General features: G+C 43.7%; 1 protein-coding gene across 1 annotated transcript; it reads left to right on the top strand.

The window, feature by feature from the left end:
• The first annotated feature begins 30,180 nt into the window (after window positions 1-30,180).
• On the top strand, window positions 30,181-66,909 carry LOC147610802 (transducin family protein / WD-40 repeat family protein). The gene is made up of 12 exons (XM_086785377.1): window positions 30,181-30,638; window positions 30,793-31,877; window positions 31,979-32,155; window positions 32,274-32,390; window positions 32,480-32,584; window positions 32,663-32,797; window positions 64,747-64,802; window positions 64,893-64,998; window positions 65,099-65,215; window positions 65,325-65,448; window positions 65,684-65,814; window positions 65,958-66,909. The coding sequence occupies exons 1-12, from the start codon at window positions 30,305-30,307 to the stop codon at window positions 66,498-66,500; spliced, it is 3,030 nt and encodes a 1,009-aa protein (XP_086641503.1). The 5' UTR covers window positions 30,181-30,304; the 3' UTR covers window positions 66,501-66,909.
• Window positions 66,910-72,089: the final 5,180 nt, after the last annotated feature.

The following is a 72,089-nucleotide window of genomic DNA, read 5'->3' as shown; positions in this document are numbered from 1 at the left end:
GCAAGGTCCAAATCAGAATCAAGATGCAGGAAGATTCAGAAGTGAAGGAAGACCCTTTCTCCAGAACACTTTCTCAGGAGCCCCACCCACCTATTTCAAGGATTCAGAGGGATGAGCTCAGAAGTGAGAACCGGTGTTTTGGATGCCAGGGTTTTGGTCACCAGCTGAAAGACTACCCGACTCCTGCCATATCATGGGGACAGGGAAGTTAAGGACCAAGAGTGCAAAGACCAACCCCTTCCTATCAGTCAAATCAGGTCCATCTGGCCCAAATCAGAGCAATCTCAGGAGAACTCCAGCTCAGCCATCTACCTCTATTGTCCAGAGTAGCCTCAGAACTCCTTCCCAGAACTGGGAAAACCAAAGAGAAAGAGTTCAGCCTCAGACTGCAGCAGCCAAAACAGTCACAATTGTAGAAGTAGTGGAAGAGAAAAGAGGACAGATTTATGCTGCAATTGAAAACCAAGGGCCAAACCGTCAATTCTCCGTCATTCATACTTTAGCTGAGTATTAGGGTAAGCCTTTTAAGCTTTTGATTGATTCAGGTAGTACTCATTCTTTCATTTCCCCTGGATGCTTGCGTAAACTAGTCTTAGATCAGAAATCAGGGAAACCTATGCAAGTTGAATTGGCAAGTGGGAAGATTCTTTTCACTCACCTTGAGACAGATCGTATTCAGTTCAATCTAGATGGGAATTTAACTGACTGTCAGTTCAGAGTTATACCTTTGGGAGTTTTCGACGAGATCCTTGGAATGGATTGGCTCCACAAAAATCAGGCTGACATTCACTGTCACAATGGAACCATTTCCTTCCGTGACCTTCACGAAACAAGGTTCAAGGAACCGAAAATTCAGGATCCCCAAGTTTGAAGTTAGTAAAGGCTTCTAAGTTACTAAAAGGACTTAGAAAGAAGCAACACATTTATCTTGTTAAAATGAATCCAATAGACTCAAAGTTAAAAGCTAAAGAACCTGAATGGTTAAGTGATTATGATGATTTATTCCCAGTAGAGCTAACAGAGATGCCTCCAATTCAGGAAGTAGATCATGTCATAGAATTGACCCCCGGAGCTCAGCCCAGTAGCCTTGTGCACGTACAAAATGCCAGTTCTTGAAGCCATCAAACTCAAGGAATAGCTTAGACAACTGTTGGAACAAGGGTTTATAAGACCCAGTGTTTCACCTTGGGGTGCGCCAGTTCTCTTTCAGAAAAAGAAAGATGGAACGCTAAGACTCTGTGTGGACTACAGAGTTCTCAATCAGCTGACAGTTAAGAATAAATATCCTATCCCCAGAATTGATGAGCTTCTGGACAGGCTAAGTGGAGCCTAGATCTTCACAAAGATAGATCTCAAATCAGGGTATTATTAGATCAGGATTAATGAGAGCAAGACATCCTGAAAACAGCCATCAATACTCGGTATGGGCATTATGAATTCACTGTCATGCCGTTTGGATTGACAAATGCCCCAGCTACATTCAATCGCTTAATGCAAGACATTCTCACAGAATACTTGGATGATTTCGTTCTTGTTTTCTTTGATGATATTCTGATTTACTCAAAGAATGTAGCTGACCATGAAGCTCATGTCAGAAAAGTTCTTGAGATTCTAAGGAAGCACCAACTCTTTGCAAAAAAGAGCAAATGCACTTTCTTTGCTGACCATGTTGAATACTTGGGCTTTCTGGTATCCAAAGATGGAATTTCTCCAGACTCTACGAAAGTCCAAGCAGTCATAGATTGGCCTGAACCAAAGACAATGAAAGAAGTAAGAGGATTCTTGGGATTGACTAGTTGGTATAGTATGCTCTCATAGCTTCCCCCCTGACTAATCTTCTCAAGAAGAATATTCCATTTCAATGGTCTGCCAGGTGCCAGAGTGCTTTTGATAAGCTGAAGACGGCCTTGGTAACTAATCTCGTTCTGAAGCTGCCAGACTTCTCTCTACCCTTTGAGGTAGTAACTGATGCCAGTGGTTTTGCCCTGGGAGGTGCACTCATGCAGGAAGGTCATGCAGTGGCCTATGAATCCTGAAAACTCAAAATGCATGAGAGGAATTATGCTGTCCACGACCTGGAACTACTTTCAGTAGTTTATGTCCTGAAGCTATGGAGACATTACCTACTGGGTCAAAGATTCACTTTGATGTGACAGATCATCAAAGCTTAAAGTGGATCTTCACTCAGAAGGATCTCAACATGCGCCAGAGAAGGTGGATGCAGGAATTTGATTTTGAAATCAAGTACCGCCCTGGCAAAGAAAATGTGAGCAGAAAAGCCTCCTTGCTTGCAATTACTGTAGTGTCAAATCCTTTGATTATTGAAGCAAGAGAGAAGATCATGTAGGATAGATTCTTTGGCCCTATTGCTACCCTACTTATGCAGGAAAGCAAAACTCCACAGAAGTTGAACCGAGTTCAAGGGTACAGCTTGGATGATGGAATTATGTATTATAATCGCGCAGGCTATGGATTCCCAATGATGAGGGAACTAAGGGTCAAATTTTGAAGAATGAAGCCCATGACAGCCTTATTGCAGGACATCCAGGTTTCATCAAAACCTACATGTCTGTGAAGAAAAGCTTCTTTTGGCCTGGTCTAAAAAAGGATGTGCTTAATCATGTACATCAATATCTGACCTGTCAGAAAGTCAAGGCCAAGAGAGTAAAAATGCATGGGAAATTACACCATTAGACATCCCCCATATGAAGTGGGAATGCATCAGTATGGATTTTATTACTAGATTACCTTTAGTGCAATCAGGTTACAACTCCATCTTCGTGGTAGTTGATAGACTAACCAAAGTTGCCCATCTGATTCTAGTAAAAGAAACCTACATTGCAGCACAGCGGATGTGGCCAGAGTGTTCCTCAAGGAAATCTTCAGATTGCATGGCCTACCTAGAAGAATAGTAAGTGATCGAGATCCCAAATTCACGTCAAGATTCTGGACTGCATTTTTTGAAGCAGTAGGAACTTTCTTGGATCTCAGCACAGCTTATCACCCTGAGACCGATGGACAAACAGAAAGAGTAAACCAAGTAATCGAAGATATACTTCGGTCATGCTATGGCAGGGAACCCAAGAAGTGGCTAAGCTATCTACACCTAGTCGAGTTCGCCTACAACGCTTCTTATCACAGAAGTATTGGGATGAGCCCTTTCAAAGCTTTGTATGGACAAGATTTCTTAACTCCATTAACTTGGTCCGACCCATTAATTAGGGTCGAGATGTCCAGACAGATACTTAATGACACGGAGCAGCAGATGCAGTCAATTCGCAAACAAAGATATAAAAGCTGCCCACGATAGACAGAAGCAGTATGCATATAAGAAGAGGACAGACAGAAAATTCGAAGAAGCAAATATGGTCTTCATTCGAGTACGCCCCAAAAGAAGTTCTCTATCTCTTGGGAAGTACAAGAAGTTATCCCCCAGATATTGTGGGCCATATCTGATTACAAAGAAAGTAGGTGACTTAGCCTACGAGCTTCTTCTGCCTCCTCATCTCAAAGTACATAATGTATTTCATGTCAGCCTTCTTAAAAAGTATGTACCAAGCCCGAATCATGTGCTTGATGAAATCTTAACTTCTTCAGCCCAAGGGCAGATGGAACTCCAACCTGAAGAAATCCTTGATGTTCGAGAAAAGGTTCTCAGGAACAGAATTCTGAGAGAATTATTAGTCAACTGGAAGTTCTATCCTTTTGAAGATGCCACCTGGGAGAAAGAAGCCGAACTGTTTACGGGATTACCCCCAATTTGCAAGATGAGGACATCTCGCGTTTTTCAAGTGGAAGAGAATGTAAGATTCCTCCCCAGCCTCTCAAGATGTCCAGCATCTTTCCCTGTAATCAAATCCCTCTTCTGAAATATAAAAGATCTTGTTTCTACCTGTTTTGGCCTAGAGATAGAAAATGTTCTAGAGAGAGATTATTCAGATTTTGAATATTTTTGGATGGAAAAATATCTCTTCGACGGGCATAGTTATTTGATCATCCTCTAGGATATGTCCATAGTTACTTGTCCACATCTAAGCTATACTTCTTCAACAAGCTGATGTGTGAAAGACATTACGGATTTGAACATGTGGAGGAAGAAAACATTCATAGGATTAATTTTGATCTTCCATATAACCACATATGGCCCACAATATCTACGTTTTATAACTTCTTATACTTTCCCAATGAGAGAGAACTCCTCTTGGGTCATACATGAAGAAAGACCATACCACCTTCTTCAAACTCATGATTGGATCTCTCTGGGTCTTAGCTTACTACTTTTTCCTATCCTGAATAGTCTTTATATCCTTCCTTATTGACTACATTTGATGACCATTCTCATTGATCATTTGATCAGAAACGTCTAATTTTATTAGTGGTGGTGGATCATACCTTAAACAGATACTAATACTATGATGATAAGAGGCATTGTTGCAAATTCCACTAGATGCAGATAGTTTAACCATCTTTTTAGCTCACGGCATAAAAACACAAAGAAGATATTCTATAACCTTATTCACTCTTTCAATTTATCCATCAGTCTCAGGATAATAAGCTATGCTAAAATCAAGATAAGTCCCCACACTACTTCAAAGAATGCCTTCCAAAATTGAGAGGTAAACTTGGCATATCGCTTATTATTTAGTGATGTAACCCATGAAGTTGGAATATCTCTCGCAAAAAAAGCTTTGGCGATATCCAACTGTTGTCAAATGTGCGACTTTGGTTAGCCTAACATTCCATCTACCTCGAGGAAAGAACTAGGCGTGCATGTTTTGGACCATCATCTTCTTACAAAAGACTGGTAGTATGATGTGGGCAACAAATTCTCTTGTGGATTTAGGCACAACTCAAATCTACGGTGGTAGTTGGGAAGAGATTTTTCAATTAGTCTCTAGGGACACAAATCTATGGAGGTTGGGAAGAGATTGTTCAATCAGTCTCTGGGAAAAGATTGTTCAATCAGCTCAAATCTACGGAAGAGGAATGCTTTATAAGGCATCTGCAGCACTGCATACATAGGATCATCAAACATAAAAGGATCCAAAGACCTATGATGTAAGTAAGGAAATCCAATGCAAGAGGGCCCCCATTGAGCAAAATGGTAACACCCCTTGTGAGCCCTGCGGATCCTACTTTTGTAGTATCACTTGGCTATACCATGGACCCATCGACATCTTATGTCCCACAAGACTCAAGAGCACACTAGCACGAGCTTCACATTCTTAGATGCTATAGCTATCACTACCCAAGATACTGCTAGCACATTGCTTAATCGAGTCTTAATCGACACATCATTATTACCTCTGAGCCATAGGCCCACCACAATGGTAAAAGAATTTCCACACAATCCTCCTTGCACTTGGCACATCTACTACAACCATTCTGAGAGGATTATCAACCTCACATCCCATTCTCTAGCACACTGATAACACATCCATTTCCTTGAGTGTGTGTGCAACTAATTCCTGTTTGTGAGACTGACTGCACTTAATACCCACATGACTGCAACACCTATAGTAGGACACATGACTTATGTTGCACATCTAGCTCCACTTGCATTTAGAACAATGTATCAATGCAGTGCTGCATGTTGCACCTATCGTGCTAGCATTAGCTCTACCCACACAAACTTAGTTACTTTTACACAAGCCCTGGGAAGAGCGGTAGCTAAGGGCATAGCACCTGATATGAGAGATGGGGGTTGATATAGGTATGGAAAGGCTCCCTAAATAGCCAAGATAACTCAAAGATTCACCGGAGATGGTGATCCCCTCGTTCGGAGACATCTGGAGGTATTTGATCAAGTGTGTAAGGCCCTAGGAGAACGAAATGAGGTTGCCAAGACCAATGCCTTTAGTCTAACATTATGTAAGGTTGGGGATTGGTACAAAACTCTGAGGGTTGAGAAACAATAGAACTTCACCGCTCTTAGGATATTGTTCTTGAAGAAATTTGTGTATGAGGAAGTCTTATGGGGTGTAGCTTCACATCTACACAAAGCAGAGAGAGAAGAAGAGGAATCGTTATGAGATTTCATTAGCTGGCTTAAGCATTTGAACTCTCTTGCCTTTCGCATGAACGCTATTCGAATAATAGATTCATCTAGAACTTAAACATGAAGTGATCTATAATGGCTTAGTCATTAGAGGAATCACTATATGGGATGAATTCACAACAAATTCCATCCAATTAGTAGATAATCTTATGGGGTCAAGAGAGTTAAAGCATTAGATTCTAAATCTATTGCTTTCGGAGGAGTCAATGGACATAGCACTCCTACTGTCAAACCCATTACTAAAGGTAATATTTTAGCGAAGATGATTTTCACAGACTTTATGAAAGCACTCCATAAGGGAATGAAGGCAAATAAATCTCCCAAAAATGTACATATATACCCGATGAGAGAGTTTAATGGTGCTAAATCTACCGATAAAGGCATTCAACCAGTGAGTGGCTAGTCCTAAGAGGGCACACTATAATGGGAATTATACTTTTTGTGGACGTTATGGTCATGAGGCTTCACAATGCCACACGCATTTACAAACCCTTACCAATGCTTCTAGACCTCAATAGTTGGCTTTACTAGCTCCATCATAGCCACAAGCCATAATGGCTATTGCAACACCTCAACCCAATGTTGAGCAAACAATACAACAACCTATTTCAAAGGGGATTTACAATACACAAAATGTGTCATTACCTCCACCATTTTTGGTACCTCAACCTCCACCTCTAAGGATTACAACATTAAGCCAAATAGGTTTCAAGGAATCTTTTGAATATGCAAAATACAAGGTTGACTTGGATAGTGCATCACATCACTGAGGACTCCACAGAGCTTTATCCAGACTACTATGTACTCAGTGCAAGAGGCAGAATCAAACTAGTATATACTAGCTAACTGTGGTAGGAAGAGGTCAGGACATTAACAAGTCTATTGTCAAGAGAATTCTATTTTAATGCTATCATTGGACCACACCAAGTTTTTGAGTGTCCCATCAGAAACCAACCAGTCTCCCAAGATGCATCTTCTAACATGCCACCTACAACCTATAACCGTTGTGGCATAGATCATTGGATCAAAGATTGCAAATCACACCTCTCAACATGATTGGAGTGGGTGTTTAAGCTCAAAGATCAATTTTGAGAAAACCTAACCCACCTTTGAATTCAGTATCGAGACTCACGGCTCAAAACACACCTATTGGGGTGGAAAATAAAATAGAAAACTAGGCTACTTCAGTAGTAGGATCCAAAAAAAGAAGAGGATTCATAGAAGAAAGAAATCCATAAAAGGGGGGAAATTTTGAGAAAATAGAATGGGTGGACTTAGGAACACTTGATGAACTAGTCTACATGAATGATATTGATGAAGATTCTGATTCAATGGACACACATGCTAGTTCTGAGCAAACCAGAGACACTCAAACAAAAACCAAGGAGAACAAAAAGGAAAGTATATAAGCCATCAAGAAACCAAACAAAGAGAAACTTGGTTCATACCCTAACCCTCTAAGAGAATTGGAAGAACTTCATGAGCTCTCGGGAATATGGTCACACATACTTAAGAGTAGTTAGAACCAAGGCTAAAACAAGTAAACATCTCTAACACTATTCATCCAACAACTTAAAGCCTGTCTCGTGTGGCAACACACAAACCATTAGATATACCTAGTGTCATCCTTGAGGTCAATGAGAACTCACATGTCTCGAGCATGGATTATGAACTCTTTAGGAGAATGTTTAAGTATGAGAACCCTGGACTCATTCAAGAGGTGGATATTCCAATCTCACTGCACCCTCATATAGTAGAGAGGTGATGGTTACTCCATTGAAAATCCTAATTTGATGGATGTCATGGCTTCAAAAATTGGGACCACAATCAATGCATGCTTGTGTGGAGACCTTGAACTCTTTGCTACTCCATTGAAAGCTCTTCTGAATGGGGAACTTAATGTTGGGCTACCACCCTCTGTAGACATACATAAACAACATTCTTCCTAGGAGACTACACTAGAGCCTCAAATGGATGAGGACAACACAAATTCCATGGTCAAAATACCATTGAACAAATTGGGACAATACTTTGAGACTAATGCAACCCTCTCTCACTGCTGCCAAGGGAATCATAGTAATGGGAGTCCTAGATAGTGGTGTGAGAGTGAGTTTAATCTCCAAGAAGTGTTAGGAAAATATGGGTAAACCTCAACTTGAAGTGTGTGAAATTGTTGTCAAGATGGCAGATGGAACAATTGTCAAACCTATTGGGATTTTATGAGATCTTAGGATCAAGGTGTTGAAACATCGGGTAAAGCTTACCTTCATCTCATGATGTATTTCTCCAAACAGCCTGACTCTTATGAGATGATCCTAGGAAGACCATTTATGTGTGAAGCTAAAATGGTCCATGTTTAGGCAAGGAACCATGTCTACTTGTAGTTCAATGATTCAATCCTTAGAGTAGAACTTATGACTTGGTCATATATATCCTATGGGTAGTGTTGGACTTTTCGGATACCACCGTCAATTCCATTCCATTACAATATTGCTTCACATGCAAGAAGGACACTAATACATGCTAGGGATCATCCCAATCGAAGGTCATTTATGAAGGTGATGATGTAAATTGGATACAAATGATGGCTGCCATCCATAATTGGGGAAGTTGAGGACTAACATGGGTAACCAGATGGTGAGGAACTTCCCAAAGTTGTACCATTGTGAATGATGAGTGCCATGTACTCAGGCAACGAGGGAATCAGGGAGTATAGTGAGCTTGAATCCACATGGGAAGAATACTTTGATTCATACACTTCTAACTCTTACACCTCTAGTAAGGAGTTTGGAAATGAGACAGAAAGAAACAAAGAAAACACAGGTGAGTGTGCAACCGAACCAAGTAAAATCGAGACAAGTGAAATAGAGACATGATCAAATGAAGGAGATTCTCATCAAAGCAAAAGAAAAATGAAGAAACAAAACAAACAAAAGCATTATAAGTTAAATAAGCACAAGAGATTGTAAGAAAGAACAACCATAGCCCAATGGCTATAGTGCATTGGTGCTATAGACATTCATCAAAATTTTATAGATAATTAGAGAGAAGAGTTACAAAAAGTCATGTATTATGGACCACCCCCAATTGATATAGCCCAGGTGGAAGTCTCTAGCCAACCCAAACTGAGTCATTTGGCTTACCAAAAGGAACAAGAGGTTGAGGCTAAGGCTATCAAAGTAGCTAAGGAAGACAAAGAACAAGAACTTGACTTACACCCAATACCAGAGAATTATAAATCATACACCATAGGGGATCATAAGTTAGTGTTTGACAATGTGAGAACCTACGACGAGTGAGGAGAGCAAAGTCTGATGGACTTACTAAAGTGAAGGAGGTAGACTTGGCAAAATATGGCAAAGATTCTAAGCCAGTCCACATTACTAAAGACCTCACCAAGGAAGAGGAGGTTGAGTTTTTTGCTCTCCTCAAGGAGTTTACATGGACATACCATGACAAGAAAGGAGTTCCTATAGAGGTGGTACAACACACCATCCCCATGGTACTACCCGCCGATGCTAAACTAGTTCAACAGGTGACCCTATCCAATGAATCCCAAATATGTAAACATTGTTAAAGAGAAGATAGACAATCTCATTTTTCCCGACTTTAGATGTGAGGAGTGGTTACTTCCAAGCCCTTGCACTAGTGAGAGATTTAGATGCAAGCTTTTCCAAGAATTACAAAAGTCAATGAAACCACATATATCTACCAAGAAAATAAAGATAAAGATACATATTCTTGTGAATTTCTTTGTCGACTTATTCTCAGATTCACATATTCAAATTACAAAGGCAATGTTTATATACAAGTCTCTAGATTTAGAATTCTTAAATCAAGGATGGAATAAGAGAATAGAAAACGATATGGAATGTCAAGTCCTATTAGATTCATTATCATGTAAATACATGATAGGGAGTCTTGCATTTGATCCACCATAGCTCATCACTTTGCTTGCATTTTATCAATGACAATACCTCCTTTACCAACATTTCCAAATGTAAGTTCCATGATCTCCAAGTAGTATGAAGCTCTCTAATAGTGATTTCCAAAAAATTATAGCAAGCAAAACCACTATTATGCCTCTTCGCGTTTGATCCACTAAATACACCCATAATGTCTTCATAACCTTTTAAGCTTGAGGTCAGTTGTCATGAAGCTTCATCGTTGGGTAAACCTCTCCATTTGACAAGGTACTCCACAAAGAGCGGTTGTGTAACACCTTCTCTCTAGTGCCTCTTAAACTCCTCGTTTTCTTTTTGTATTCTCTCACGTCGTTCCCTCTCATCTTGTTTACGGATTCTCTTATGGCTCTTACAGCATTTACGTTTGGGTCGGCTTCGAGGGATCTCTATTTGAACCTCCCTTCCTCTCAAGAGTAGGCGTGCCTTTCCTAACTCTTCCTCGGGGATTATCACATCATCATCAAAATCAGAGTCCCATCCATCTTCCTTATTAGCATCATTAGCAGATTCGAGTGTTAAAGACTTCCTCTACATGCAGTGCTGTTGTGGATGCATCCCCATAGTACAAATCATCTAGAAGGTCACGTGGTTGTACCATTCGTATAGGAATAATGTCATATCCATCTGAGTCACAAAATTGAATTGGCTTAGGTAAAGCACATGTCGATAATGTTGCAAGGACATGATTCCATTCTAGGGGATCAATTAAGTGCTCAGAGAAGGGTTGTGGAATGTATGCCTCATCTGATACACTTCGATTACCCTTAAGTCTCTCAGTGTTGAAATCCTTACATGAGGCTCCACACATCCACAGATCTTCTCACCCATCTGACAATGTAACTCTTGAGCCCTCAGATGAAGCAGAATCAAACTCATCTATTGGAGACCTTGTTACATCACGATATGAGTGATTCTTTAGGTTGATCCTTGTGATGACAGAATCATGTCGGAGGTACAAATAATTGTATCCCCAATCTTGAATCATTTGAAATTGTTGCATGAATGGTCTACCCAATATCACTTCATAGTTTGGATGCTTTCCAAAATCCACTATTGCAAATGTGTGCTCATATTCAATCCCACATGTGGTGACCAATATGTTCTCTACTAGCAACCCAATGGGATGTTCTAAGCTTCCATCTGCTAGCTGCAAGCACATCCTTGTACTCCTAATAGCTGGTTTGCTCCACTTTTCCCAAATGGACCTTGTCACAATGCCCACTCCTGCACCACTATCAAGTATTGCAGTTGAAGCTACTTTTCGCACTTCTAATGGGAGGGTAGCATTTCCCTGATTGTCCTCACAAAATTTTCCTACTTTGTTGATAGGAACTGGCATAACATGCTTTGTCTCAGGGTGTATAGTACATTGATGGTGACCCTTTTGTAGCAATACCTGCTCTGACAAACATGTGGTAATATCATTCCACAACTCTAGTCGAAGCTTTATCAAATCAAGCAAAGGTAAGGTACAAGCCACTGGTGCTGACAAAATAGCTTGCACGATACCCATATCCATCTCCTTTGTCAGCATGGAGGGTATCCTCAAGGTTTGAGAACAGTTCTCATATTCTCCCAAATAAGATGGTAAGGTTTTCATTGTATGCTTACTTCTAGGAGAAACAATTGTTTGAACTTCCTCCTAGATGCTTGGGCGTCTAAAGTTGTTTTCTGTGCCCCTGGTAAAATCCACTTTAGAGAATGGAGGTGAAATAATAGAAGACATATTCTCATTAACTTTCTCATGAACTACTCCCCACATCTCATTTGCCATGTCCTCGTTAGCATCAATAACTTCATCATTGCATGGGAAGGCAAGAGTAGGTGGTGGCAGAATGCCTTCTTTCAATGGGGTGTCAATTAGTGCAGACTTCTCGCTATGAGCTTGTGAGATCAGCTCACTTTTCATTTCCCAACTTGATGACACTTCTGGTATGGTTTCTAATATCGGCTTAAGAGAGGTGGGGTCCCGAGGGATAGGTGGAGGTGGGCCCTCAAGTATTGATTGAGCTTCCCTAATGAGTTGCTGATGTACAGCTAGATTGATCTTCTCCTCTCACGAGGGTTTGGGTATTCTTGAAGCTTCTTGGGTAGCTCAGATAAAGCTGCAATGCGACTTCTATGAGCATCAATGATGGCATCTAGAGTCTCGTTCACCTTATCCACAAAAACAGAACCCCCTAAACTATCCTCGATTGTAATAGCCTCATCTTGTTTAGCAGCACTAGGCCTAGGTTGAGGTTGATGCTCCTCATGCACTTCTTGGGATGTAAAAGCTTGATCCTTCATGTTTTGTTTAGAGACTTCTTGGATGCACTCTTAGTTTGCTTGTTGCAGTTCTTTTTCCTCCTAGTGGTCCTTTTTCTATTGGAATGTAGGGTCTTGTCCACTAGATTTGCCTTTGCATCCCTAGTTCAAGGTGTCTCATCAGTCTGCATTTTGGCATTTCGTGTCTGTGATCTAGTCATGACTCTAAGTGGCACGACATCCTCATTCTCTGATGAAGGTGGCGATGGAACTGCCTCTACAAAGTTGAGTGAGACCTTTGGTTGAGAGGTGCCTTCCTCATGTGGTTTCAGCAAACAATCCTTTGGAAAGTGTTCTACACAACACCCTAGACAATATCTTTCAATTGGTGGAAACTGTGGTACTGTTGTATTGGATCGAGCTGCTTGCCTTTGGCGATGGGGACAATCACGAGCCCAATGGGCTTCTCCACACTCATAATAGGGGCCCATTAGTTTGGCTTCTCCGCACTCATAACAGGGGCCCATTAGTTTGGCTTCTACTTTCCTTTGTTGCTGCCATTGACCTGAGGGGCTTGAAGTCCTAGGTTGGTAGCCGCCTAGCAACATCAAAAGAATTTTGTTCCCCCAGTTGAGGCTCCAGTGCTTGGCTTGGATATGCGGGACTTTCAAAGAGATTTTCCTTGGATGAATATGATGCATATTCCTCCTCCACATAGCTTGAGTTTACCAAGTCACCTCTCACAAGAGCAGTCCCATGAGCAGGAGGTTGAGCTCCAAGTACAGGTCATGCTTGCTCTTGTGCCATCGGTGGCTTACGTTCAAAATTAGTATACTGTTGATGCATTTGTGGAGCCACTGCACCCCTTTGCTGCTCACGCTCTTGTCTCATTCTTGCAATGTGAGTACATTCCTGTGTGGTGTGGGTAAAATTCCAAGCACAAGCCTGGCACCACTTCTTTGTGGGTTGGTTTGTGACTAGAGGAGAAAAGGTATTACATTCTTCGGTTTTATGGTTACCGCCACATGCTCCACAAAGATGAGGGCCTGTAGATAGTACACTCCTCATTCGCTGCTGCTGTTGTTGTGGCTGCATGGGTGGGTGATAGGTTTGTCCCAATCTCCTTAGTACTAGGTTAGCTATCTGGTATGGATTTACTAGTGCGCTAGACCCTGAACTTAGGTCATCACCCCACTGATCTCTAGGTTGCACCTCAGGGCCAGTACCATCTTGGAATTTGAAGTTATCTGTGAAATCCATAGCATCATGGCAACACTCATTGAAATTTGTATGCTTCTTTGCATAGAGATGTGTGTGCAGTGTTGAATTTTTGAGTCCTTTTAAGAAGAGAGAAATTAATCGACTCTGGGTGGGCTTCTCATCTTCTGGGCAACGATTAATGTACTGCTTCATCCTATTTACACAGTCTCTAACACTCTCAGTCTCGCCTTGCTTGAAAGAGTAGATGTTTGCTACTGTGTCATGCTGAATCCTCATCAAGGAAAAAGCAGCAATGAATCTCTCTTCCAAAACTCGTAAAGAAGATTTGTCTGAAGCCTCTAGTGCCTGAAACCAAGCAAGGGCCTTTCCCTCAAGAGTGAGCCCAAATCCTTCAATTTGCGTATGCTTGTCAGTCACTTGCTCAGCTCGAACTGCTTGCCTAAATGCTGCTACATGGTCATATGGATCTCCCGACCCTTCGTACTTCGTTACCAGTTTTTGAAGAGTTGATGGCCTTACTCGTCTTGAATACTCATCATCATTAGGCCTACGGCCTCTCACTCTCAGTGGTTCCTCTCTTTGGTAAGATGGTCCATATGCATCCCAAATTGGTGTGGGTCCCCTATTACCTGCCTCACCAACCCTCTCCAAAGATCTTGTTACCCGCATTTCAGGAGGTGCATTTATGGGAGGCCAAGTTGGCTCCCCTACCCTCCGATTGTCATAGTGAGAGAAACGTTGTTGTGGTGTGATCTGTGGGGTTGCACTTTTGGTGTAGGATAATACCTTGGTGCTAGAGTTGGGCTACTTGCAGTGGTCCACTTTGATGTTGAGGGTCCCTCTCTAGTGAACTCTCATAGGGGAGGAGCAACAGTTTCTCCAAGAAAGGCTGTCTCTCCTGGTTTAGCTGTATTAGTTGAGAACACTTCCATGAATAATGGTTGTCCTCTCCACGTGAGCTCACGAATCTCCTTCCAATCTAAGGTTCAGTATTCATTGGCCCATTTATCACGATTCGGTTCTTGTATCCTGCAAGCTTCTCGACTACCACCACAAGTGCCAGAGGAAGATCTAGCTCTGGCAATCTAGTTGTGGCATAATATCCTTCTAAAGAGTCCTTATAGACCTCTTGAAGTGGGTCATCCTGAAAGACCTTTGTCAACTGGAATTTGTCATACAAACTCCCATTGGTTCTCAGCTCCCTGATCCATTTTGCTCTTGCCTTTCCTGTCCCTTTCCAAATTTAGACCTACAAAAAGTAAATCATCTATGGATGGCTTTGAGGACTGGGCATTGGATGGTCCAGGCATGTCCGGCTCAATGAGCCAATCATCTCTAGACTCCCTTGCTCCGGAAGGCTTTGATAAATCTAGGAACTCGCTCTTAGAGAGCTCTCCTAATTTGTCTACATTCTCTGGATGATAGGTGACTTCGTATAGCGAACACCATCTCTACCCATGTACATGTTACCTTGGTCATTGACTAGAGGTGCTCTATCAAGCTCTGAGAAAAAGTCTGCAATCTTAACGAGATACCGTTGTTGTGGATCCCTAAAGATCTCAGCTCCTTGAGCATTCGTGTAGACATATTGAAGTCTCACATTGAGTGGTAACCCCATGATGTTGGCTTCAAATGGATTAAAAGATCTTGTGGGTGTCCTATTTGGGGCTAAGGGATGACTATTTGACGGCCCTAGATTGTCCATAGACAATGAGCTAGTTGTCCTGGAAAGGGTATCAGATTGGGATTCGAAAAAGGATTCAGTAATATCTGTCAAATTTCCTACCGATTGGGTCCCACTTTCCTGCAGTGTAGGTACTCTAGAAGGTGCCCTGGACCCTATGGGCAGTGTCTATATGACGTCCCGACCGCAAGTGCATAAGGTCAAATTTTAAGGTTGTTTTTTTTTTAAAAAATCTTTTTATTTATTTATTTTATTTTATTTTTCAAAAAAATCCAAAAATTATCAAGTTGGCTCAAACTTTGCCAGAACCCATTTTGAACCCCCTCGAACACATTAGGCCAAAAAAATAGCATATTTTTCAGGATCAAAAATCGCTTAAAATTTACCAGTTTCCCATACTGAACTCACTATGGGAAAATGGTTCCGGGACCAAAATTTCGACAATGGGTGTTTTCTAACTCCTCACAAAAGTTAGAAAACCTCCCAATTTTTTGCGCCAAAAAATGAAAAACTTTCGACTCTTTTTTTTTGCACCCCGGTGTGGCGGTCTTTATGGTGCGGTGTGTGGGTCTCTCCACGCGGTGCGCTGTTCACGCACAGCCGCCTTCTTTTATTATTATTTTTTCTTTTTTGAAGTGCGTGCTCAATGCGTGTGCAGTGAACTCAATGCGTGTGCAGCTGTGAGATTTGCAGCGAATTCAATGCGTGTGGCAGGGAACTCAATGAGTGTGCAGCTGTGAGATTTGCAAGGAATTCGAAATGTTCAATCTTCATGTGTGTGTACAGATTTCAGTTTCTCTACAGGTGCAGGTTTAACACAGAACTAAAATGCACAAAATTATAGATACAGGAAACTAGGCTAAGAACAGAAAATAAAACGAACATGCAGAAAATTGAAACTGTAAAAATTAACCTCAGAAAGCAAAAATTATCCTCAAACAGAATGACAGAAATGCAAATCAGGCCTCTCTCTTTCGCACACAAATTGAAATTGGCAGGTTTAGCGCCTACCTCCAATCCTTCTCGTGTGTTGAATCCTTGTCCTGACCTCAAGGGAGAGGCGTAGCTAGCCAATCGCACTCAAATTGCAAGACAATAAAGAGAATTTAACAAAAGAATAGTCTTAAATAAGTACCAAAATTAGTCCCAAAGCTTGCTCTCCTATCCAATGGTTTTGCAACCGATTGGAGCTTAATAAGGAGTGGTAGTGTGTGTATGGTGCTCAACTAATGTAGGCACTCGCTCCCCCGTGGCGGCGCCATTGAATATAGTGCAATATAGTGCTCATAGAGTACTACCGATCAACAAATGTGTTGAGAAACACAATGTCAATCCGAGGACTCGACCCGACTAATGCATGAAGGCTTATCCCTTGCGGGAGAGCTCACATACACGAACCACCACTTGATGATTCAACCATTCAACACCTTAATCAATCTCTCAATCCTGTAAACCCACTACACTAATCAAGAGAACAAGCAATGCATGGCAATCTCTTAATCCCATTCAAACATTGATTAAATCTTAGCTTTTCCTAATGCAAGCAAACCCATAAGCGTGCATCTACTAACCCATAAGCTTAAGCAAGCATAGAATGTAACATTCACAAACCCACAAGCTCATAGAGAGAGTCTATCCATGAATAACTCATTGCCCACAAGCGTGCATCACAAACCCACAAGCTCATAGAGAGAGTCTATCCATGAATAACTCATTGCCAATGAAGTGGGCAAGAGCTTGCATCAATGGAGACTACACACACCCACACTACAAGCATGCATACACAAGAGAAAGAAAGAAGCATTCAACTAATCATAGATTAATCTACTTCAATGATGCTAAAACAGATTAAGAGAAAGAAGTGGAGCTATACTCATTGGATCTTGATGCTCATTGAGTACAATAGAGAGAGAGTTAGAGAGTTGCCATAGCTTGAGAGCTCAAGAGCTTCACTCAATAGCTTATGAGAATGGCCAAAAACGTCCTCTTTCTTTAGCTAACATCTCTTTTATAGAGATGTCACTAACCCTAGGCCTCTTTCACACATGGGCGGACAACCCCATAAGTGAGCCTTGCTTAATACACTTAAACTCTCATTTAGAACCCACATTGGCCTAAAACGATTTACATTGCACTTTGGCACAAAAATATGGAAAAATTATGTGCGTCTTTGTGTTCCCATGGCTACAATCCCACTCTCTCGCATTAATTGCTTCCGGCCTCCTTCCATAATCCGTGTCCCCGTGAGTGTTCCCGTGGAACAAATGTGATGAAGATGAAGAGGACATTGTGGCAGTGTGAGCAGCAAAAGTACCAATAATTAGAAAACTATTAGAGAACAAGTTCAACAGAAATCTGAAAATGTTATATTTCAAGGTGAATCATCAAGTCAAGTTCAAAATAGCCCTGTTTAGCATGTGGGGATGTAGTTGACTCATCCAGTCCTTGGGGATGACCATAATACTCAATAACATGGCATGATGTAGCAGCCTAGTATTCTCTATAGTGAGTCTACACATGAGTTCCATCTAGACATGAGGACCTGGCCTCAATCGATCCCCAGTGGAGAAGTCATCCTCTTCATTCCACTTTAAGTCATCCTCTTCATTTGGTTGTTATTGGCCTACTCTCTTTTTATCTTCTCTTTCATTTAATTATCTCTATTCAGTAGTACAAAAGTACTCTTAACAATGTAAAAAATTAGACTTGTAATGGACACTTAAAAACTACACAAGGGTCTGTACTCTTTACTTGGGATTAAAATGAATTAAGAACTATACAAGGGCATGTGCTCTTTACTTGAAATAAAAATGGATGGAATCATAAAAAGAAATAATCATTAAATGGGAGTTAGTTATGGAATAATCATTAAATAGGAGTTAGTTATGGAATCATTAAATGGGAGTTAGTTATGGAATAATCATTAAATAGGATTGAGAACATTTTCATGTTGGTGAGAATGTTAATGACACTATTTATAATGATTGAAGAATGTTTTTATGTTTGTTAGAATTATGATTACTTTCTAAAAATGAATTTTTAACTTTTTTGTCTAATATGTATAGAATTAGTGTTTAGATTATGAATTCGTTCTCATTAGTTGGTTGTGTGTTTGAGAGCTAGTTTTCTGAGAACTTGTGTGTTTGTTGTGAGCTAGTTTTATGAGAGTTTTTCTTGCCATGAACACTTCTTTTCACATTTTTATAGGAGGTTTGGAGAGTGATCCTATTGTTAGAACTGTACATGGTCGTTTTTATATTTGATTTTGATGTAATATTATGTCCTCATTTTGGATTAAAAGTTTTTGCAATCAAACCATAAGATGATGGTGTAGATCATCTTATATCTATCCAGTCAGCTAGACCTACTAGAGAGGAACCATGTATCATCAATCTCATCATATGTGGGTCACCTATTGTATGCCTGCTGACCTACATATGATGAGATTGATGATACATCAAGGGGAACATTTGCATGAGGTTGAAAGGGACACATCAAGGAAGGCATTGCAAAATATAAGAGAACTTGTGGAAGAGGCAGTTTCAGAGGTGGCTACAAGTGGTCCAAGGAAGATACAAATGGATCTCACCAAACAACTCATATTGGATGCAGTTGTCAAATATTAGCATCGTGGAGTTTTCACTATTATTGGAACCTAATTCAATGTCAAAGGTAATGTTAATTCCATATTTCTTTTAATTCTTTGGTATTTTTTGTGAACTTAAGGTTACATAGTTTGTTAAGTTGTCCAAATCTCTTGTAGATTGAGGAGGATAGTATGTGCTTCTAGGATGAAGGGTTCAATGCAAGGAGTAGAGTCAAGTATCCTAGAATTGAAGAGACAATGTACTTTTGACTTCTTCCATGGTAGTCATTTTCATGGGCAAGATTTAGAGGAGTCAAAGTGGTGTTACATGTTTAAAATATCAACCACACAGGGCTTGTATCAGGTTTGGATCTCGTGAACTGTATGCACCAAATAGGAGACGATGATTTGAGGAGGACTTAGGTTTGTTTTGATCATGTCAGTCGTGTGCAAGGATGGACAACAATGGCTACACATGTATATGATCCAAGCTACAGTTTAGTCTTGAAAAGTTCTTAATAAATTTGATCTTGTTTTTAGTAGTTTTTCAACTGTTGTATGATGGCATGCAACCTACAAGAGCTCATAACAATTTCAACTTGCAAAATGAAAGACTAGGACAAAGTGGCACAACTACTTTTCTGCAAAATGAAAGAGGAGGACACAAGTGCTTTGGGGAAATGATTAACAATGTGTTGGTCCAAAAGGCTTTTCTAAACCAGATTTGTTTGGCTTCATGGTGGCTGATGAGGATGGCGCCAACTAGAGGGCAATTAGGATAATCAATAATAATGGACCAGAGAATATATTGGAAGCTCATGAGCGTTCGTGTGTTTTTCATTGGGAGCAAAGCTTGAACATCCATGCAGTACAATATGTAGTTAGAAATTTTCAAGAAGAGCACAAGAGACTATGTCGTCAGTGGCGGCGTGCAGTGAGCGAAGAAAAGACACTTTTAAAATATTAGATCATGACGGTAAAGTCGTTGATGCAAACTTACCAGCCATGGATTGTTGGCTTAGTTGGTAGCATACTAGATATCCCCATTGGAGGAAACATTTGGTAGGGGTAAGTATTAATTTCTTGGTTTTTGAAAAGAATAGCTTGCATTTGGAATCTGAATTGTCAAGTTAATCTTTTGGTTATGGAATGTGGTTGGAGCTTGCAATTAACTTCATCTCATATTGTAGGATGTCGACAACACTAGTGTACTACCAATCTAGTACAAACAAGACATGCAAGTTGGTTAGCACGAGAGGGTTTTAGGGGAACCATCTCTTTATATGATGTAGTTGTTTCATACACAAAGAAGCAATCTAGTGATGTAGTTGTTTCATACACAAAGAAGCAATCTAGTGTACTACCAATCTAGTACAAACAAGACATGCAAGTTGGTTAGCAGGAGAGGGTTTTAGGGGAACCATCTCTTTATATGATGTAGTTGTTTCATACACAAAGAAGCATGCATTCATGCAAGGTAAATATCACGGAGTAGGCCATACAATACCAAAGTTGATGGAGAAGGCCAAAACATCAAAAGCTCCAAGTCCATCAAGTACTAGTAGGTTGGTGGGGGGAAGCAGTGAGTGGCACACTAATGCACATGCAATCGAACTTTTTTGGTGATAACTTTACCGTTAGCCGGCATCAAAAACCCACAGTTAAATTTTGAGGAAGATAACCCATCACATCGTCCAGAGTATGTCACAAAAAGCCAACCATGTAAGAAACAAGGTAGGAGATTAAACTTTCCACCCACTATTCCTTTAGCTATAGAGGGTGGTTGACACAATGTAGAGGGAGAGACAACTGAAGCAGAGGTGCAGAGTGACATACATGACTCAATGTGGGCTATACGTTGAACATCTCTACACAGCAAGGTAACTTGCCAAGGATGGTTAGGTGGCCAAGCTGGCAAGTGCCATCAGGAACTACGAGCAAGGTGTTCTAGCTCCTTCTTTCTATGGTATGAGAGAATGGTATGGGGGACAAAGGCATCAGTTCATGTGGTTTTGTAATAATTTGTGGGGAGGCGCATCTTCGGAAGAGAGAGGCATTTTTCTTTGATCTTCTTGACCGCTTATGTCTATTTGCTAGTCCATTTGGACTTGTGAGTCAAGAACTTTTGGAGAGGTTGCCGATCTTTGGAGAGGTTGAGGGGGTAGATCCAAGAGACATAGTTGAGACATCCAAGGAACCTTTATGCAACGTTGACATCCGAAAACCTTTCGGGAAAACTGTAGATCTTTTGTGTAACTTGTTCCTGGATCATTATCTATCCCAAATAAATTGTTACTCCTAAAAAATTTATCTTCTGAAGGAACATGTGAAGCTTTGTTTCAGAAATCACAAATCCAGATTTCTGAAGTTCATTGAAGACTTGTTTTGAGGTGCTCTTTAAAACATTTTGAAAATATTAAAACCTTTAGTTAGCATTTCTTGGATAAGGCTCTTGCATTCTTCAAGATCATCAGGATTCATTCCAGGGTGAGAGGCTTTGGTCGGAGTGGCTCCTTCTTTAAGTGGTAGCTCGACTTCAAATTTTGATTTCTCCCGTCTAGCAAGGGGTCTTCGGAGCAAAGGGTTAGATACTTTTTATGCATAGCATCGATTTTTGCAACATGGGAGTGTCACACAACTTAAAGAGTAAGAGTGTGTGAGAAAAATTGGCAAGAGTTCACCTAGAACAAGAGAGAATAAGTAAAAAAATGAGAGGGGCCCTACTAATATAGGTGTAGGGAATCAACGTGCATTTTCATGTATGAACATGTGTCTTATGGTAGTGTTGTATAACGATTACCAAGTAATCGATATAATGGGTGAGCTATCTCAGTGTAGTATTAATACAATGAATTTACAATAATTACCCCCATGAATCGTTGCAGTCCTTTGGTTGCATTTCCAAAGTGAGCTTCACTTTTTTGTCATCAGTGGAGATTCTGTTTTTTGACACCTTGTGTCCCAAGATGACACCATGTTTTTACCCAAAATTGACATTTCAAAGGATTCTAAGATATGCGATATAATCGACATCTTGAAATATCTTTCTCATGCATTATTCTGATTGCCCTTTCCATCATGAGTATATATAGTGAGATCACCTATAAAGACTTCCAACCACTTTTGTAGTCCTTGAATGTTGTGTACACATTAATCTAGAAATGTTGTAGGAGCATTGGTCAAATCGAATGGCATGACTTTGTAGGCAAACGTTCCCCATGTGGTTATGAATGCCATTTTATGGTGATCTTGAGGGGCTATGGATACGTGATTATATTCTAAAAATCTATCCAAAAAGCTATATGCTTCCGCCCCTTGCCACTCTTTCCAAAACGTGCTCAGTGTATAGTAAAGGGTAATGGTCTTTTCATGCTACCATGTTGATGTTCTTTAAATCCACCTGCACCATGAGCTTACCATTCTTTTTTAGCAGAATAAGGCGATACCCAATCTATATGGTTCAATCTCGCAAATGAACTCTGCAAAAATGATTGTATCAATTTCCTCTTGCTGAAATATTTAGGGTTCATTTGATAAGATCATTGCTTCATGGGCCTTGATCCCCCAATGATCAAAATTGTGTGTTGGACAGCCTCCAGTGGCACACCTTTCATATCCTTATAGGTCCAAGCGAAGCAATCCTTGTACTCATTCAACGACTCTATCAATTCCTCCTCTTCATTCGAAGTTAGATTAGTGGTAATGTATACTGGTTTGGGATCCTCCCCAGGGTCCATGGTGTCCACCTCCTTAACTTTCACTAGTCCATCATATGATATTTTTGGCTACCCATCTTTTAAGCACTATGCTCTGAAATGGACTACAGTCCACTTAATGTCAAATGTCTTGAAGTGTTCGAGAACCTTACATAAATTGGTTCCTCATTATCCTTCTGAGCCATAATCTTATTGGCTTCCTTCTCAGCTTCCTCCAAGGCTTTGTTCCTTTTATGCCTTTCAAATCTAGACAATTTAGGCTCTATTTATGGGTTCAGGGTTTTGAATCACCTCATCATCTTCTTGTATCATCGCTCGACTCAATTCTTCTCTCTAGTTCTTAAAGAATCCTTTATGAATCTCAGTAGCCATAATCTTCTTGGATTCCTTCTCATCTTCCTTTAAAGTTTTTCTTTTTTGGCCTTTCAAATCTAGACAACTTAGGCTCTATTATGGGTTCAGGCTTTGCATCACCTCATCATCTTCCTGTATCATCACTCGACCCAATTCTTCTCTCTAGTTCTTAAATAATTCTTTATGAATCTCAGTAGCCTCTATGTATCGTAGCCATTAAACATCAATGGCTTGTCTTCGCAGTGCCTTGTGACATTTAGCTTGGTAGCATTTCTTCTTTAGCCATTTGTAAACCTTTCATCCAAGGACATGGTTCCTGATGGCTACATCCAATACTATCTTTAGTTATTAACATGCTTATCGAGTGTTGATAACAATGGTCTTATCATTCATATCATGATCTCGCTTACTCACTTAGAATATTCTTTAACATATTTTATTCCTTCCTTCCTCGTCATGTCTATTGCTGCCAATAGATGCATCTAGTTTTCATAGAAATCATCTAAAGGAAGAGAAGCATATAACATATCCCTTCTCTATTTTTTCCAATACCTCACAAAGTTGAACTGGCATAGATCTCTTTGTGGTATTAGAATCATTTCCAAACAAACCACCATCCTAAGGATGCATTTGCCATGATAGTAAATCAACCTTGAGGATTTGCACTGAATAGCTCTCTTCATGGTATCTGAATCATTTGCAAACAAACCACCATCCAAGATGCATTTGCCAACAGTAAACCAACCTTGAGGATTTGTGAATCCTTTCATAAATATACGTGGTCCATAGCACAATCGTGCCATCAACCTAGGATCCCTCATAAGAGGTCTACCAAGGATGATGTCATACAATCTGGGCTAGCATAAAGAGTTCATAACCATAAAAGTATGAGAAAATTGAAATGATAAAATCTTACTCTTTCAATTCCATAAAACTCCCATGGGTTTTGCTATTGTCCCATCCACCATTTTTACAATCAAGTATGTTGTTAAGGTCACTTTACCCCGCTTTTCCCAACATTGTTTGGAAACGATATTTACTCCCTACCCCTCCATCGAGGATAATTGTAGCTTAATAACCCTTATGCAATATTAGTAGTGTTGCATTCGTTTCATCACTCTCGTAATAATGTCCTAGATGGTTCACTGGAATCTATGCAAGTTGTGGTAGCGATTCTACTTCTCTAATCATATTCAAATCCTCCTAAATGGGTATTGGTAGACCATCATTAGACCATGGTATAGATCAAAGTCATCCTTCTACTAATTCTTTTAGATCTATCCACAAGCATCTGTTTCCTCTTAGCAGTGGTCTTAGTAGCATCTTGATTTTTAAAGAAAGGAAGGCCATAAGTCCTACTACATCAATCTCCATCTTCAACAAACACACAATTGAACATGTCTTCCTTCATCCTCGTTGATGAAGGGGGAGAGACCTTGGCATTGGTACCACTATAATGGGCCTCTCTTTGTCTCGTAGCATTTATGTCCCTTACCTTCCATATGCCATGGTTTGAAACATAGGCACTGGTGATCCTCATTGCATGATGTAATATTCAGGAGCGATCTCTAGAACTTCATTAAGGCATCGTCAGCTTTGTAGAGTAGTCTATAGGAGAAATTGATTGGTGTTAGTTTAGGTGCTAGTGGTTGTGATGGTGGCGACAACACTTGTGGTGGTATATGTATGCCAAGTATCCTATAACTGCGGTCTTGCTATAGGGAGTTGTGGAAATTGTGGATGCAACACCCCTCGAGCAAGATGATATATTGTACTCAGAGGATAATGAGAATCTGGCTGACATGGTGGAGATCGGGGACCACTTTGTAGTTCTTAGATCCCCTACAAATTCAGACAATGAGGACTATTACGTGGTATTGTGCAAGCAACCAAAAACAGTCCTCTTAGAGCAAGTGACAGATGGTTGGGGAAATGTGTTCAACATATTTGTGGAAATTATTATCATGGAATTTATGATTATTGTTGTGGAAATTATGTGTAATGTACTATCACATACTAGTAGCATCATTTCCCACCCGCATATAGTACGCACAATACATCAAAGGTTGAGGCCTTAGATGTGGACATTATGAACTTATATGGTTTTGCTTACAAATTGAGCACTGAACTAGTTTTCTCCTTGGGTAGAGATGTTGGTTCATCAGACCTTCCCTGGTTTGATTTAGCCTTGATTTGTCTAGCTATGCGGTGTTGAGCTCATCGAGAGTTAGATTCTTAATTTGTTTTCTAACCTTCTCTAAGTTGCTACACTAACTTGAAGCCTACGAAGAAACAATGAGATGCATCGTCTAGTTGGCGCAATTCCAACATGTTGTCCTCAAAATCGATGGCAAGTTTGCAAGATTCGTCAAGTAATGTCGGCTTGGCAATTAACGAGTAATTAGACATCTTAGAATCTCATACCCCTCACCCCTCTTCGGCAGAAGCAAGGTAATAACTACTCATCATTAGTTAATCTTTCTCTGGGTTTACACCTGGAGTTGAGATTCTTTAATCGAGAGACATAATCCCTCATTGATTCATGTTATTTTATGTTGTATAGTTGGGCTATTGGACTTATTTGTCCCTGCTTTATACAAAATTTGGTATGAACATATTCTAAACCCTTATGAAGATAAATTTATCCTTAGGCTTAAGAGATTGATACCATTGGTGAACTTTTCCATCCAGAGTTAAGGAAAAGGTATGTATTTTCATTTGGTCACTTAAAGGTCCATTGGTTTCACACATTGATTCAAAGATTTCTAGGTGTTGAATGGCATCACCATCACCTATAAAATTTTGCATGAGCTTTGCCATATTTTGTGGCTTGGCTTGCGAAACTCTTGATGGCAGAAGAGCCATACCCAAATCCTTAGCAACACCCCTATACATTTCTTCATCCATCCTTAATAAATCAGTGGGATGTTGTTACTACCAAATGTGGGGGTGGTCTTACAATTATTTATAGTAAGACTCTTAGCACCTCCCTTCTTATAGATGTTTCATCCCCTCCTCTTCCAAGTCCACCATGGCGTGTCTCATGAGGTAATAGCATAGACTCTCAACACCGTGCCCTTCTTGTAGATGTTGAACCTCTTCCTCTTCTAAGTCCACCATGGTGTGTCTCATGAGGTAACAATGTAGGGTTTATGACAGTGGGAGTATGGCCCCACCAGGTCCCTTCATGTCAACAATAGCAAGCTTTGCACCCGTATCATAGTCAGACAAAAGTACATTTCTTACGTAGTCCACAACAAATGATAGGTCTCTAAGCATAGCATCAAATTTGGCCTTGGTGTAGACTCATTCTTGTGGTTTGTCTAAGGCTTCACCCCCTAGGGTTGTTATGGCTATATGGGTGATTGTGTCTATATCCTCTTGAGACTCTTTGACGAGATAGGCTCCAAACTAGGTTATGTGTTGTCTCACTGAGCCAATTCGGCCCGTCTCTCAGCCAATTCTCTCCTAATTTCCGATTGTAACCTCTCTCGTTCAAGGGCTTGTAGCTGTAGTTAGGCTTCTCACAATCTATTCTCTAGTTTCATCTCTTTAGTGGTAGGGAAGAACATTCTTCTTGCCCTCTGAGCATTTGCAATGTCTTTCCTCAGATCCTAGATGGGGGCGGTGGATTTAAGCCTCCAGCCTCTTGAATTGTTACAATAAGCAAGAGGTTTTAGCTGGGTAGTAGCCCTACTCTACAAGTGTTTCTCTCTTGATGTCCATTGCATGACCTTAGTTGAATTGGCATCTATGTGCAATTCATCTGGAAACCCGATAATACCTCTCGCTATTTCAAATCAGGAGGTTTTAGTTGGGTAGTAGCCATGCTGCTCCTACTAAAGGTGTGTTTCTCTCAATGTCCATTACTTGACCTCAATTGAAGTGGCATCGGTCTGTAATTCAATTAGAAACCTGAGAATACCTCTTCGCTATTTCAAAGTGGGTTGGGTAGTAGCCATGCTGCTCCTACTGAAGGTGTTTCTCTCCCACAATGTCCATTACTTGACCTCAGTTGAAGTGGCATCGGTCTGTAATTCAATTATAAACTTGAGAATACCTCTCGCGCTATTTCAAAGAAGGTTTTGGATCTAGTCGGAGATGAGGTTCCCCTTTCTCCAAATGTCTCTCGAAAGAACTGCCTCATATTTTGCATTACAAGACTTGCGAAATCACGTCATGATTTTGCATTTTTTATTAAAATTTGGAAAAAATTAGCATGTGAACGAGGGCTTACGAGGGGCACTTTGTCCCTCTACACATTATAGAGGGTTTTCCCCCTTGGACATTTAGTGTGTCTGAACATCTATACTTTTATATTTCGAGTTTGTACTTGGGGTACTTGTGTACATATCTTATCACTTCATTCTAGTATATCCACACTTCCAAGCTCACTATTGCTCCCTAGTCAATGTTCTTGATATTCTCTCTTTATTTCTACTAAACATTACAAATTGGATTCCATTGCATTCTCCACCATAAAATTCAATGTGCAAGGGTCCATTCTGGAACATGTGAGCAAGATAATTCTATTGAACATTAGGGATTAGATTCCATTGCAACATCCACCATAAAATTCAAAGTGCAAGGGTCCATTATGGAACATCTGAGCTAGAAGACACAAATATTTGCACCCCCTAGCTACCACCTAAAAATCAAAGCCTGCACAATTCATGGACCGTGATTCTTTATATAAAATCATGCTCGTTCAATCGCGCCCAAAAGACATCAATCAATCATGCCATGTGATTGGAAAGCCATGATCCTGTTTCGTGATCACGGCCATGAATTCCAATCACACTTGTCAAAAATCACCTAAGAGGGTAATAATATGGATCAATAGTTGGGAACAACACTCTTGAGTACTCAAACATATCATTATGCCAAAAATACCAACCATGATTATTGCTCTACATTATCACGATGGAAAAGGGTAGTTTGAGCTAGTTTGAGCTTTCAATTGTGGTGGTACTTGCTTTTAGATTGCTATCAGTGAAGATACCTCAAGGTGTGGAGGACTAAAAGCTTTGATAGAGCTCCATTTGTGTGCAGTGTGAGTCTTTCCATGTTATACAATTACATGCACTTGAGATCAGGATGAGTTGTTGGTGACAACATCTCCTTAGATGACAATGCATCCAATTACCACGGATCCTCTCATCAGTTAAGCATAATTGAGCACTCGTTTAAATCATTCCTTAAGCATATGTGTGTTGATTTACGGATGAACGATAATCAAACTTTTGGTGAACGTGAGCAACTTAGGCTTCATCATTTAATAACTTGCTGCCACGAAAGCACAAGTCTATGAAGATGAAAGCTGTCCTATTTATTAGCATAGAAGGGATTTCAAAGTACAATGAGATCCTACTAGAACTAAGGATGTGGCATGAGATGAAATATGAGGAGTCAATAAAAATTCTTATTGATGAAGACCACTATCTTAGAAAGATGACTAAAATAACACTTAATTCAGAGAAAGCCTTCCTCTTCAAGATGAAATGCAAATAAGAAAGAAGAACCGTCAAGTGCATCTATTGCAAAAATCTTGGACATACAAAAGACATGTGTTTTAAGAAGATGGGCAAAGAGCAATCAAAGGATCATGCAAACTTAGTGTAAGAGTATGAAGATGAATATGAACCTGAAGCATCTACAAAGCCTCACTGTCATGGCAAATCTTCTCTTAATAACAAGAAAGATTATCATCGGCTTTCTAGTCCTTTTTGTATGAGTCAAGGGTTCTCTTGCTGAGATGTCCCTCAAAATCTGAATATTTTGTAGTCATGGGTTCTCTACCCGGAAAGTCCCCCAAAATTTGAATATTTTGGATGTTTTTTTTGTAAGCTTGTTTCTTCTATAAAATGCTCGGCTCCTTTTTATCTTACTTTCCCTACTTTCCCTACTTAGTTCGTTGCCCGGAAAGTCCCCCAAAATTTGAATATTTTGGATGTTTTTTTTGTAAGCTTGTTTCTTCTATAAAATGCTCGGCTCCTTTTTATCTTACTTTCCCTACTTAAAGCTTTGGGAGGTTATCCATAGATAGATTGATGTAGGCATTATGTACGGTCAAGCTCTTGTATCATGCCTAACACAAGAGTTTCAAGTGTTAGCATCATTGTGTTCTTTTGTATTACATGATTGCAATTTAGAGCCCAAATCATCGTACTGAAGGTCTCTCTCTTATATGACACTCCTTAACAGGGGGTTTGTTAGACATTTTGGAGTTTAGTATGTGTCCTGTGGTGGGTGAACACTGTCTTATTAAGAGATCATAAGATAGGGCCTTGGTGCCTATATAAATCATTGTATATAGTGGAATTATAATCATAATACAATCATTGTTGTGTTGTGCAATAACTCTCTCTCTCTTCCACCCATCCATGTTTATGCACCAAGTCACCATGGCTTGATCTCTCCTTCCTCTCACTCTCTCTCTTGGCTGGAATCATGTTCCACATGAAAGTGTGGTGTTATATATATATATATATTATATTTACACACACACACACACACGCACATACACACACATTTGTACATGTACATGCACATATATTTCTACATGTACACACATATATTGATCGTGTTTTTATGAAAAAGTGGTTGTGAAGTCAATTGCAATTTGTTGAAACAAAACAAACACTCGTAGATTACACACCATTGAACTCAATTCGCTTTTACAAGAACAAAAGTATTATTCCAAGGGAACGGCATATTTCTTGGGTTCTATAATTTTTGGAGAGGAAGTGTGCCACACCAAAGTGCGGTTATATTATATTTATAAATGTTTTTGCGGGAAGATATATTTATATTTATATACCAGCTCATAACACATACCCACGTCGTGTAGCTTGATGGCATCGAACCCGGGTCCTCGCAATGGGACCCAACCATTCTACCAACTCATCTATGCGCTCGTGTGTATATGTATGAATATATAACATTTATATTTATAAATGTTATATATTCATACATATACACACATATATTCATACATATACACACATATATTAATTGTGTGGTGTGTATGCACTTTTGTTACCCATTTATGGAATCCACATATTACAAAGCTTTGAAATCAATTTGCTGAAACAAAATAACAATTATAGATCAGAAATTTAATTTACACACCATTGAACTAAGGCTGTCCATTTACAACAAAAATAGAGAGAAGATCATGGCGGGACAAAACCATCTGAATGACTATCATTGTTAGTTCTTATAGGGGACACAAAGGCACACTCTCCGCAACAACTGTCCGTGAGAACCCCCCCCCCCGAAAAGAAATGGCCATTGAGGTCCGGACATGTGCTCGGGCGCCCTTGTGGACTCTCCCATTTACGTATGTACCGACCGTCTGATGGCAATAGTTTCCCGCCACTTCTATCAGAGAAGCAGAGAGAGAGAGAGAGGAGACGCAGGCAGGCAAAGGCTGCCTTCAGAGCGGGCTAGTATCCGTTGGAGAGAAGTTTGATGGCGAAGGGGCGCGGCTATGGTGGACGTGGTGGTAGCAAGGCGGTAGCGATGCAGGAGGCAGAGCTGGAGGGGGGGACGACAGCAGAGCGAGGCGAGGGGAGCTGCTGCATAGCCTGGGATTGCGATGGCCAACATCTCATCTCCTCTAACTCCCACGCCCTCATCTTCTTCCACACCTGGCCTCCGCCCACCTCCCTCTCCTCCGCTCACCTCCCCCTCCGCCGCCTTGCCCACCACCGCTCCGCCATCACTGCCGTAGCGCTCTCCCCCTCCGGCCGCAGCCTCGCCTCTGGCTCCCTCGACCACTCTGTCAAGCTCTTCTCCTACCCAGGTAAGCTCTCCATCTCCGTGTTTTCGTTTCCCGCCCTTTGAAGTTTCGAATTTCTCCCCTTTCTCGCCAATTATGATTTCACCCCTTCTGTGCCATATCTGCTTTCCTCAGTGTGCTGTTCTGAGTAATGCTACCATTATACTCTTTCTCTCAGAGGGCGAATTCCAGAGCAATGTTACCCGCTTCACCCTCCCCATCCGTTCAGTTGCATTTAGCCCCACTGGCTCCCTGCTTGCTGCTGCAGGTGAAGACGATGGTATCAAGCTCATCAGCACCATTGATAGCTCCATTGTCCGAGTCTTCAAAGGCCACAATGCTCCGGTACTTAGCCTATCCTTCGACCCCAACAATGATTACCTCGCCTCTGCTGGAAGTGATGGCACTATTATGTGCTGGTCCCTCTCGTCAGGCAAGCGGGTGCACACGCTCTATCATGCTGCACCCAACACAGATCTGAACAATTCCAGCAGGAATGAAATAGCATGGCATCCCAAGGGTGATGTCCTAGCAGTTCCTGGCAGAAAGAATGGGGTTGATGTGATCATGTATGACAGAGATACTGGCGAGAAGGTCTTCAGCTTGAAAGGGGGCCATTCTGCCACAGTAGGGTTCTTGTCATGGTCACCAAATGGAAAATACCTTGCGACAGCAGCAGGGGACAATCAAGTTATACTCTGGGATGTCGATAACAGGCAGGACATAGATTGTCAGAAGTTCGAAGCTCAGATCTGTAGCTTGGCATGGAAGCCCAAAGGAAATGCACTGGCTGTGATTGATTCGGATGGCAAATTTGGGGTGTGGGAGCCTGTTGTGCCTGCTCACATGACCCTCCCCAGTGATGATACCCCTCAACCTTCAGCGATTGATAGAGAAGAGCTCTTGCATTTTAGTGATGACGAGGAGCAAGTCTTCAGTGAGGATCAAAGCAGGCCATCTTCTCCTGAAAAGGAGCTGACCTCTTCCCCTGATGTAGGTCGCAGGATACTAAAGCAAATGGACACAGAGCATGGAAGTCTCAAGCAATCCTCTTCTTTAAAGAAATGCGATATGCACCTTCAAAACAAACATGCAAGCTTACCTAGTGGACCACCGGTTGGAGGGCTGGCCTCCTTGCCTGACATGCAAAAAGCTTTCCAGCCTTGCTCCACTCAGCCTGACTCAGGGAAACGTCACTTTCTCACCTACAATTTGATAGGCAGTGTCACCAGCTGCCAGAATGAAGGGCTTTCGCATGTGGAGGTTGCATTTATGTTCTCCTCATAAACCTGCAAGCATTTCACTTGAACATTTGGTTGTGGGTTTTGAGCATTATTGATTAAGCCTTGTGGCTGTGTTTTCAGGTAGAATTTCATGATACAGGCAGAGGTGTTCGTGTGCCCTCTATGACAGACTATTTTGGATTCACTATGGCTGCCATGAATGAAACGGGGAGTGTCTTTGCATCTCCTAGAAAGGGAGAGAAAAGCCCAAGCACAATCCTTTATCGACCTTTTCGTAGCTGGGCAAGCAATAGTGAGGTTACATGTCTAACTTTATTTCAGTAAAACACATACAACCTATCTTGGCTTCTTTGTGGTTATCCACGGGCCACGATGTTTGTGATGCCTAATTATGGGGTTATCATTCCTGCTGCAGTGGTCGATGCGTCTTCCATCAGAGGAGGAGGCTAGGGCTGTGGCTGTTGGCATCAGCTGGGTGGCTGCATCAACTAGCCTCAACCACCTTCGTATTTTTTCTGAAGGGGGCTTGCAGGTATTAAGGCCAAGTCCATAATGGAAATGACATTTTTGCTTTCCTATTACTTTGGAGTGTGATTTAACAAATCTTCTTTTTTATTATAGACATCTGTCCTGTCATTGGAGGGCCCTGTAGTCACTATGGCAGGTCATCAGGAGCTTCTTGCTGTAGTCACTCATGCTGGTTCTCCCTTCTCATGTGGTCAGCAGGTAAGACATAAAGTAACCTTAGTTCCATGTCTCTTTGATGTTAAAGACATTCTCACCTAGTGGACATGTGCATTCCAGGTGATTAACTTCAAAGTTTTTAACGTGGCTGAGCGTACTAAAGTTATGGAAGGGCGGCTCCCTTTGGGTCCTGGTTCTCACCTTGCTTGGCTGGGTTTTAGCGATAATGGATTTCTAAGCTCCTATGATTCTAAGGTATCACAAATTATTTTTCTTTTATCTTGTTCACCCGGTCTATGAGCTAGTGCAATAGACCAAGTTATTATCTTATTAACCATGGTAGTCTTACATCAAATTAGGCTTATATATCCAAGTCCTAATAAGCATAATAAATTTGCTAAATCTATCAACAATAGTTAAGCACTGAGTATTACTGTCACGACCTTGTGTTTTTCTCTGGACAGTATGCACGTGTGCACGGGGATATGGTGGATAGTGTGAATGGCATTAGTTTGGAGTTAAAAAGGAAACCCATGTGTGGACAACCCCAAGTGTGAAGGGGACAAAGGAATTAAAATTTAAAAGGTTTTATAACCTTGGGTGGCCCCTAGGAAGGTTTTATAACCTTGAGTGACCCCTAGGCTATTTATGGGGGCTACTCTACTTTGGGAGGAGGCGTCTCTTTCTATCTCATGCTTTTTGGGAGGCGCCTGCTTCATCGTCAGGGTATGCTTTTTCGAGAGGAGACTGGCAGGCTAGTTGGGCTACAGCATAGGGAGGTGTGCTTTGTCAGAATACGCAGCAGCGATGATGACCAGATCTGGGAACACAAGAGCAAAAGCAAAAACGCAGGCAGAAAAACAGCACAAGAGAGAGACAGATGTAGGCGTGTAACTCTGCTCTATATACACAAGAAGATCCCGAGAAATGATACAAATAAGGTATGGGGGCTGGGGTCCTATATATACATCCCATAGAGGGCAGTCGGCCAGCAGAAAGAGTGCCCACGACTGATGAAAAGGTCCCACGATTGCATAAATGCAGTCGGCCAGCACATGAATGCCCACGATTGATGAAATCCAGTCGGCCAGCAGCCCAGTAGCCTACGACTGATGAACATACAGTCGGCCAGCACTGGAGTGCTCCTGGCATTCTCTGGCAACCCTCAGAAAAATGGGAAAAAATAGGGGAAAAATACGGGGAGTGAGGAAAAATGATAAAACACCTGATAAGGGCAGGCACACCCACAACAGAGGCCCTGGTGTATAAATCCAGACAGGAGATGACTTCTAACACCCCCTCTCAGCTCCTGGTTGTGTAACCAACCATTGGGAGCTGGGGTGCCGCCTGAGTAAATCCTGAGAGAGCGACTTCGTGAAGAGGTCCATCGTACTGTCCTCCGTCGAACAGAACTCTAGCAAGATGTCATCAGCAACGATCTGTTCACGAACAAAGTGCCTCTGGATGACCATGGGTTCCTCCAGTGGAAGCCCAAACCTGCAATGTAACCTCCTCCTGCTCCGTAAAACTGCTCCTGGGCCATAAGTAGATCCCCTCGTGTCCGAATCTCCTCCCCAAACCGAGTCACTCCAACTGTGGAGTCGGACTCCATCCAACAATCCCCCTCCTGTGTACAAGAGTCCATGATCCTTCGCATGCCGCAGAAACCACAGGAAACGCAATCCTGCCTCCCAAAGGGACATCTGTAACCATGAGCTCAACTGCCTCATCAGGAAGCTCCCGTCCAATCTGGTGTCCATCAACCAGATCAATGAACCATACAGCTTCTGAGTCACAGAGACATCACACTGCTCACAAGGATCAACACCTGTTACGGTGCACAAACAAGTCCTGGAAACCTGATGAAACCTGTCAACCACCCCCTCTGAATCCGGAACCACAAAGCTTGGAGAAACCACCTCCTTCTGCAAGTAAGCACCTGCCACCTGCCTGGCTTTCCGAAAGGTCCCCGTGGAAAGAACATCCTCATCTACTGGAGGTTCTATGTCCCGAACACTACGAGACATGAGAGCATAAGTGACCTGTTCAGCTTCCTCTGACTCACGAACACAAGAACTACCAACATCAGTACTGGAAAGTTCCTGCCAACTGCTGCCATCTACTGGTACGCTATCCACCATCTGGTCCTGGAAAGCCTCTACCTGCAGCGTATCCAGACTTGAGTGGTCATTACCAGACTGCCATTCATCACAATCCTGAGGACCTGGGAGAGAGTGTTGAAAGCCTGTAAACTCCATTCTCCACTCCGCCTTCCCAAACCACCTGGCCTGTTGCTTTGTCCCGGAGAGCGACAAAGTGCTCATCAAACTCCACCCGTACGCCAGTCTTGCAAACCTGATGCACTGACAACAGATGAAAACCAAGTGCCGGAACATACAATACTTGGGAGGAATGCTTCCCCCCTCTGCCATCGGGAACTATCTCCATCCTGCCCTCACTGTGAACTGGGATAGTGGACGTATCCCCAGTAAGAATATGACCAGAAAGCCTGCAGAGATCCTATAAACCGGAACGGGAAGGAGTCATGTGCCTGGAAGCACCACTATCGAGAATCCACTCCCGAGTATCCGTTGCGGAGAGTCCTCCAATCTCCTCCCTGCTTGAAGAAAATGAAGCATCGGTGTCCATCACCTCTAGGTGCACAAAAGCCGGAGTCTTCATGATTGCTGTTGAGGAGTCTTCACCCTTCTCGGTCTTCCGCTTGGGACACTGCCTCTAGTAGTGGCCTTTCTCGCCACAATCGTTACAGGTCCTCTCTGCCTTCAGTTTCTCGCGGTCAGCGTCGGACTTTTTCTCAGAAGACTTCTCTGATGAAGCCTTCCCTTTGCCCGAGTTACGGCCTTTCGACCGTTGGCCAGTTAAGGCCTCCGAACCTCCACCCTGAGGAGGGTTCGTGAATCGTTCCTCTTGGTCCAGGACCATGGGCACAAGCTCCTCCCACGTAATGGTGCTGAGCCTGTCCCACTGGTAATCAAAGAGGAGTAAAATGCTGAGTACGAAGAGGGCAAATGTGACAGCAACGTGATGGCCATGTCCTCTGACAATATCTCCTTCCCAGCCTGAAGAACTTCCTGCTGAAGAGCCTGCAGCTTGTTAATATGCTCCCGCATCGTCGACGACTTTGCAGGGCTCATAACCCGCATCTGTACTTTCAAGGAAATCCTCTTCATGGGCGATACCCTGTTGTAAAGTGAGGCCAAATGCTGCCATATACCTCTGGCTAGCGTCATATGCTTTACATGATTGATTACCTGTGGTGTGCAGTTGAGGAAAATAAACGAATGGACCCTGGCGTTGACACGATCCCACATCTGTGTCTGGGCCTCCCGGTCCTTTCGGGTTGACGGTAACTCCCCTTCCTCTACTTCCGGCGTGGAACACCAACAACGACGAAATCGGCGAGGTCGTAAGACTCCAGAACAGATTCCCTCATCACCTTCCATATGCCGTAGTTGCTCCCGTCCAACTGACGGTCCACTGGGAACGTGGGGAGTGTCGGGATCTTCACATGTCTCTCGGCCATCTCAAATAGATCTGCCATTGCGGGGATATACTCTGAAAAGGGTGGGTCGGTGGGAACGAAGAAGAACTAAAACCTGCAAGTGGCTGTCCAGCAAATCAGCCCGCCTTCCTCTTGCTTCTCCTCTTCCCGATCAGCCCAAAACAGTCCACCAATCAGCCACAAAACAGTCCCCTTCTTGCTCACACAAATCCCAAGACCTATCTAGAGCCTAGGCTCTGATACCATGTCAGAATACGCAGCGGAGATGATGACCAGATCTGGGAACACAAGAGCAAAAGCAAAAACGCAGGCAGAAAAACAGCACAAGAGAGACAGATGTAGGCGTGTAACTCTGCTCTATATACACAAGAAGATCCCGAGAAATGATACAAATAAGGTATGGGGGCTGGGGTCCTATATATACATCCCATAGAGGGCAGTCGGCCAGCAGAAAGAGTGCCGACGACTGATGAAAAGGTCCCACGACTGCATAAATGCAGTCGGCCAGCACATGAATGCCCACGACTGATGAAATCCAGTCGGCCAGCAGCCCAGTAGCCTACGACTGATGAACATACAGTCGGCCAGCATTGGAGTGCTCCTGGCATCCTCTGGCAACCCTCCCAGGCCTCAGAAAAATGGGAAAAAATAGGGGAAAAATACGGGGAGTGAGGAAAAATGATAAAACACCTGATAAGGGTGGGCACACCCACAACAGAGGCCCTGGTGTATAAATCCAGACAGGAGATGACTTCTAACACCCCCTCTCAGCTCCTGGCTGTGTAACCAACCACTGGGAGCTGGGGTGCCGCCTGAGCAAATCCTGAGAGAGCGACTTCGTGAAGAGGTCCATCGTACTGTCCTCCGTCGAGCAAGATGTCATCAGCAACGATCTGTTCACGAACAAAGTGCCTCTGGATGACCATGGGTTCCTCCAGTAGAAGCCCAAACCTGCAATGTAACCTCCTCCTGCTCCGTAAAACTGCTCCTGGGCCATAAGTAGATCCCCTCGTGTCCGAATCTCCTCCCCAAACCGAGTCACTCCAACCGTGGAGTCGGACTCCATCCAACAATCCCCCTCCTGTGTACAAGAGTCCATGATCCTTCGCATGCCGCAAAAACCACAGGAAACGCAATCCTGCCTCCTCCCAAAGAGACATCTGTAACCATGAGCTCAACTGCCTCATCAGGAAGCTCCCGTCCAATCTGGTGTTCAATGAACCATACAGCTTTTGAGTCACAGAGACATCACACTGCTCACAAGGATCAACACCTGTTACGGTGCACAAACAAGTCCTGGAAACCTGATGAAACCTGTCAACCACCCCCTCTGAATCCGGAACCACAAAGCCTGGAGAAACCACCTCCTTCTGCAAGTAAGCACCTGCCACCTGCCTGGCTTTCCGAAAGGTCCCCGTGGAAAGAACATCCTCATCTACTGGAGGTTCTATGTCCCGAACACTACGAGACATGAGAGCATAAGTGACCTGTTCAGCTTCCTCTGACTCACGAACACAAGAACTACCAACATCAGTACTGGAAAGTTCCTGCCAACTGCTGCCATCTACTGGTACGCTATCCACCATCTGGTCCCGGGAAGCCTCTACCTGCAGCGTATCCAGACTTGAGTGGTCATTACCAGACTGCCACTCATCACAATCGTGAGGACCTGGGAGAGAGAGTGCTGAAAGCTTGTAAACTCCATTCTCCACTCCGCCTTCCCAAACCACCTGGCCTGTTGCTTTGTCCCGGAGGAGAGCGACAAAGTGCTCATCAAACTCCACCCGTACGCCAGTCTTGCAAACCTGATGCACTGACAACAGATGAAAACCAAGTGCCGGAACATACAATACCTGGGAGGAATGCTTCCCCCCTCTGCCACCATCGGGAACTATCTCCATCCTGCCCTCATTGTGAACTGGGATAGTGGACGTATCCCCAGTAAGAATATGACCAGAAAGCCTGCAGAGATCCTGTAAACCGGAACGGGAAGGAGTCATGTGCCTGGAAGCACCACTATCGAGAATCCACTCCCGAGTATCCGTTGCAGAGAGTCCTCCAATCTCCTCCCTGCTTGAAGAAAATGAAGCATCGGTGTCCATCACCTCTAGGTGCACAAAAGCCGGAGTCTTCATGATTGCTGCTGAGGAGTCTTCACCCTTCTCGGTCTTCCGCTTGGGACACTGCCTCTAGTAGTGGCCTTTCTCGCCACAATCATTACAGGTCCTCTCAGAGGCCTTCAGTTTCTCGCGGTCAGCGTCCGACTTTTTCTCAGAAGACTTCTCCGATGAAGCCTTCCCTTTGCCCGAGTTACGGCCTTTCGACCGTTGGCCAGTTAAGGCCTCCGAACCTCCACCCTGAGGTGCGTCGTGAATCGTTCCTCTTGGTACAGGACCATGGGCACAAGCTCCTCCCACGTGATGGTGCTGAGCCTGCCACTGGTAATCAAAGAGGAGTAAAATGCTGAGTACGAAGAGGGCAAATGTGACAGCAACGTGATGGCCATGTCCTCTGACGATATCTCCTTCCCAGCCTGAAGAACTTCCTGCTGAAGAGCCTGCAGCTTGTTAATATGCTCCCGCATCGTCGATGACTTTGCAGGGCTCATAACCCGCATCTGTACTTCCAAGGAAATCCTCTTCATGGGCGATACCCTGTTGTAAAGTGAGGCCAAATGCTGCCATATACCTCTGGCCAGCGTCATATGCTTTACATGATTGATTACTTGTGGTGTGCAGTTGAGGAAAATAAACGAATGGACCCTGGCGTTGACACGATCCCACGTCTGTGTCTAGGCCTCCCGGTCCTTTCGGGTTGACGGTAACTCCCCTTTCTCTACTTCCGGCGTGGAACACCAACAATGACGAAATCGGCGAGGTCGTAAGACTCCAGAACAGATTCCCTCATCCCCTTCCATATGCCGTAGTTGCTCCCGTCCAACTGACGGTCCACCGGGAACGTGGGGAGTGTCGGGATCTTCACATGTCTCTCGGCCATCTCAAATAGATCTGCCATTGCGGGGATATACTCTGAAAAGGGTGTGTGGGTGGGAACGAAGAAGAACTAAAACCTGCAAGTGGCTGTCCAGCAAATCAGCCCGCCTTCCTCTTGCTTCTCCTCTTCCTGATCAGCCCAAAACAGTCCACCAATCAGCCACAAAACAGTCCCCCTCTTGCTCACACAAATCCCAAGACCTATCTAGAGCCTAGGCTCTGATACCATGTCAGAATACGCAGCGGAGATGATGACCAGATCTGGGAACACAAGAGCAAAAGCAAAAACGCAGGCAAAAAAACAGCACAAGAGAGAGACAGATGTAGGCGTGTAACTCTGCTCTATATACACAAGAAGATCTCGAGAAATGATACAAATAAGGTATGGGGGCTGGGGTCCTATATATACATCCCATAGAGGGCAGTCGGCCAGCAGAAAGAGTGCCCACGACTGATAAAAATGTCCCACGACTGCATAAATGCAGTCAGCCAGCACATGAATGCCCACGACTGATGAAATCCAGTCGGCCAACAGCCCAGTAGCCCACGACTGATGAACATACAGTCGGCCAGCACTGGAGTGCTCCTGGCATCCTCTGGCAACCCTCCCAAGCCTCAGAAAAATGGGAAAAAATACGGGGAGTGAGGAAAAATGATAAAACACCTGATAAGGGAGGGCACACCCCACAACAGAGGCCCTGGTGTATAAATCTAGACAGGAGATGACTTCTAACATGCTTGTCTCTTTGACGGTTGGTCAGCAGGGCACACAGGACTTCAGCGCGCTCTCCCTCTGTCTCTCCCTTGGAGGGTGGCAGGCAGATTGCAGGCAGCGCATAGCTCAACAGGGAGCACAGACGGGCATACTGCAGGCAGTGTACAGTTCAGCAAGCCCACCCACGAATGTCTGTCTGTCTCTCTCTCTCTCTCTCTCTCTCTCTCTCTCTAGGAGGCGGGGCTAGATTGAGCATGTTTTCTCTCTCTCTTTGAGGACTGGCAAGGCTGGACAGCAGGGAGTGTCGGGTTGGACAGTAGCCTTGCTCATGCGTTTTTTCTTTCTTTCTCTCTCTTTTGGAAGAAGGGTTTTGGCAGCTTGGAGAGTGGATTCCAGGGACTTTTTATGGGCTGTTTTTGTTTGGCAGCAAATTCAATCGTGTGCTTGGGTTTCCGGTTGCAAAGTACAGGTCAGTTGGATGTGTTTCTTGGCATGGGAGTGATGCAAGCTCGCATGGCTGAATGCTCATGGAGCAGATTGTTTTCTTCCTGTTGGAAAGGAACAGAGGGACCTACAGTTATGGGCATCTCTATGTTTCCAGATGTTTCATGAGGGAACAGGTAGCTAGATGTATGCCGTTGTTGGCACTGTTGTTGAATGGTGCTGTGAATGGTTCTGTATGGAAATAGGACAAAGGTTTCAAAGGGAAACAAGCCTAAGGGTTCACGGGAAACAGGTCGTAGGTTTCTCGAGGAAACATGTTTATGGTTCTCCAGGAGATAGGTCACATGCAGGCAGAAGGTACATGAATGGACACATGTTTGGTACAGCCTTGCTATTGATTGGACAAGGGACAGGGAATCCATGACAGAGATGGATTGTAACCTTGGAAGGTAGAGAGGGTTGGTACAAGTGTGTCGACTGTATTGTATGCTGTGCTATGATGCGAGTTCTCTTATGGAAAATAGTTTGGGAGTCTCTATTGTGATGCAGAAGCACTCGATGTGTCAGGGTGTGATGCTGTTCATAGGGTGAGAGGCTATGGATGGTTGTGGTAGCCCTGATCATGGGAGAAAGCTTCTTTATGTAAGACTTCATGTGAAAGAGTCTTTTGATGTGAACAATGGCTGGACTTGTTTTTGTGGATGCCGAGTGGATATGAAGCCATGACGCAAGGTCTTTGCAGGCTTCAAGAATTTTACTGTGACGGTTGAGTTTCCAGCCTTATTGTAGTCAAAGCTCTCTTATAATCAATTAAAGAAATACCGCAAGGGGCGCCATTGCGTTTTGGGACCAATCGGTGTTCGTGTACTGTTTGCAGGAGCACTCTAGGTCCCCGTGCTTGTTTTCCTTTTCTTGGTCCTCAAAGGTGTTGAAGTGTTTTGTGTGCAAGTTTGTTTTTGCACCGCCCTTTGGTTTCGTCCAAAGGCTGGAGGCCGGTTTACAACTACGCTTACCCGGATTGGGAGGCAGATTTGTGACAAAGTCCATCGATATATCTTGGAAAGGTCCTTTGGGAATTGGTAAAGGTTGTAATAATTCTATTTTCTTTTCACGAGGAGCTTTCGCTTTCTGACAAACGTCATAGCGTTGCACATGAGTGAACACATCGCACCTTATTCTTGGCCAATGGTATAGCCTTTCTAGCTTCTCCAGACTCGAATTCATGCTCCGGTGACCACCAATGATGGTGTCATGGGCATCATGGAGAAGAGCTGCCTTGAACGACTTCATGACACAAAGTCGGCCTTTGTAAAAAAGCCAATCATCATGTATCAAAAAGTGGCATGGTCTTGTGGCATCCAATGCCTGTGTGAAAACATGCCTTAACCTGTCATTTTATCCAGCCCAAAAGGGTATTTTTTTTGGCATTTTATTTGTCTTTGCTGTTGGCCGACAGCTTACCTTGACCGACCCGCAATCCTACAACATATATAAGAAACTCAACATTATTCACTGCATCTCCAGAGGTTTGACAGAAACTTAGTACGAAGGCCTTTGTGTTAATATATGCTCTTATGTGCGCGCGCGCTCGTGTGTTTGTGGAGTGCGTGTGAGAGCATATCTTGATACAAAGTTCTACATCCACTATTGGGCACTGATGACGTTAGTGGGGATGTCGTAGTATCTAGTCCATACTATGCATAATGGAGTCGATAGTTATATAGTCTTGTGGGTTGACTACCATGAGTATATAACATGCACGTTCCTAGAAGGTGAATTTGGGCTTGTTCTTGGATTCATATAGGTATATTATTCACGTCAGTCAGAACAATATAACCTTGAGTCTTGCTCCTTCATCGTCAGGTAGTACATCGTTGCCTTCTGCTGTTGCTGGTGTTTTCGCATCGTTTGGCTGCGCATCCTCTCTTGCTACTGCTACAGGAGGCTAAGCATCCTCTCCTGCTGCTGCTACAGGCTGAGCATCCTCTTCTATCTGCGTTTTTACCTATAGCTACTGTTCTGCAGCAGCCTTCATCTACTGCACTTCGGTGTTTCTTAGGAGCAGATCTACAGTAGCTTTTTGCCTACAGTATATTAGCTTTTTTCTACAGCACATGGGACAGCAGCTCTCTCTACTATACAGTAGAGCTTTCTAGCAGGTTTACTTCAGTGTCTACTACCTCGGGATCGCGGCCCTCTCTGCACTCATTCATCATCATCGAGACAGCAACCCTCTCTGCTCCTTAACCTTGACATCGGGACGGCAGTCCTCTCTACTCATTTCTTCAAGACAACAGCCTACCATTTGCCTTGGATTGTGGCCTTCTCCACCCTCTACATTATCATAGGACAACAACCCTCTCTGCTTGTTCAGAGTCTCACACTGAGTTCTTGTACTGGATTTCATCATATATACACTCACTCATTTCATGTTGTGTTGATTTGCTTTGATCTCTCATACATTTGGTCCTTTCGTCCTTTTGCCCTCACATGGTATCAGAGCTATCGTGAGCAAAAGGATTGAAGACCTCGAGAGCACATAACATGGATCGTCTACCCACGATTCTAGAGGACTAGCCTTTCTTACCAGATGTTGATTCTCCTTATTTAGATATAGATCACACGGAGGATGGGACTTCTTATTCACTGGAGAGCCCCATTCGAGGTCTTTCATTGGGAGACGACTAGTCCATTTACACCTACTCACCCTCTACACCCTTGGCATGTCGTCTTTCTTCTCCGAGCTTCTCAGACTTCACTTCCAGAGGAGGATACATGCCTACAACCAGTGTGCCAGTACTGGACCCAGGTATCCAGCCTCATTTGGAGAGCCTTGTTGCTTAGTTTAGCCGACAGCCTGGACTTCGGTATGGGACGTTTTCTCAAGAAGGACAGGTACCTCCTCGGTTGTTCGAAGATCCATCATCAACCCTGTCGGTGATCGTGTCAGGTTCGTATATGCCTTTGAGTTCTTATGTTCCTAATTCTACCTGGTGTCTTCTTCTATAGCACATGTTCAACATATGGTACCATCAACTACCCTCGATCCTTGAAAATATGTGAACCTGAATAGAGGAGGATCTAGGAGTACAATTCACTCCCAGATTTCTGGTGTTCAAGGAGGTAACATTGTTTTCTCTTCTGGTTCACCTTCTATTCTTGCTCCTAATGTGTTTTGAAATATTGCTCAACCTCAAGCACAAAACTCTCCCACCCAACCCATGTCTTTTCGTGCTAGTGTTGGCGTGCAGCCATTATCGGCTGCACCCCCATTGGGTCCTGCGTATGGGTTTCACCTGACACAGGTGTCTATCAGCACTATGCCCTTTGGCATTGTGGTGCCACCTAGCTTTACGGGGTATTAGGTTGCTTACCAACCCATCTTTGGCACTACTGCTTTTCCTGCTTATGTGCCCACTCAAGGATTTGTGCCTCAGCGAGGTATTCCACCTATGCCGAGTGCCCAACCTTATATTCCATCTTATGGAGTACCCTCTCCAGGTCCCACACCTGTGCGTGGTATTGGTGGATTTTCTGGAGTTCCTTCTCACTCTTTACACTTTGGATATGGGTACCAGCCATCCTGGACTCCCCACCTCCTTCCTTTCACGTCTCTATGTCTAGAAATGCTTTCACAGAAAAGACTCGTTTCAATGGGTCTAATTACACCACCTGGGCTAATCTTATGGAACAAGTTTTCACTTCCCAAGGTTCTTGGATCCTGGTGAAGGGACTTGAACCAAAACCCCACCCCTCACTAGCACCTCCTGAAGTCATCCGCTATTGGGAGGCTAGGAATGCCATTGCCATAGTGGAGCTCATGCAAGGCCTTTTGTTGGAGTTTCATTCACAACTCCAGCAGGTCCCCTATGTCTCTAACAGATGGGCACACCTTGCATAGAGATATGCAACATGTGATTGCACGCATCACATTGATCTTGAACATCAAATCCAACTTTTCTCTATAAAAGAGAGTGATGACCTGATCGTGAAGCTTGTTGAATATCGATGCCTTAATGCGGAGTATGCCACCATTGGCTCCATCGAGTCTCAGGAAGACCAGGTTATCACTTTATTGAACAAGTTGCCTCCTAGTTTCTTTACTTTTGTCACACAGACCATTAGTCTAGAACCTATGCCTAACCTATATGAGTGTGAGTGCCAACTCTTGCGCTTCGCTTAGTTGCATGCCCAGTTTCATCCCAAGAAATCTTCCTCTACTCAAGAGGGGCCCCTTGTGTCCAATACCACCTCTACTCAAAAAGGGCAGCAAGGGAAGGAGAACAACAACTCAAGTAATCAAGGCAAACCTCAAGGCAATAATACTGATCCCAAAAACCCTGCCTCAACACCCACTCCCTACTGGCAGAATATTCCCCAAAAGAATAGATTCTGGACTCGTTTGCCAAACGCTTGGCCGTGTTGATGATGAGTGTGGCATTAAAGCCAAGGAAAATAGAGATAACAACCCCACTAACTCGAATCGCCAAAACAACCAAGGTGGCAGCAATGCCCCTGATTGGCGGTCAAGAGGGGGTAATAATCCAGCACCTACTCTGCAGGGTTCCCTCCCAAGGGACCCGCAACAAGGCAATGGTACGAATTGGCCTAGATCATTTCCGTGGCGACCCATTGGTCAAGTCGCTCAAGGCCCCCCCACCTAGTCAATTTCTTTTTCCACCCCGGAAGAGATGTCTGATTGGTCATCTCTTACATCACATCTCGACTCCTCGACCAATGTCACTTAGGTCACATTTGAGGTTGATTTTGGTCACTCTTCCAGTAGGAAGAAGAAACAACAACCTAGACGAGGGCAGTCCACGTGTGGAAGCGTCCGCCCCCTCGTTCAGATTTGTCAGTTACTTGATGATCATTCTGTGCCTATCATCGAAGTCCACCCAACACTTCGCTATGGCCATCCGGTCACTTGGGTAGTTGACAGTGGAGCTACACACCATATGGCATGCAATGTTGACATTTTCATCTCTCGGCGACCTGCTAAGGGTGAAGTTCGATGTGGCAACAACACACTGATGCCATCAAATCTATTGGCACCATTTTTTTTTGTCACCAACATAGGTCCCAATTAGGCAACATTGGACAATGTCTATTCTTGTTCCTAACTTGGGCCTCAATTTACTTTCTGTATCCCAACTGACCCAACTCGATTGTGGAGTTTACTTCAACAAGTGAGTTGTAGAGGTGATTGATGAGACTACCGCTCTTGTTGTTGCTCAAGGCCAAGCACAAAAGGATGGCTTATACCGGATGTCTACTTTTTTATCTGAGCCATCTTTTGAGGGTTCTAAGTTTCATTGGGTTCGAGCCTATGTGACCAGAGCTCCTTTTGACACTGAACGACTATGGCACTTTCGCTATGGTCACCTGACCTATGACACTCTATGAGTTGTCTCGAGACCAGTTGGTTGAAGGCATACCTAGCCTCAAATTGACAAAGGATGTCTGCCAGCCATGTCAAATGGGTAAGCAGCATCTTTTACCGTTCCCACATCATGCTACTCATCGTGCTTAGGGTATCCTCAAGTTGATTCACTTCGATTTGAGTGGGCAATCCCCAATCCCCTCCTTGAATGGGTCTCTCTACTACATGCTAATTGTTGATGATTATTCGAGGTAAATGTGGGTGTATTTCTTAAAGCATAAATCAGATGCCTTCCAATGCTTTTCCACGTGGGTTCGGTTAGTCACTAATCAAACGGATGTCTCGATTGGGATTGCTTGTAGTGACAATGGTGGTGAGTTTATCTCCCATCAATTTATTGAGTTCTTGCAAGAACATGGCATTCAACGCCAACTCACCTCCACCAACTCCCCCTCACAAAATGGAGTGGCCGAGCGCAAGAACCGAACTGTGATGGATATGGCACGCTCCATGCTCTGTGCCTGAATGCCTTTGGTCAAAATCGATCAACACTGCGGTGTACCTTCCAAACCGTTGCCCCACGATCGCTGTTGCTCATAGGATCCCGTTTGAGGCATTTTGGGTGTCGTGGGTACACTCACACTCCGAATGACATGAGGGGCAAGCTTGAGCCAAGGAGCGAGTTGCTCATTTTTGTGGGCTTCTATTCTGAATCAAAGGCTTACAAAGTTTTTTATCCAAGATCGAACAAAGTCTTTGTTCGTCAAGACATTGTCTTTGATGAGCAGGATTTACTTCGCCTTCCGCTACCCATACCATTTGAAGAAGAATCTCCGACTGTGCCACATGAACTCAATTACAGTCACCCAGGGACCCTTTACCTCGTTGGTACCAATAGACCATGCATGATTCTGGCATGCTTCCCCATGATACCTCTTTGGACGGTCCTCGTCGGTCCACCAGGCTCACTCCTCGTGCCTCATTTGCCTCTATTTTCTCTGTAGACTATGTGGCGCATGATGAGTCAACATCGTGGAAAGATGCTATCCAACAGCCAGCCTGGAAAGAGGCTATGGAACAAGAACTTGAAATCATTAATCGTAATGGCACGTGGTCCCTTGTGGATCGCCCTCATCATAAGGTCATTGGAACCAAATGGATCTTTCACACCAAATTTAAAACCGATGGTACCTTGGACAAATACAAAGCCTGGCTTGTGGTGCAAGGTTTTTGCCAAAAAGAAGGCATTGACTTCTACGAGACCTTCGCACCTACCGCTCGAATGACGACAATCCGTCTCTTACTCAATCGTTCGCACACCACACATGGCCAGTTATCAGATGGATCTCAAGAGTTCCTTCCTCAGTGGCATTCTCGAGGAAGAGGTCTATGTTGACCAACCTTCGGTTTCCCGCTCCATGGGTATGAGTACAAAGTCTTCCGCTTGCATAAAGCTCTTTATGGGCTTGAGCAAGTCCCCCGAGTGTGGTATCATCGCATCGACAGATTTTTTTGTAGCCAAGGTTTTCAACCATTTCATTGTGATCCCAATATCTATATCCACACAGATTAGGGGATGGTTTGCTACCTAGTGCTGTATGTCGATGACCTCATCATTTTTGGTTCAAATCAAGCCAAAGTGGTTGATATCATGGCACAGTTGAGATGAACTTTTGAGATGATTGATCTTGGTCTTCTCTCATATTTCCTTGGCATGGAGGTGGTCCAACATCCTGATGGTATTTTTGTGTCACACCAAAAGTACCGTCTTCAACTCATTACTTCCTACTTTCCTGATGGTGCTATCCATGTGGCTACCCCATTGGATCCAACCATCAAACTATCAAAGGAAGAGGACTCACCTCTACATGAAGAGCGAGCCTACCGCCAAGTTGTTGGGAAACTCATATGGCTCACAAATTCTCGACCTGGCATTTCCTATTGCACATCCATTTTAAGTCAGTATTTCAATGCTCCTAAGGGACCACATTGGAGTTCAACAATGAGGGTTGTTTGCTATCTAGCAAGTATCTATATGTTTGGACTTCACTATAGTCATGGGATCACCTTGCATGGTTACACAGACTCCGACTGGGCCAGTGATTTCGATTCCCGGCGTTCTCATGGTGGTTATTTGTACTCCCTTGGATTTGCCCCTTTCTCTTGGTCTAGCAAGAAGCAGGATACCATTGCACGTTCTTCCGCTGAGGCCAAATATCGGGCCCTCTATGACGCCACCAATGAGGCTATGTATCTTTGTCAGCTTCTTACGGAGATGCGTTCCCATTGACACTGCTTCTACCTTTGCAAGTTCTTCCACTGAGGCCGAATATCGGGCCCTCTATGACGCCAGCACTGAGGCTATGTATCTTCGTCAGCTTCTTACGGAGATGCGTTCCCATTAACACCGCTTCTACCATCTTCGTCTCGACAGTCAGAGTGCGATTGCCCTTGCTGGCAATCCTATTTTTTCTAACCGTACCAAGCATGTGGGTGGCCATTTTCATTTTACCATGGAACAAGTTGAGCTTGGTACCATCAGGCTCCAGTACATTCCTACAGTGGACAACCATGCCGACATCCTTACAAAGTCCGTCAACCGGCCCATCCTCGAGCGTCTTCGCGAACGGACCAGCATCGGTCCTCCACCATCACCCTCCACATACTGAGAGGGGGATCTTCCTCTCCTTTTAGATTTTTTAGCATTGTTGTATCGGGCACATGAGTTAGTGAAAATCCCATGAGGGCACGGCTCATGTGAAACCCACTGCATTGCATTTACCATCTTGCATTCCCTGTGTATAGCATTCTGTTTTTTGTGTTTGGGGCGCATGTGTGAATGAAAACCCAAAAATGGGCATTCATGCATGTGAATACCTCTTGCATTGTGGCATTGATCCAGTACCACCTAAACTCAAAAGATTCTCCACTTGTCAAAGAGCACATGTTCTACACCGTCCACAAACCAAAGCTACATTCCTCTTCAACCCCTTTTCATCTTCTCTCATGGTCCCCTTTTTGGCTTGAGAGGGGGTGTGTGAAAACATGCCTTAACCTGCCATTTTATCCAGCCCAAAAGGGTATTTTTTTTGGCATTTTATTTGTCTTTGCTGCTGGCCGACAGCTTACCCTGACTGACCAGCAGTCCTATAGCATATATAAGAAACTCAACATTATTCACTTCAGTCAGAACAATATAACCCCGAGTCTTACTGCAGCCGGTGCTCCTTCATCTTCAGGCAGTGCATCGTTACCTTGTGCTGCTGCTGGTATTTTCGCATCTTCTGGCTGTGCATCCTCTCCTGCTGCTGCGACAGGCTGAGCGTCCTCTCTTGCTGCTGCTACAGGCTGAGCATCCTCTTCTATCTGCGTTTTTACCTACAACTGCTGTTCTGCAGCAGCCTTTGTCTACTGCACTTCAGCGTTTCTCAGGAGCAGATCTGCAGTAGCTTTTCGCCTACAGTATATCAGCATTTTTCTACAGCACATGGGACAGCAGCCCTCTTTGCTACAGTAGAGCTTTCCAGTAGGTTTACTTCAGCATCTACTATCTCGGGATCACGGCCGTCTCCGCCCTCATTCATCATCACCGGGACAGCAGCCCTCTCTGATCCCTAACCTCGACATCGGGACGGGAGCCCTCTCTGCTCATTTCTTTGGGACAACAGCCTACCATCTGCCTTGGATTGTGGCCTTCTCCACCCTCTGCATTATCACGGGACAGCAGCCCTCTCTGCTCCTTCAGAGTCTCACACTGAGCTCTTGTATTGGATTTCATCATATATAGACTCACTCATTTAATGCTCTGTTGATTTGCTCCGATCTCCCATACATTTAGTCCTTTCATTCTTTTGCCCTCACAATGCGTGCTCCCACTGTGCACCGAATTCCTCGGAATCCGCGTATGTGTGCTTCATGTCATCTAGTCTCACACCAACAAGGTCGAGTCTAGTGGTTTGAATCAATGTCACTGTTCCCTTCTTGCTCAAGGCATCGGTTATTGGGTTGGCCTTTCCTGGAAGGTACTTGATCATACCACCAAATTATTGGAAGATTTGGCTCTAGCGGTGCTAACGGTCAATCCACTGTGCATTTGGCATTGTCTGAATCCAGCGTAATGTCCGATGGTTAGTGCGAACCTCAAATTCATGAACATAAAGGAAATGGTTTCAATGTTTCAGGTCTTGAATAACTGCTTGGAGTTCTCGATTGTAGACCGAGTAATTCTTTTCTGCGGCGGCGGGCAGTAACTTACAAGACATGTAAGCTACTGGATGGCCATTCTGTTGTAACATACCTCCAATTGCGATGTTACTCGCATCGGTGATTACTTGGAATAGTTCGTCTCACGAGGCAAGCGCTAGACAAGGTGTTTTTGACAAAGCCACCTTGAGGTTCTTGAATGTCTCTAACGCTTGTGGAGTCATTCGGATCCGTTGTCTTCTAGTCTTGACACCCTTTAGTAGATCGGTGAGATCTAATGAGAGGTTAGAGAATCTGTCTATGTGGGTGGAATATGCCTGGCATATACCCACAAAGGATCCAATGTCATATGTAGTTTGTGGTATTTTCCAATTGACAATATCTGCCACCTTGGCCGGATCAAGTCGGATGTCCTCAACACTGATTATGTATCCAAGGTACTGAACCTCGAATAAATAAAAATTTGACTTCTTCTCATTGAAGTAGAGCTCGTTGCTTTTCGACAACTTCAAGACTTTCTTCACATCAATTTCATGTTGCTCAACTGTAGCTGAAAATACCAGTATGTCATCCAAAAATATGAACACACATTGTCCAATCAAGTCCTCGAAAACATGCATCATCATGCGATTAAATGTGGTTGGGGTGTACATCAAGCCAAAAGGCAAGACCACAAATTTATAGTGAGCCCGTTCTTGGGGATGTCCCTCTCAACAATCCTCACCTGGGGGTATCCACTCTTTAAGTCTAGTTTCGAGAGCACCTTGGCTCCCTTCAGTCTCTCGAGAATATAATCTATTCGAGTCATCATGAACTTACTCTTGATAGTTAGCTTATTGAGTGCACGATAATCGACACACAATCGAGAAGAACCTTCTTTCTTTCTAGCTCGAATACTATCGGTGCGCAAATGATGACACACTAGGATGTATGAAGCTAGCTTGCAACAGTTCTTGGAGTTGGTGGTGCAACTCCGATTCCATTGCCTTGGACAGGCGGTATGGAAACTTGCTCGGGGGATTTGAACCTGGGAGGACGTCTATCTTGTGGTCCTCCGGTCTAGACGGAGGGAGCTGGGGAGGGAGATTGTCCAAACCTTTTGGAACTTTTCATGGAGAGCTTGGTACTTCTTTGAAGAACTAGCCATTGTCTGGGTAGTCTGGATGCATAGCCTTTCTTGATTTCTCGTTTAGCCTGCAAGTGGCTTATGAGAGGAACGTTCGGGACTCTTGGCTCACACTTAATGGTCATTAGGGCTTTGGACACATTTCAGATAATCCGAAAAGTGTGCCTATCCTAATCAATATTTGGTTGGAACGTGTGAAACCACTGGATTTCCAGAATTATGTCCCCTCCTACAAGAGGGGAAGCTAAAAAATCTCGCATAAACTCTATGCCTTGAATCATTAATTTAGCACCTTGGGCTTCAAACTTGATGCTCGTCGTTATTTCTGTGCTAAATCCCTCAACTTTCTTGTCCACCGAAGTCGGGACAAAATGGGCTCGCGGAGTGACTTGTTCCGTGACCACATCCTCCGTGCTGCTCTTGTCAAACAAGACAATGACTCTTTGGCCACCTATGTAGCCAAAGGTCTTGAGCAATTCGTTGCACTCATACTCTTGGTCTTGGGTGCACTTCTGCTTATCTTTGAGCTCTCGGTTAACGATTGCACCAACCGAAGAATTGGGATGACAAAAGAAACACCTACTTTCCTTGTACTGAGCTGTCTTCTCAGCACTCAGTTTTTCACCGGTCTTGCTTGCCTGAGCTTTCTGGTGTGGAGTAAGCTTGGGCACATTGGTCGAGTTCTTGGAGCCAGAAGCTCCCGTGCTTTTTCTTGGGGAAGACCTCGTCTGCTTTTGGCCTTTTCTCTCCGAGGTGGATGCCTTAGGAGTGGAAGGTTGGGAAGTCTTGGGCTTTCTGCCATTGTACTTCATTTCAGCACTTTGCGCAAGTGAGAGTGCATCTTCGAAGGTGGTTGGCCGAAACATACGCACTTTCCACTTGATTTGCGTGTCAAGGCCATAAAGGAACTGTCCTTTTCTGTCCTTGTCAAATATGCCCAATTGCAAACATAAGTTCGAAATCTTATTGGCAAACTATAGGATTGGTTGCGCGTTTTGACGCACCCCCCCTAAACTTGTCTTCGAGTCGCTCAAGGTAATGGGACTTGTCCCAAACATAAGCCGCCATACCTAATCTGGTGTGGGCATGAGCCCATTGGGTCTACCAAGGAATAGCCTCACCTTCCAAATACCAACTAGTCAGTATCATTCTTTCTAAATGTAGCAAAATAAGCTTCAAATTGATGCAACCAAGAATAAAGAGTTGCGGGGTCAATCTTACCATTATACTTACGGAAGTTCATCTTCGCGGGAGGATAGCTCGAGGAAGCAACTGGTGTTACTCTTGCGTCCAAATCCGCAAGAAATCTTTCGTGTTCCACTCGTCGCTTGGCGTCCTCTTGCGTAGTAGCACAGAATGTTGCCGCACCGTCAGCACGGTCTTCTATCAAGCAAATTTCCGTTGCCCGCATCTACGACTCCAGTGTCGAACTCGACTGCGATCGTGACCCTTGAAACGGATCATCCGGTAGAGGATTTGCTATCGGGATTTGGAAAACGGAAGGAGAGGGAGGAGGAGATGGAGAAAAAGGGGTTGGAAAACCGATGCACTCTTCTAGGGCCAAGATTTACGCCTTTTGCTCTTCCAATTTGGTGCTTTGTTTTGCGATTGCTCGCATCATCTGCTCCAACATATCCTGCACACTCATATGTCTGCCGCCCTTGAATGATTGCCTGGTGCTCTTTGTTTTGAAGTTCATCGTTCTCTCTCTTCATCGAAGCTCGCCATAGCGGGAAAATGCACGTCCTTTCCGGAGCGCAATCTAACCATCCACTATGCGTGTGGGAGACTTCCGGAGGCTAAAAACCAATCGTCCTTCTAGGGATAGGAGTCACATTGAAAGGGGTGGTCCGTTGGAGTCTAGAAACCAACCACACAAGCGAGAAAAAAAATTTCTTTCTTTTTTTGCTAGTTTTTTGGCTGAATCTTCACACTTGAAGAAGGCTCTGATACCAATGTAACATGTAGAAGCTCGGTGGAAGAATCGGTAACTTCAATGCTCAGAATTCAGCAATCGTTCGCAATGAAGATAACGCACAACATAGAAGAAGGAGAGAGAGAGAGAGAGAGAGAGAGAGAGAGAGAGAGAGAGAGAGAGAGAGAGAGAGAGAGAGAGAGAGAGAGAGAGAGTGATATTAACGTCTACAAGAGGACAAAGTGGCCTATGAGACAAAAGTACCAATACATCCAAAACTCAAGGAAACTAAATGTCCCGAGTAGAAAATGAAAAGCATAGACTGAAAAACAACTAGCTATGACATGTGGCCAAAGAAGAACTAGTGGCTTGATACAACTGCCAGAAAAGGCATGATACACTACCAGAAAAGGCATATCTGATAAAAGTGTGGAATTGGAAAAATGGTAGGCTATGGGAAGCGGCTGAGATAGACTCATCCCATAATGTCTCGCATAGGTCGATCTAGCATAGACAGGAAGAAGCGCCGAGGTCATGCCGAGAGAGAGAGAGAGAGAGAGAGAGAGAGAGAGAGAGAGAGAGAGAGAGAGAGAGAGAGAGAGAGAGAGTGTTATTAATGTCTACGAAAGACCCCAAGGGTCTATGAGACCAAAAGTAATATAGTGGTACCATGGATATATTGAGCCATGGAAAATTGAACCAAAAAGTAAAATGAAAATATTTGACAGGACAGTGATCAACAGATGATCCTGTGTAGAGTGAGATATGCGGTGATCAGCTAATGACGATACCCGCCTCGGCCAAAACCGATCTGATGGTGGAGTGAATGTCAGGCCTTTGTGATGGTGGAGGACAATGCACACTTGACCTCGGACGTGTAGAGTGGAACCTTGGTTGACTCGTCCTAGATTGGGCTCACATGGGACCACTTTCGACTCTAGGTCTTGTACCTTCTTGTTTAGATATGTCTACGTGGCATCCAAGTGCGGGATGCATGTGACACCTTGCCAGACATCCCTTGCCTAAGGAGGGCTTAAAGGCTAACCTTGAAAATACCGTTCTAGGAAAAGGCTAACCTTAAACATACCCTTCTAGGAAAAGAGGTACACTCATCTCATTATATGAACTAGAAGTACACAAATCAAGTCAAGGTAGAGGGGTATCGGGTCATCAGCATAGATAGATAAAAAGAGAAAAAGAAAGTCTGTGTGAGTTTCCTCAAGAGATCAAACCATAGAAGACCTGGAAGAATTTGAATTGAAAATTAAGCCATAATGCAAGAACATGTAAATGTGTGATTTGCGCAACACATGGTGTGTGGTATGTTATCCTCAAAATGTTGTATCAGGTACAAAAAAAAAGCAGCAGCAACTTCTTTAATTCAGCTGATGAAACAGAGAGAGAGAGAGAGAGAGAGAGAGAGAGAGAGAGAGAGATTTTATTGTCTATTAATAACTCAAAGGGTCTATGAGACCAAAAGGCAGTACACATGATCCATGGATAACTTGGAAGTCATAAAGAGAAAATGTCTGTTTGAAGAAACAGGGCCCATGTACTACTTGGACCTTGTATGTACAAAGAGAACTACAACCGGATGCATAGACTCAATGCTTGCCTTTGGTGGTGGTGTCGCTCTCAACAGCTCTGGAGGATGAAGTCATGTGCATCACGTATGTGAGTGCCAAGCATCGGCCAACTCGAGTGTAGATTATAAGGGGACTAACAATCCAAGGATTCAAAGATTGCCTAGTAGTGCCCAAGCTAGGTGGCCATGGGTTAGGCACCTTTCCCACATAGTTTGAACATATTATGAGTGTTTTGACACATTTATGTGGTCAAAAGAAGGTTCTTGACTTGAAAGGATATTTTCCTATAAATAGACAAACAAGGGGCAGATAGAGGCATCCATTGTCCAGAATCCCGCTAGTGCTAGTCCTCAAAAGCAGTTGAGGTGAGTAGTGGGTGAAGAAGGGTGTTCCAAAGGAATCAGATTCAGAGCCCAAGGTTCAGCCTATGAGACCAAATCAAGAAATGTGCACTCAAGGTGGTTGGCTACTTCAATATTAGCACCCAAATGTGAACTGTGTCTTAAGGAGGGAAGAAGCAAGGAGAAATGCGAGCTGTGTTTTAGGGAGAGAAGGAAGCAAGATGGAGAGCAGGCAAGGAGAGCTCTTTTAGGTTGCTGGAGGATGTGCGCCTTTGGTCTGTTGGGTGAGAATGTTTGGAAAATAAAGCAGGCTTATATGTCATGATTCGAGGAGGGAACTAGCAAGAAGGTGCATTTGAAGCAATCCACGTTAATCTTCATTCATAGGAGATAGAGCTGAAGAGAGAGAGAGAGAGAGAGAGAGAGAGAGAGAGAGAGAGAATGTAGAGACGACACCAGATTGGGTCCCAACTGTTGGATAGGTGTCATCTCCAGATGGTGTCACGCTAGTGGCACACTCTTTAGCCTCTAGGCATTTTTGGGATTTATAACATTCATTTCCATTTTTTTCTATTTACACACATTTTTGGGCGGAGGAACTTTCCTATATATATGAGGCATTGTAGTTCATTTCTAATCAAGTTGGCTAGTGGTTCATTGATAAGTTCTTGAGTACATTGTCTCTTCTCTCATCTCTTCTTTCTCACATGGTATCAGAGCAAGGTGGTGGCGCACATAGAGCCTCCTTATCGGTTTTCCTCTCTACCTCTAGTCCTCTTCAACAACCCTGCTTTCAATTGCGTTTTTTCATTCTTTGATTTTTTGTTAAACGAATACGTTTTTGAGGATTGTGCCTGCGCAACCTACTGGAATCATCGTGGTCTACAACTTTGCAGAAGAACGTTTTCGCAAATACCTCACCGTTTTTGAGTTATTCTTCGCAGACTGCCTGCATGCAGAATTTCTGCTTGCGTTTTTTGCAAAAGCCCTTACTCATCATCCTTGCACTCATTCAATGATGCAAGAGGCTTCAAACCAGCCCCTTACCATCCTCTATAAGTGTGTTTTTAAAGCACTTCAATCCGAGTTCTACAACTCTACTTGCGGTGAAAACATTGCCAACTAGATTTTTCTACATGCGGTAGCGTTTTTTTGGAGGCTTCTTGAGGAGAGATTTCTTGGTTGCGTTTTCATCATCAACTTCAGCTCTCTTTATGGTGTTTTGAGGTACATATTCATCCTCTTTTCTACACCTTTCTACTGGCTGAAAATTCCACTTTGCTACACACTTTGTGTTTGCGTTTTTTGTGGACAATCAACTCCTCCATACTCCTTCTACCTAAGGCTACATTCTCAGCCCTCTTTTGGTGGTTTTTACGGAGTCTATTGGTTCATATATCGGCTACGTTTTTGCACTTTGTGCATATTTTGGAGATACTTCCTTGGTGGACAGCGCATCTATTGGCTGCGTTTTTGGAGGTACGACACTTCTTCCCTTGTGTTTTCCCACCCTCCACTCCCTATGGGATCTCGGAAGTCCTCTACTCCAAAAGACAAAGGCAAACTTGAAGATACTATGGATCCTACATCTCCTATGACGGTTGGACCGGCAACTACTACAACGGAAGTTGGTGCAATTCCTTCTTCGGTAGGTGCTTCTACTTTCTCTTTTCCGTCGTATCCATTACCTTCTACGGATCCTTTCACTCTTTCTTCTTTGTCCTTTATGCCTTCCTATCCACATACTTCTATGCCCTCTCTATGGTATATCCCCCTACATCATCTATGCCTTTTATGGCAACTTCATCTACTATGATTCTTTCTTCTACTACTTCCACTACTACTACTCTCTCCACTCAATCATATCAGCCCTTTAACCCATTCACTCAATCTTTGAGCCTTCCAAGTCTTTCCGATTCACAAAAGCTTACCCCAAACAACTACCACACTTGGTCCTTGTTTATGCAACTTCTTTTGGAAAGTGCCGGGGTGTGGTCTATAATCACTTCTCCTCATATGGTGCCTTCTCAATATCAAACCTATATGGATGCACGGGCCAAAGCTTTACTTGTGCATGGCATGTCTACATCGGTTGTGTCTCAATTTCTCTCTACAAGGAGTACGGCTCAACAATTATGGCACGCTATACAAATGCAATATGGAAGACTTTCAACGGTTAAGATGGCTAAGTTGGAAGAAGATTTGGATAAGCTTTCTATCTCCGAATCCGACAACATAGTGGAGAAGCTTGGAGAATTTAATCGAATCAAGCGGCAACTTGAAGAGTTTGGTACATTGGTAAGCAATCCGGTCCACAAGCTACTTGGTAAATTGCCTTCTTCTTTTGAATCGTTCAAAGATAACATCTTTCTTCGAGTTTCTTTGAAGAGACTATGGGTCTTCTTCATGATAAGTGCCTTACTCGCAAGCAAAACAAAAAGGACTCGGCTTTTGTAAGCCAAGGCAAGGGCAAAGGCAAAGGCAAAGGCAAAGGCAAGGGGAATGATCAACGCAAAGGCTCTAATTCCAATGCTAAAGATTCTTCAACCACAGGCGACAAGGACAAATCAAAGGATTCTTCCAAGGAGTGCACTTTCTGTGGTTGTAGGAGGATCGTTGTTTTGCTAAGAAGGCGGCATCCAAGAAGGTACAAGCTGAACTTGAATCCAAATCGAAGGGTTCTTCTACGTCAACATCTTCTCACGACAAAAACAAAGACAAGATGGAAGACGGTAACGCCAAGATTGCATATGTTTCTATGTCTTCTACTTCTTCATGCGACACATCACTTGTGGTAATCAAAGATCTTGATACGCATACTGCGGATGAGTGGATTGCCGACAATGGTGCTACCTCTCACATGACGAATAGTTCTTCCTTATTGGAAAATTATAAGTCTATCTCTTCATCAGTACACATTGGTGATGCTTCGTCTCTCCCTGTGATTGGTATTGGTGATGTTTCTTTTGGAGATGCTATCTTACATGATGTTTTGCATGTGCCTTAGATGTCTGCCAACTTATTTTCTATCTCTAAGGCTACTTCTAAAGGTCTTGGGGTTTACTTTGATGATGAAGTGATTGAAATCATTGATAGACAGTCACTTTCTTGTGTGGCACATGGTTATCAAAATGCTGGGCTTTATCATATAAGCTCTTTTACAGCACAGTTGCCACCACATGAGTCTCATCTTCATCAATTATTTGCTTCTCCTAAAGCACTTGTTTCTAATGAAGATAGTGATCTATGGCATTTCCGCTTTGGCCATGTTCCTCTTGCTACTTTGCAACATCTTGTCTCACATGACATGGTTACAGGTCTACCAAAGCTTCAGAAACCTCGCCATCACATTTGTTCTTCTTGTGCTCAAGGAAAGCAACATCAGGCTTCTTTTTCAGAGGAGGCTACTCATAGGGCCACACGCATACTTGAGCTTATTCATACTGATCTTGCAGGACCTATGGAAGTACAATCGCTTGGTGGATCCAAGTATTATATGCTTCTTGTGGATGACTTCTCTCGCAAATCATGGGTTTATTTCTTACCTTAGAAGTCTGATGCTCTTTCTCATTTTAAGGTTTGGCTTGCCCAAATGGAGAATCAAGCAAGTCAAAAGGTATCTTTTCTCAGGACTGACAATGGAGGTGAGTTTATAGCATTTGAGGATTTTCTAGCTTCAAAAGGCATACAACGACAAACCACCATACCCTACACTCCTCAGCAGAATGGTGTGGTTGAAAGAAAGAATAGAACGGTGAAGGAAATGGCCCGCTCCCTCTTACATCATGCGAAGCTACCTTCCTCCTTTTGGGGTGAGGCTATAGCTACTTCAGTTTATCTTCTCAATCGGGTTCTTCTCCAACCCTTGCACGAATAGGTCCAGTTCATCTTCGTTCGATCGAGAAATGAATAGGGCTGACTCTAAGGTACCTAGGAGCATAGCAATACTCCTTTCAATACTTGGCTTGGAGAAGGTAGGGCCGTTGCCAACATAGGTTGTTCACCCATGACTTCGTGTGTGATCGGGAGCTTTGGCTTGGGGTCTCTTGTAGCTCCCTTTGTTAGACATCATCATCCCCTTGCTGATGGCTTCCTTTGTGGTGTCCTATTTTAGCCTTTATGGCTGACCATGTTAACTAGAGGGAGTGGTCACCCCTCACATCATATTCCCACTTTTTACCTATTTTATGGAGTCATTAGGTTTTATTCTAGTCGTGAGGAGCTGGTCGGCTGCCCCTATTTGGGCACATATATAGCCGGGCTTTCCCTCCCTCACATTCATTGCTTTGTGCCTCTTGCATGCCTTAGTGCCTCTGCAAATTGGCTTGCTGCAATCCCTCACATATGAGGTCATCTTCCCCTCTTGCTCGAGATTTGTACTAGCATGTGTTTCTTGTTTGGTGATATTGAGAGCAGGTATATACCCGCGTTTCTCTCCATCGCTCTCTCTCACTCTCTCTCCTGTGTTTCCACTTTCCCATCTTCCGCTCTGCATTCCTTCATGGTATTAGAGCATCGGTGGTTTGCAGCATTAGTTGCTCCCTCCTCTTTCTTGCGTTTTTTTTTTCTCAGATTTGTTGTTGGTCAATTTGCCCTCTTCTAGGTGCTTCACCGTTGCAATTTTGTGGTCGATCTTCATCAACATTTGTCCTCGGTACTCTTGTAGTGCTGTCGGCCTGCACTGTGCAGGGCAGCAATAGTGTATTTCCTGGGTTTTTTCTCCTACAGGCTCGTTTGCTGATGTTGGTTGGTTGATCAGCCCTCTTTTGTTGCGTTTTTTGGATTGTTCTTGCTGGTAGCTCTACCTTCATCTGGGCTTCATCATTTGGACCCGAAGGTACCTTATCTTCAGCGTTTTTTTCCTCATTTGAGGTGTGGAAGTTGGTCGGCCTGTATTTTCAGGTTTGCAGCCTCTTTGTTGGCTGCGTTTTCTTCTCCAGGCTGGACGACATTTGACTTCGGGGAGTGTTCTTACACTTGGGAGTGGAACCATTATTTCGAGCAGCATGTCGCAACCTATATGGTTGTTTTCTTCCAGAGGAGCGGTGTACCTGGCTGCTTTTTCTATTGCTTTTGTAGTTGAGTTGTTGAGGAGATTGCTTGTGGAGCTTTCCTGGTACTTGTTGCTGCAGTCTTTCATCTTTGATCGAAGATGGCGTCTCTGGCTTCTTGGAGTTCACTCAGCATCCGGTGCTTAGAGGGGGTGTTAGACATCATCATCTCCTTGATGCTGGCTTCCTTTGTGGTGTCCCATTTTAGCCTTTAGGGCTGACCATGCTAGCTAGAGGGGTTGGTCACCCCTCACATCATATTTCCACTTTTTTCCTATTTTATGGAGTCATTAGGTTTTATTCCTAGTCGTGAGGAGCTGGTCGGGTGTCCCTATTTGGGCTTATATATAGCTGGGCCTTCCCTTCCTCACATTCATTGCTTTGTGCCTCTTGCATGCCTTAGTGCCTCTGCATATTGGCTTGTTGCAGTCCCTCACATACGAGGTCATCTTCCCCTCTTGCTCCGGACTTGTACCAGCATGTGTTTCTTGTCACCATGGGGTCACGGCAACAAATAATCCTAAAGATACTACTTTTGTACAAGTATGACACTAATGATGAGCCAGTGCATCACATTGCACCTTAGTGCATGGGTGCATGTGACATTTGATAGAATGTGTAGCGGAAGAAGGGAAAGTGGAAACACAGGAGAGAGTGAGAGAGAGAGATGGAGAGGAAACACAGGTGAGAACCTGCTCTCAATATCATCACCAAAAGGAATACATGTCTCGAGCAAGAGGGGAGAATCTCGTATGTGAGGGACTGCAGCTAGACAAGCAATGAATAATGAGGGAGGCATGCCGGCTATATATATGCTTGCATGAAGGCAGCCGACTGGAGATAAGATGCCTCCACAATTGGGAAAATACCCAGGACCATAAAATGGGGATAAAATATGGGTAAAATATATGTGAGAGGTGACCAGTCCCTCTGACTAACATGGTCAGCAGTCCTAGAGGCTAAAATAGGACACCAAATAGGAAGCAGCAAGTAGGGGATGATGTCTAACACCCTCTCTCAGCACCGGATGTTGAGCAAACTCCAAGAAGCCAGAGACGTCGTCCTCGATCAAAGATGAAAGACTGTAGAAACAGGTACCAAGAAAGCTCCACAAGCAATCTCCTCAGCAACTCAGCTACAAAAGCAACAGAACAAGCTACCAGGTACACCGCTCCTCTGGAAGAAAACAACCATATAGGCTGCGATGTGTTGCTCTAAATAATGGTTCCAAACCCAAGTGTAAGAACACTCCCCGAAGTCGAATGTCGTGTATCCAGCGTGGAGAAGGTATGAAAAACCTCATAACCAACCAAGATCAGATCCTGTATATAATCAATCCTGGGAGAAGCAAATTGCTCCTCACTGGAACCCTCAAAAGAAATAGAGTCAATTTGCTCCAACTCTGTACAAAGAGTAGCCAAATGCTGGACAAAAGCATTCTCTGAAAAGATCGGCATTGCAAGATGTAAAGACTCTTTAGAAAAGATGGGGTCCATTTGCTCAAACTCCATAACATGAGTTGCCCAATGCTGTACATACGTACACACTAGTGAGGTGGGCATCGCAAGATGAAAGGACTCCACATCTCCCTCTGAAAAAAGATATCGTCGGACTGGTACAAGCCCAACCTGATTTTGATTTAAATCCAAAAAACTCTGGAAGTACCATTGTGTCCCAGGCACGGTTAGAAACCACAGATCCAAAGCATCCCACCGGGTCCAAAAAACCATCCTCCAAAACAACAAGCCTGCAGAACTGGCAGGGGGAGGGGCATCCTCAGAAGCATCACAAGGAGATGCAGAGTTAGACTCCTCACAATGAGGAAGGGAAGCAGGAATATAAACTGCAGTGGTAACAAAGTCCTCAAAAGCATCACAGATAGGAGAAGACTGTTCCAGAAGTAGAACCAGATCCCAAGAATCAGCAACAAATAAAGGATCCATGTGAAAGGATCACACCGCAAGGGCAAAAACACCCTCCTTGTTCTGCAAATATTGCAAAGAACACAAGCTCGGACAAAAAACTTTGCTCAGGATCTCTGAAAAGATCACTGCTCTTCTCCAGAAAACTGTAAACTCCTGTCTCACAGAAGAAAGTCTCCCCAGATACAAAACAGTTCCCGAAACCGATCCTCAAGTGAAGTAGCTGGAGATAGGACCCCTCTGAGTGTAGAAAACTCTTGTGGGAAGCAAAACGCAGCCAAAACACTGCTATCCAGTAAAAAATAGCACTCCACCACCAACAGAAGGCAAGGAACATGGAGAAACCGGGAAACCGTGTAGGCCAGGAACAAAGCACACGTATAGATGCTCCAAAATCAGCAAAACGCTGACTGAAATTTGAAATTCAGAATCCTCCTCAAGTACCAAACTGCCACAATCCAAATAATAAACCCCCTCTGCAAGTGATATGTGTCCACTGGAGAAGAAAACGCAGCCAAACAAGGGCTACAAACCTGAAAATTTAGGTCAACCAGTGTCCACACCTCCTATGAGGAAAAACGCTGAAGAGAAGGTACCTTCGGGTCCAATAGATGAAGCCTAGGTGAAGGTAGAGCTACCAGCAAGATTGGTTTAGAAAAAACGCAGCAACCATGGCTGCAAATCTGAAAACGCAGAGGTAAAAGGGGCTGTAGAATAGGCTGAATATGGAAACGCTAGAGCCTCAGATCAAGAACTGCTGCAGAGAACAAGAACAATCAGGGGGGAGAGGGATGGCACAAGATAACTAGAAGGGACAGGCAAAAGGGGAGCCTAGAGAGCTTCAAGAACAGGGCGTGGGAAACCAAGCCCAAACAGACCAAAAACGCAGCCTGTTTGGGACAGCTATGTTGCTGCCCAGACCTGAAAAAAAACGCCTGAGAACCCTAGAAGGTGCCGCCACCAAGAAGGGCAGGTATGCTGTCCTGAAAAAACGCCCGTCAGCCGGCTGCCAACTGACGCCCTGATGAAGAGGGACTGCAGCCCACTAAATGGGGATGAGTCAGCCCTTGAAAAGCTTCAACGCAAGGAAAAACACAGATTTGTCCATAGGCAGAAAAACACAGAAATGAGGAGGTAGAGGAGGGAGCATCCAACGCTCTGATATCATGATAGAATGTGCAGCGGAAGAAGGGAAATTGGAAACACAGGAGAGAGAGAGTGAGAGAGAGAGATGGAGAGGAAACACAGGTGAGAACCTGCTCTCAATATCATCACCAAAAGGAATACATGTCCCGAGCAAGAGGAGAGAACCTCGTATGTGAGGGACTGCAACTAGACAAGCTAGGCAAGCAATGAATAATGAGGGAGGCATGCTATGCCTACATGAAGGCAGCCGACTGGAGATAAGATGCCTCCACGATTGGGAAAATACCCAGGACCATAAAATGGGGATAAAATATGGGTAAAATATATGTGAGGGGTGACCAGCCCCTCAGACTAACATGGTCAGCTCTAGAGGCTAAAATAGGACACCAAATAGGAAGCCAGGAAGTAGGGGATGATGTCTAACAACGTTCTCTTCCTCTATTCATCTCATGTGCAAAAGCAGTCCACACTATTGCAAAAAAGCCTCCCCATGCATACACATCCCTACAGTTTTAACCCCTCTTTGGAGCTGCCTGTATAGCCTAGCTCAATGGCCACTTCCTTGCAGCCTTGTACATGGCCCAAAACTGATACATAACATTGGTACGGCCTCCTGCTTTGCTGGTTGCACTTCTCTCTCTCTCTCTCTCTCTCTCTCTCTCTCTCTCTCTCTCATCCATGTTTGCGCACATGTGAGGGGAGGAGAAAGCATGTTGCTTTTGCTTACTTGCCAAAACTAGTCATTACTTGTCAACAATAGTCAAAACATATCAAAACTGGTAAGAACACTTTGTCAAAACTTGGTCAACTCTGATCATTCTGAGCGGATAGGTCATGCTATATACTGATTAAAAACCGTGAGGGGAGCCCATATGATCAATCCTGTTGTCTCCAGCATCAACCCACTCTGGGAGATAAGGCTTCATGACATATGCCAACTTTCCAATGCTGAAACACCTGGGCCCCCATCATGGGATCTTTTGGAGCTGCGCAAACAAAACTCAGCAAATTTATGAGAGTGGAACCATGGTATTTTCTTCTCCTCCACTCCTATGGGGCTTTTATGGCAGTATGGTCCCCCCATTGATTGAGATCTCCTTTTTAAGATTTTATTTTACTTAATAGAAGTCTCAAAGAAAATAATGAGCTAGACTCCTTTTTGAATAACTTCTGAGTTTACTTTTTCTTGCTTTTTGCTATGAGACTTTTCTATTAAAGTTTATAGCAATAATGTAAGCCCCTGCTGTTTTTTGGGTCCACACTGGTAAGAATCAAGAAAGAGTACTATCCTCTCTGAGCTCTTTCGTTTGGCTATTACACCTTGGTGACTTACTGATGTAATCTACCGTATGTTGCCTTAATCATTTGTGATGACAAGTCATATCCTACTCACTCAACTTCAACGCGAGTAAAGGTCATGCATCTGAGAGGGAGATTACTGTTTGAAAGTTTGCACATGGATAGTGTAGTACGACTGATGGAGCTCTAACTGCAAAATAGATTTTATACATTTAAGATCTAATATTGATGCCAGTGATGATAGAAATGATCAGCAGGATGTCTGGAGATCACCCTAGGTCATAAATTATAGGTTGAGTTGTACTGATAACACATGGTCAGAAATAGTAGTTCTATTTCCTCCGCTTACCCATGAATACACATCTGATCATACATTGATCAGGGTTTCATCATTCACCATCTACTGGTATGCATTAGTGAGGGGGATTTATGCCCCTTGCAGTAAAGGTGGGTGCTCAAACACAAGAACTTTTGTTCACCTCTTATCGTGTTAATACACAGTTCGACTGTTTTGTCTACAATCACTGTACTCTGAAACACTACACGTCGTCATGCAGGGGCTTCTCCGAGTTCACAGTAACCAGTATGGTGGGTATTGGATACCTGTTTTCAGGTACTTCTTTTCATCTATTATATTGATGTATAGGACCGTGTCAAATGCATCCTGCTGAGATATGAGAGTGAATGCTAAAATGTTTTGCAGTGCCTCGAAAGAAGTCAAAAGTGAAGACGAGAGCATTTGGATGGTCGGCTTGAACACTACTCAAGCAATGTGTGTAGTTTGCAAGCTCCCTGATAAGCAACCTCAGGTAAACCTTGATGGCACCGTGCATGCCAAGCTTTAAGTCTAATACACATGCATTGTCTTTCATGAGATTCGGAGTCATTGAGGGTTCATTACACTTGCAGGTGTCACCGAAGCCCATCCTGAGTATCTTTAACCTGTGTGTGCCTCTGGTGCACTCTGACATGGGAGCAGACGATTTAGAGAATGAGTTCCTTCTGGGGAGCTGGCATCTCGCACAGGTTTGCACTATGATCCATCCCACTGACCAAAAGCATTGTGAACCATTAGAATGAGGATATTAATGGGTTGTCTTGTTATTCTAAAAAACTTTTTTCTGAGTGTTTGCAGATGACAGATGAGGCAGCTTGTACGTGTAATGAGGATGATCAAGAGGATCAAGAGGAGGAGATATTGAAATTGGAAGCAAACCTTGATCGGTGCATATTGCGCCTTATCGCAGCAGCATGTAAAGGTATAATGATACCCAGATTATGTTTCTTGTCTGTTGCATGATTGCATTATTCTGCTCCTTATGTGTGTGTGCACGTGCGTGCCCGAACATGTATATGCCTTATGTATGTAAACACATTTATACATTTAGGTTACACACAGATATATATGTATGTATGTGTGTGTGTGTGTGTGTGTGTGTGTATGTGTTGCCAGGTGTTTGATTCGTGTATGCTGTTTCCTTGTGCTTGGTGCAGGTGATAAACTTGTGAAGGCAGTGGAGCTTACAAAGAAGCTCACACTAGACAAGTCTTGGAAAGGTGCCATTAAACTTGTCAGTGCCATGCGGTTACCTGCTCTAGCTGAACGTCTGAGTACCATGTATGAGGTGATAAGTTCCATCCAAACTTTGGCCAAGCTTGTTGATACCTGGAATAATCCTATGATTTTCAAATTTAATTGCATCAATGTTGGGTTTGAGCATATAGAATCATATCAGCTTAACTTGTTTTGAATGATTGCTGGTTTCAGGAGAAGATGATCCAAGAGTCAGCTCAAAATCAAAGGCAGCTCATGCAAAGTAAGAATAGAGTTGGACAGGTACATCAAGCTGCTCCTGATAAGAGTTTGAGTTCAGATGATCATAAGCCCTTTGTGGCAGTAGCCCTGTCTCGGCACCTTGATGATCCTGCGTCAGATAATCATGCTTTGCCCAGCAAGCACCCTTCTCCTGCCATAGCAAAAGAATCTGATACTTGGATAGAAAGGAAGGAAACCAATGAAGCTAGAACAAGCCCGGCAGTAAAACATGTGGGCCAAGGTGGTGTGGATGCAGGGGATAAGATCCCATCTAGTGCAGCACAGGAGTCCCCTTTGGCAAGGCCGAGTAATCCATTTGCCAAATCTTCCAGTAACCCATTTGCCAAATCCTCTCCAAGCACAGACTCTCAATCTGGGGTGTCTCTCCTCCAGTCCCTGAAGAGAATGAGGGACACTGACCATGATTGCAATGGGAAAGAGGCTAAGTCTACTTCCCCCGCCATCAAGCCTGCCAAATCTGGGAAGACCTCATAAGAGACATTGTTGGTTCTGCCATATACTGTGTACTTGTGTACTTGCATATCTATCTGTTTCTGGCTGGGCAGGCAGCGGTGAATGGCAAAATAACCTGCCCTTCTCCCTACATGTATGTAAGGGCTTGGTTGTATAAGCAGGGATTGTGAAGATTCTGTACATGTTAGTGAGCCTTTTAAAGCAAGGGCTCTCCAAAGGGGAGTTACAAATTGGAAATATGAGATATGATGACTTGCTTTCAAAGGACACTCACTAGACTTCTCTTTTGTTTCCATAACCGAGCCTTCCCTCAAGGCAACAGATCATCGACACGCTAGCGTGTAAGTGAGAGTAACTAGTTTTTGGCTTGCCTTTGCAAAAGTCCATGGTTGTATGCGTACCCTCAATTTGACATTTTTGTATCCGATAATTCTCTCGTGTCATGAGAGCACATTCATGTAATAGCTTCTCTCTCCCCCATCTCTCCCTCCCTCAGATCAAGAGCTTACCCTTCGAGTCATGTGTCATTGGTCTTTAAGGGTCTTCAAGGTTGCAAATGTAACTTGTTGCGGTTGTGTTAGCTTATCCGTCACATCCTCACTCCATTTTCACACTGGAATGCTATTTACTAATGGGAAGAAGAGAGAGCTTACTTTGCCTAGATGCATGCCTACCCTCTATTTGACGTTTTTGTATCAGATAATCTTCTCGCTTCATGAGAGCTCATTCATGTCATAGCTTGTCACATAGCTTGTAATGGCACGTGAGAGCTCGATCGGATGCGGAGTCCGAATGTTGGAGTGCGGACGGTGAGTGCATCCGGAGTCTAGGGGTGAGGAGACCTCGGTCGGAGTGATTGAGTGATCGAACGGTCGGGCTAACATGGACAGCAAGCCTCACATTGATGGGAGGTGTGCATAACCACATCAATCTTATCCTCTATGGTTAGGTGGTGACAAGAGCTCGAAGCCTTTCTTGGGTATGGCGACGTTACATACCCAACCGCCATCCCCCCCCCCCCCCCTCTCTCTCTCTTCAAGTTCAGAGCTTACCTTAGCCTTATCGAATCATGTGTTGGTCCTTGCCTTCGAGTCACAAATGCAACTTCATGATATGGATGTGGTAGCTTGTCCATCGCATTCTGACTTCGTTGTCACACTCGCATGCTCTTTATCAAGGGAAGGGAGGGAGAACTCTCTTCACCTAGATGGAGGCAAATAAAGATGGTTCGATGGTTCTCTCATAAAACGGGAGAAGAAGAAGCTAATACAAGAGAAAAATCTCCAAGTAAATCTATTCAAGCAAGCATCTATCTAACATGCATGAATCTAATAGTATGCTCTTTGTGAATGGGAGGAAGGGAGAGCTCTCTTTCTCTACATGGAGGCAAATAGAGATGATTAATGGTTCTCTCTCACAAAGCGAGGGAAGAAGAAACAATTGATACATGAGGGAAACTTACAAGCATACCTATTCAAGCAAGCATTCATCTAACGTGCATGCATGCAAGTAAGCAAGAGTAGAGAAGAAGGGGAGAGCTCACAAATACTCTTTTCAAGGAAACGATTGTGTATTGCTTATTGTAAAAAATGACTCATATTAAATGACTAGTTTTTACGCTAACTTAAAAATCGTTGGGTCTCTATTACTACTCTTAAGCAAGTATGTTTACAAAGTTCTTAGAGGCAAATCGTCTTATGGTAGGTCAGGATTGTGAAATCTTGTTGATTAACAGAGTGATTAACATACAAACCTTCCTAATGGTGATCTCATCCTCACGTCACCCAAGTCGGTGGTGAAGTTATTTTGTTAGGTGGAAAGGTGTGGATGGTTGAGGATATATCGTTATGTGATGTTAAGTGGTATAGTTTGGGATCGATTTATAGCTAGATGTGGAGCATATTGGTGATAAGCTTTGGGTAGTCTTGATGTTAGACAACTTTCGGACAAGGTGGCATGAAATGTATAGGCGATGTAGATATTCTTTATATGCGTGGTCGCCTCTTATCGTAAATGGTTAAGACTCTTTAAAATTAGGTAGTTGGTAGAAGTGGTCCACACCTTGTGATTGGTGGAATGAGCGCCAAGACCTCTATGGAATGATTTGCATGGGGTAAATGGTGGTTTGGATCTTCTTGGTGCGACATGATAGTATATCTATTTGAATAGTGAAAATGAGAAACAAGTGAAAAGAAATGCAGAAGTGATGGAGAGAGAAGTGCTGTATAAACTCTGTTGTGTACAATATCCGATACAAATTGGTGTGGGAGACAAGGGTGGTATATACGCAAGAAGGGGCAGCTAGTCGGAACTGGGCCGACAACCCTTGTGGAAGTCCACGACTAGGCTTAGTCTAGTCGACCAGCAAAATGCCTAGTCGGTTGGCCCACGACCAGCACCACTTGGTCGCCATAGTCGGGTCCTCCTAGCAGCAATCTATCATAGTCGACCAGGGAAAAAGAAAATAGCCCTCCCACGTAAGGAATAAAATGGAGAGTGGAGAAAAATGGAGAAGCACTCACACCGAGTGGCACACCCATAACACTGGTTCTCACTCCCTATAGTGTAATATGGTACATACAGGAGATGATTGCTAACACCCCCTCTCAGCTCTTGAATGTGGAACCAACCCTAGTGTGCTGGAGTGTTGACGCAGCATCTGTTCAGGTAGAGGCTTCGTGAAGAGGTCCGTTGCATTGTCCTTCGTCGAACAAAAGACTAGCAAGATATCACCAGCCAAAATCTTCTCATGAACAAAATGATATTGTATCTCTATGTGCTTGGTCTGGGCATGGAAGACCGAGTTCCGAGCAATAGCTATACAGCTTTGGTTGTCGCACTAGATGACCGTGGGTCCCTATTGTGCAAACGCAATCTTGCCAAGTAACCTCCATAGCCACACCACATGCAGCTTGATACTCTGTCTCAATGGAAGACAAGGCAATAGTTGGCTGCCTCTTACTACTCCAAGAAGTCCCTCCTAAGCCAAGGGTAAAGCCGTATCCTGAAGTAGATCTCTGTGTTTGGATCTCCTTCCCAATCAAAGTCACTCCTACTCTCGGAGACTGACTTGGTCCTTCATTTCCCCTCCAGTGTTATAAAAGAGTTAAAGATTCTTTGTACCCTGCAGATATCGCAAGATCTGCAATTCTGCATCCCAATGAGCCTTGAAAGGTGTCTGCATAAATGAGCTCAACAGTCCCATTGGAAAGCTCAAGTCCAATCTGGCATTCAGTAACCAAATCAATGAACCAACAAACTTCCGATACAAGGAGGCATCAACCTGCTCCACAAGGATCATGTACAATAAGTTTGGTATTCGGGTCCATCGGAGATGAAATAGGCTTGCAATTCTCCATCCCAAAGGCCTCTAGCAACCCATGAACACACCGCGCTAAGAAACAAAGAACCCCCTCTGGGTTTGCCAAATCTCCAATCCCAAGAAGAAACAAGGTAAGCCTAAATCCGTCATTTCAAACTCCTCTGATAAGGCAACCTTCGTCACAACTATGTGCTCCACATGACCTGGTGAGAATAAGATCATCCACATAGAGGATAATCAATGTGACCATACCACGTTCTCGAAAGAGATATAAGTTCGGATCTGCAACAACTGATCTTTGGAAACCCTTTCTCTCAGAAAGAAACAATCAATCTTCTGGTTCCGAGCCCTCGGAGCTAGTTTAAGACCATTTAAGACCATACAAGGCCTTCCGCAACATGTAAACCATATCTTATGATCGCGGAACCTTAAAACCTAGAGGTTGCTCAACATACACTCCTGCAAGTCACCATTCAGGAACACAGATTTCACATCCATCTGATACACCGGCCATTGTTGAGAGGAGGCAAGGTCAAGAACTGTCCGAATCGTGGTTATCCTAGCTGTCGGTGCAAAAGTGTCCTCATAGTCAATGCCAGGCCGCTGAGCATAGCCCTTAGCCCCACAAGTATGGCCTTATGCTTGTCCATGGACCCATTGGACGTATACTTGGTCTTGTAGACCCACTTGACACCAATGACTAACCATTTTGACGGCCTCGTAACCAACTCCCAAGCCCCATTCTTCTCTATGGCCTCTAGTTCCACTTGCATGGCTTTCCTTTCAAGTCTCCTGGGAAAGAGCTTCTTTAACTGAAGTAGGCTTCTTGTCCCTAATGATACGAGACATCAAGGCATAATTTACCTGCAAATACTCCTCTGGTTGACATTTGTCATGAACTCTATGCGATCTTTGAGGTGCATCCTCTGTGGTCCACATGGAGGGATACTCCGTCACACTAGACTCTCAAATGGTATCCAACAACCACTTTGGTACCCGAACAGAACACAGAGCCTTCTCCTGCCGTGGCACATCTCCAAACTCGGGCTCAACCTCAGCAACTAAATGAGGCGAGTTAGCTAGAACAATACCCTAGGACTCATCCTCATACACATTTGGCTCTCTAAGAAGCGGTGGCTCCTCAACAGTGGAAGTTGGAACATGCTCATCAAAGATAACATCTCTGCTGACAACAACCTCGTTCCTCTCTGAGTCATATAACCTCTAGCCTTTGGAAAAAGAGTTATATCCTATAAAAATAAGTTTCTGGGACTTTTGAGTCAAGCTTCCCCCTTTGCTTCTTTGGAATGTGAACATAGGCGTCACTCCCAAAAACACGGAAATGGGAGACATCTGGTTTCTTGCCAAAATAAGCCTCAAACGGAGTCATTTTAGGCACTGCAGTTGTTGGAGATTGGTTGAGGATATGGACAACTGTAGTCATAGCCTCTCCCCAAAGTGGACGAGGAAGGTCTTGATGCTCCAACATCGTCCTCACCATCTCCACCACAATCCGGTTCTTTCGTTCAACTACTTCATTCTTTGAAGGCGACTGTGTATTGGCTAGCTCCCGCTTGATGCCATGCTCCACACAAAACCGCGCAAAAGCATTAGAAGAGAACTCCCCTCCTTTGTCAGCCCAAACACATTCACGTGCATTCTAGACTCCTTTTCAACCAAAGCATACCAGTCCTTGAACCGAGCAAAGGCTTGGTCCTTATGTAGTAGAAAATATACCCATGTAAACCTACTACAATCATCCACAATCAACATGAAATACAAGGCTCCTCCCAAGGATGGGGTCTGCATAGGCCCACACAAGTCAATGTGTGAACCAATTCTAGTGGTTTCGAAGCCCGCTGGTTAGCCTGCTTCGGAAAAGACTCCCTATGCTCTTTCCCACAAGTGCAAGAACTGCAGTGTCCCTGCCTGCTCTGCCAACATCTGGCAAGCCATCCACCATCTGGTCTCGGAAATCCCACCACAGCGCGTCAAGTGGCCAAAACAAAAATAACAAAAATAAACAACTTGGCCTGTTGCCTTGTCTCAGATAGCAACTGAATGCTCATCAAACTCCACCCGCATGCCAGTCTTGCAAACCTCATGAGCACTGATAACAAATGAAAACCAAGAGATGGAACATAAAGAACCCGGGAGGAACGCTTCCCCCCTCTGCCATTAGGACGATCTCCAACATGCCCTCATTGTGAATCGGGATAGTGAACTCGTCACCAATAAAGATGTGACCTGCTTACCTCCGAAGGTCCTGTAACAACTCTCGGGAAAGA

The sequence above is a fragment of the Cibotium barometz genome, chromosome 48, assembly GCF_041138505.1.
Source record: "Cibotium barometz isolate CiBa-2024 chromosome 48, ASM4113850v1, whole genome shotgun sequence".
Taxonomy (NCBI): domain Eukaryota; kingdom Viridiplantae; phylum Streptophyta; class Polypodiopsida; order Cyatheales; family Cibotiaceae; genus Cibotium; species Cibotium barometz.
The sequence above is the reverse complement of the archived record's forward strand: the minus strand, read 5'-3'. Positions and strand labels throughout refer to the sequence as shown.

Bases quoted from the DNA above. Each gene is read 5' to 3' on its own strand.
- LOC147610802 (XM_086785377.1), top strand. From the start codon at position 30,305: ATGGCGAAGGGGCGCGGCTATGGTGGACGTGGTGGTAGCAAGGCGGTA. The intron at 31,878-31,978 runs GTTGCATTTATG...CTGTGTTTTCAG, and splicing joins AAGGGCTTTCGCATGTGGAG to GTAGAATTTCATGATACAGG. The intron at 64,999-65,098 runs GTAAACCTTGAT...TTACACTTGCAG, and splicing joins TCCCTGATAAGCAACCTCAG to GTGTCACCGAAGCCCATCCT.